We start from the raw sequence: 70,187 nt of genomic DNA, 5'->3' as shown, positions 1-70,187 counted from the left end.
TTTACACACTCTTAGAGCGGATGCAAATGCAAACCACTTTGCTATACTGGATCTTTCCACACACAAAACGAGGCTGTGTGGGATTTGTCTACAAATACAGCTGTACCAAAGTTAACTTGTTGTGAGTTCACTGTGGGTTCTGGAATCCATTAATTATAATCCTGTCAACATCTCTCCCATATATGTGTGTGTGTGAGGAAGGTTGTCGCTGTCACCGTGGCGCCTTGACAGTTGCGGCTGGTTCAGTAAGGGTAGTGTGGGCTGGATATGCTCCCCTTCACTGGCAGGCAAAGGCTGCATTATGCTAATGTAACAACCGGAGGAAGAAAAAAAAAAAAGACAGTCGAGGGAGAGAGAGAGAGAGGCTGAGGGCGATGAAACTAAGGGAAAATGTGAATGTTTAGACGAGACAAGAGCGAACATGAAGAGAGGAGAGGGTCCATGGTGTGAAAGCCAAGTGAGAGAAGTCACATTGTCGAGAGATGCGGGGGCAAACATGTTGTCATCCGCTGCATTTAGATGTCCCCTGATTCCTCCTCTTCACACGCCATTTAAATTGGGTTAGACAAGTGTTGCCGAGCGAGTTCAAATGTATTTACGAAAACACCAAAATCCTTTCAAAAGAGACCCTTAACATAAGAAGCAGATATTGTGTAGCTGATAGCTTAGGTTAGGCACACCGGTTTTATATTCTAAAATATTCACAATGGGAATTATGGAATGTAGGTTAGGGTTAGGATTTTTATTTGATTTTATTTAGTCATTTAAAAATTCCCAAAAATAAATAAAATTATTTATTTATTTAAAGTTGACCTTAAAATAATACGGGACAAAAAAAAAATCAACATTTTAGGTTTTATTTCTAAGCATTTACACTTGTCAGTGATTATGAAGCTGAGAGAGCTGTGCCTTCCTCAATGAATTCAAACAACTTTTGTTTTTTTCTCTCCTGAAGACCTTGGAATGGTCACTAGCTAGGCACAGGGAACAAATAAACAACCATTCACATTCATCGCCTCCTGCAAATACAAGATCGTGCTTCTAATAGTCCCCTCCTGATGTGAAAAATAAATTGCTTGCCTTTTTTCATACTACCATAGGCGTATATGTATACAATCGTTTTTTTTTCCACCCCATTCACATTGAACTGCGTGGCCTTTCATACTTCTGATGAAGAGTTATAGAAATGCATGGACTGTAATGGCCCCATCACACACACAAAGAGACAAGGATTCCTACCATACTGGTAGTCATAAGTAGGTTTTATACTTTTTTTTTTTTTTCCAAAAGCATGGGAGCCTTTTATGGCACTCTCAAATATGGGCTATGGCCCCGGTATATAGAAGAGGGAATGCTCTCTTGCAGCAAGATAAAATATGTCAATGCACACTCAATAAGGCAAATGCAAAAGCTAGCCGAAAGATAAATGTTTTAAAGCTGCGCAGTTTTAAGAGAACACTCAAATCACTCTGACTGAAGGTGAGCCACATTTATCATTTTTTTCCCTTTGTGTAGGTCGTTTGCACATGAAACTCAGCGGGAGCAATTTGACTATTGAAGGGGGGGGAAGAGAAAGAAATATTGTATTTTAGAAAGATCTGCAAGAAACACAAAATTATGAAGGAAGTGAATATTTTGTCATGTTATTCTAGTGCTATGCCCCTTAGAAAAGGTTACCTGGCCAATTAATTCAAATAATTATGAAAATTAAAAAGAAAAACAGGTGGCTGCAGACACCAGACACACACAAATGCACACACATCTGCTTTTAAGAATTGTTAAGTCTGCTCACGACAATGTCATTCTTTAAGGGTCTCCCCCTTCACTATTTTAAATTAGCCACTTCACCTTCTCAAATTGGCATCACAGCCCTTGACTTGTTTGACATTCATTTATGTGTTCAGAGGTTATTTATTTGTATGCTTAAAAAAATCCAAGCATTTACGTGATCAGAAATGTCTCCATGTTGACATTGTTTTTTTCCTCCATCTTCTTTTTCAGCCAAGATATTTAGAATCAACAATGCTGCTTATTCTGAATTTACAAAATGTCTTCCTTACATGTGTATTTAAAGACTTCATTTTCTGCTCCACAAAATAAGCCATAAAGATTTACAGGTATTTTGTTCAAGACCATGCCATAATTACTCACAATAGGCAATCTGACCTCTCTGGAGGAGATGGTGTAGTTCATCAGCCAAAGTCTTGGGAGCAATGCTGGCAATCGGAGCATGGCTAGGCTCTCGTGGCAATAAATCCTAACAAATCCTTTTGCCCTCGCCCAGTTATGTGATGCCTCTCTTTGCTTGGATGGAGTCAAATAGGCTCCTGGCAGGTCCAACTCACTGGAGTGCCTTTTGATATTACAAATTCAGGTTGTTATGAAGAGTGGACGAGTGATTCCAAATTAATTTAAAAAAAATGATTCATTTAAATCTAATATGCAGCACTAATTGTTTAAAACAAGGCTGATATCTAGAGGGCATTTATTATCCATTGATAGACATAAAAATATATTCTCGTCTACTGGGAATCAATTTGTTAATGTACATTAAAGCAGATTTAAAGCAGGTGATTAAATTGTGAAAAGACAACTGACTCGAGCTCAGTTTCAGGAAGCATTTTCCGTCACGACAGAAAGTTATTAAGTTCAATCTTCGGTTTATTTCTTCCGAGGTCTCTAAATGCCCATATGTCTCATATATCGCGCCCACATTTAAATATTACATTGTTACCCTCAGCGTTCACCCTCATAAGCTGTCAGTTTGGAAAACGCTTATTGGAGTTATATTGGTTTAAGATTCACCTGTCAGCATGAAACATTAGCAGCTGATTGAGCATAATGTTTGTGATATTGGAGATTATACAGCTGGGAATAAACAAGGGAAGGAGAAACAGGAAGACTCACTTCGACACACTGAAATTGATGCAAATTATACACCATTTTTTTTCTCATAACAGAAGTGGTATTCCTGAAAATGATAAGAATTATTGTCAGGGAAATCTTATGGTGGTTTAAAGTTCAAAAATGGAACAAAAATCTGATTGTTTTTGTTTTGTTCAGGCAAAAAATATGTATTTCCTTGTCTGTCTACATCAAGTATAATAAGCTTTTTTTAATTCAAATAAATATATACACTATTGTCATAAACCAGGGAATTCTAATTTATGAGCTCAGAAGTCAGCGTTTCATGGATGTGAATGTGTGAGAGCTGCACACCATGACACAGGATATAGCTGAGTGCAAAGAGAATTTCAAAACTGCAGGCTCTGTCTTCATTTAGAGAGCCAGCTCCCGTTGTCCAGAACAATCAAAATGACAGAACACAAGCTGATCTCGAGGATTCGACTCGCTATTTGGAATGGCAATTCTATAAAAGAATCTGTTGAGTCATGCTGTCATCAAGCTGCTTTGCCGTGATTAAATTTTGTCCTCATGGTGGCACGCCGGATGAGGAATGCTCATCTTGCTTGTGTGACTTTTATTTCCTAATTGAGTCTTCAGGTTACTTGACAGCAAATAATTCTGTTCGGGGCATGTTTGGAGTTACAAGGCTATTTGAAATGAAACTTTTAGGGCATTTGATGTTTTCAGGTTTCCCCAAAGATTTTTTTTTCCCACTTGACCATGATTTGTGCATACAAATCGGCAATAAATTAAATTTCCAAGTTTTGTCGCGCTTTTGTTACCTTGAGTTACATAAGCGGGTTGTCATAGTATTGTTTGTCCACCAATCAATGATTAATTTGTCGAGCGCCACGCTACACAGATGTACGCTGCAACATACCACTGCAGCCTGCATCAGTCATAAAATCAAACTAGCCAGTAGGGACAGAGTGAATTAAATCAAATATACAACCAGTCTTATACCTTGAGGAGCCTTTTATATGCTTGCTAGCAAATCATTCAAAGTGCCTCTAAATGTACATTGACCCAACATTGCTAATATTGTCAGAACCTTCAGACATGGCTTATGCAATAGCATGCATTGTTATCAAATGAAGCATCAAATGCTTCGATTTGAATAAGAATAAAGCACCACTCTTTCTTCTGGCTCAGTTCAGTCATCAGACCGAAGATTGTTGATTTTCTTTCCCCCATTCATGCTCTGCCAAGCTTTAATTGCCTGATTTGCTTTTCATAATTAAAATGTTGCTTCTCAACTCTTGCTATTCCTTTCATATCCAATTAAAGTAAGTATTTTTTCTATCTATTTGTACAATTTCAGACAAATGTTAATGACTCAGCTGACATGGCTTCTAATTAAAAAAAAAAAAAAAAAAAAACATTACGGTGTCCGATTTTCCTTAACTTGCTGATCCATACGAGACACTGCGAAGATTAAAATGTTTAGCGGTTGGCTTGAGGCGGCCACCGAGCCCTCATCACTTCTCGTGCGGTTTCATAAAAGTAATTCATTTATTGATTCGCCAGTCAAAAGTGATATGTGTAAGAGACCAGAGGGGTTTGACAAGGTTGATCTATGTAGGAGGTGAAAGACGCAAGTGGGCGAGGAAGGAGTTGGGGTAGAGGAGATAAGGCAGACAGGTTCAAATAATTAAGTCACAAATGCCAAGTCGATAATCTGCACTGTGGTGATACGACAGCTACTTTACTCCTAGAAAAAAAAGATGTTGACGGGCTTACATAAATATTGAATCGTTCTTAAAGAGAGCAACATTTGGGATTCCGCCGCATGTTCCTGGTTGTTTGTAAAACTAAAGTTAGATTGTTGACTTTTATTATATACCTGCAGAATTCAGAATATCTTCTAAGACGTCAACAAATAGGGAGCGTCGTTATTTTTCGGGGTTACAAAAGATGATTTGGTATTTTATTTGAAGTTGATATCATAGAAGCCGAGATAGAGTCTTGCTGGAGATTAGAAGGATGCTTCAAAAGACACAGCTTCAATCAATGACAGAGATTCCCATATCACGAGATCACTCGGATCGTGCCAGAGTGCTACAAGAGAGCCTGATGGCTTTAAGCTTGTGACTTCCTTATAATATCCTTGGAGTATCTTTGGACAAATCATCATCTAATTGCTCTGGCCAAGCACCGATGATGATGAGAGCGGCCAAAGGAGAAGATAAGGGTGTCAAATCCTTAATGATCAGAGAAGAGCATAGCTCAGAGAGAGAAAGACATCGGGACAGTGGAAGCTAATTAATTCTTTAACCCGTGACTACCTCCCCACAGAGTCAATCTAACACCTTCCATATTTTATTGATGGTTTGCTGTTCTTTAAGGAAGGAGGAAACCTTTGGACTTTTTTACAGGCAGTTGATTTAATTAGATGTAGTTTATGATTAAGGAGGGTAGTTAGGAATCTTGGAGGTGTAATCTTTCAAAGACTTGGTTATAAATTTATTTGCAGGTTCCCCAGGAAAAAAACAACAACAACATGTACACGCAATTACTAAAAATGAGGTCCTGCATGTAAACCTACTCCAACATGCAGTTTTGACCTCAGATTTGGGCTACGCTTGTTAATCTTTCTGCAGGACAACAACTCTCAACACACAGCCAAAATATCAAAAAGGGGTGACCTCGGGACAACTCAAAATACAGTCATACTAAAAATAAAAAATGTACCAGTATAGAAATTGGTTTTACATGATCTTGGATTTATTTAATTTCATAATGACTTTCTGATTCACCACCTTCATCACTTTTAATCAGAATATCAATATACACGTTTGTTTTAACTTTGCCTTCTCCAGCCTGCACGGCATTTGTTGTCGGTATGACTTTAAGCTCAAATGTCTCAACGGATGAACGTGTCCCCAGCTCTCAGTCCCCTCACACATGACACAGATCTTGCTGTTATTTAATCAGTGTGAATTGCAAGGATATTGCACACGGAGTGGCATATTTTTATTCCATCTGGGACATACACGTATGTTAACACGAGCTGCCAGATCTGTTCCCAGAGGCCTACATGCAGCTTGGCTTTGGAACGCGGCCATTATAATTTGTCAAAGTCTATGTCAATATATAAATCCGACATCGGCTACTTACAGAGATACTTGGCTGAGTAACAACAATAAGCGGGAAAAAAATTAGTGGTGTAGAAGAAAAATATTTTAGTTTAATGAAACTGCCTGTAAAAAAATGTAAGCTTCAATCATCAATTTCCAAAATGCATCAATATTCAACACCAAGCTTTTTTTTTTTTTGTTTAGTCAGAGATTTGACAAACAAGCAAAAGGCCACCATGAAGAGAAATAATCCGTGCCTTTCTTTATCAGCACCAACCTCTCCCTCCGTTTTTCAACCTCCTACTGCTCTTCATTCATGTGTTTCTTTTTATGTCAAGGGCTTGTGCAAGGATTTGGTTTTCCTATAAAATAAAAGGATTCCCACCTCTGTAGTTCAAGGATGATCATGGCACAAAGCCCTCAATCTCCTCCATTTGAGAGCTCCAACATGTTTGGATACAACATGGAGGATAATGCGTCGCGTGGAAGAAAGCCCTGGGGCAGGATTTTGTAACTATTTTTCTTTTATCAACCATGCGATAAATGACTGATTGTAACCCGATTCCGATCACAGATTGCAATTTTCATCTAATGCCGTTTAAAATCGTGCATTTGTTTGATGGTGTGCAAGACAAACATGTACTTCTGAGTTGAAAATAGATTTTTTTTTTTGTCTTAATATATGTCACAGACACACAACTTAAATCAACTAGTCTTTGTTGCACCTCACATCATTTGTATGGAGTCAGTGGGTCTGCTAGATTTCCCATCATTGTCACAAAGAACCTGGCAGCGAATTGTAATGTGCATGTAAAGTTTATTGTGATGACCGATTGTGGCTTGCACTCCACAGGTGTTACTTATCTGATATACACTATATATGTAAATATGTCGTATACATAGAGATGAAAAGCATACAAATACAAATAGGTGTCAAACAGGATCACAGCGGAGACAAACAAAATGTCCGTGTACACTATGCTTGCGTCGGGGAATATTAAACCAAAAATGATTAGTCCATTTATTTAAATAAAAAGTAGATCAATTATCCATCTGCCTAATTACAGTTGTCAATTAGTGTGCCGATGCGTGCCGACTCAGTCCGCCATATAAGGAGCGAAATAGGATCCATGATGTATTCCATTTCAAAGTTTAAGTTGATTTATCATCCAAAATAAATGACTTCGCCTTGAAAGCCACACGAATACTAAAAAGACACACTTATCTGCTTCTACTAAATTCATCATGTCAGTTCAGCAGACCGCTCCCTGTCTACAATGTGGCAGATGTTAAACTTGCTGAGATTCATGGATTATCCTATTAGCTAGAATTTATTTTAAGAGGGACTCGTGAAAAATGAATTGATTTATTTAGGCACTCTACAGTCATAGGTAGATTGATACAAATTGGAAAAACTAATCCCGAAGAAAAAGTCTGCATCTTAGGAAAACGCTTTTAACAGTTTGTTATTCTAAGTATCCACACTTGAAGCCTTCCAGGTTTCTCCCTCCCATGAAGAAGAAAATATTCTACTAAACTATGTATCAACCTTTTAATCTTGTACTCCATGAGGATCATTTCTTGATCGATGGGAGCCCAGAGGTCATAGAAGGCTCTATTCCAAAGAGATGCTTTAAATTCAGAACACCTCCTGAAACCATCTTGCTGCATCAGAAAATACCAAATTTAACTTACATTTAAAATGTGTGAAAGTGCTGTGAAAAGAGAGCCTTGCTGATCTCCCAGACAGAAAGTGATGCTAATTTCAAGGGAGATTGAGCCAAAAGTCAATAAAGGGTTCCTGTTTATTTACACCAGGTGTGTCAGAAAAGTTCCAGGATTTTGTGTTAATTTTCAAATCCATAAAGAACACTCTAGAAGAGTCTAAGACACATTCCCAGGGTCATAGGTCACCTTAATGAAGTATCAGAGTTGCTACAGCCCAGTGATGTTGCTTTCAGGCAGGAACTGTCAGATGCTCTCACGAGTGGGCTTTCATCATAAATATATTCAATGATGGTGACGATTAAAACCTATTTTGTTTGTTAATTTAGTTAGCACAGAATGTGCATATTGTAAAAACAAAATATTCTATTTGTTATATTACATAAGCATGCGAATACTAATTAGGATGGTGTATCTGGGTTAAGCCGGTTCATTTGACAGGAGATAGCGCTATGATGAGCGTCCATTGATTTTTAGATAAAAGTGATACCGTAGCAGTCACTCTACAGAAAGACTCCTGTCTGGATTTTATTGCATCTTTCCAACTGACAAATTTAAGAGGGGTGTGCATTGTCAGCTGTCTTGTTCGTACCGCCGATATTTTTAAAGTGTCCTTCCACAGCTAAGTGCCGGTGGTAAATTGATGGAATATTTGACCACTTGTGATGTTGGTATATTAGACCAGAGAAGTTCAATTGGGAAATATTCAAAGCACTGAGGAAAAATTGCATCCATCCATCCATTTGCCGTATTTGCTCATCCTCTAGGTCATCTGTAATCAAAAAGCGTACATAATGTGTAATTAAAGGAACTCTGGGGTTGAATCTGTCACACCTCAGAGTGCAGATAAAAATAATTGCCTTCTGTTTGTCTTTTTTGTTGCGACAACAATCAAATTCCTGTTAACACCCGCAGATGTAAAGGTGATCATTTCTGCGCAAACACTCCTAGCTCACAAAGCTGTTACTTGCGGCAAGCCTTTTTTCCCATTTCCATAATTCAACAAGTTCTGCTGGCACTGAAGTGAGTAAATCAACTCGGTGAAATGAGGCTAAATCCCATGCTGAATGTGGCAGACAGTGCAAAGGATGAACAGGGAGTGATAAACACAAGTCTGCTCTCTTTGCTATATGCCACTCTTGTTGAGCAGTGCAGAATATGTGAAAAGGCCAAGATGGCAGCCAAAAGCATTATCATTGATTTATATATGCCTCAGAGCGTTGCTTACCCACCCTGATGCATCACCTGCCAAACACACAAAACTTTATCTCACAATAGGTAACTCCTCTGTCATGAATACTGATAGATTGTCACATGGTGTCTGCTAGCCTTCCGAGCGACTAGTCTTATGATAGTCCACACTTGATTGGATCTTTTAATTTCATGCAACAAATTAATGAACCATTGCAGAAGCAAGATGACTCATTTTCTCCCCTTTTTGCCATATTGAAAAACCTCACCGATGAATTTTTCTTTTTTTCCCCTTCAAGTTGAGCTATCCGATACCCTTTGGAAGAAAAATTCATTTGAAATTTGTTATCTGTGATTGAACAAATATTATCCAAGTCCTCACTTACAAATGTTTAGACAGGAGAAGAGACATCCAGCTTTCAGTTGATTATATTGAACTGAACTTGGACAACCTCATGATGTACTCATCGGACTCCATCTCCTGAATAGAAAATGAAAATGTCATGCGGACCCTTGGAATTACATTGTATACACAGTACTTGAATTCTGTGTGAAGAAATGATTGAATCTAAAAATATACAGTATATTGTGTGTGTGTGTGTGTATATAATATAATATAATATAATATATATATATATATATATATATATATATATATATATATATATATATATATATGTGTGTGTGTGTGTGTGTGTGTGTCTCTGATTCTTCTGTGATAAGAACTGACGTTTTTTTTTTTGGAAGAGTAGATCTTGAGCATCACAATGAAAAGTTGAGGAATAAAACAAGACTTGGAGTGCAAGTATTCCTTTTGCAGATCCTCCGTCTCTTTTGGAGGGAGCACAGCCTAAACAGAGAGTGTCTGAGGTTATGCTCTTCATCAGTTTGACTTTCTTTCTTACACTTTCTAGCCAAGACTGATACATAAGGTCTGAAAGAATAGGGAGCAAAGGGAATCCAGCTGTCAAAAAGACCTCAAATATAACCCGAAGAAAGCTCCATTCTCCAATTGTCACCCCTCCTAACTCACTCTCTCATTGCCTCTTCTCTGTTTTGCAGCCTCTTCATCCTTGACTGTCTTTTTTTTTTTTTTGGCTTGCTTCTACCGTCCAAATTTCCTAGGGAGCAAAAATTGAACAACACATTCGGTGCCTCTGCCAAGAACCTAACAGTCCCCTTTAACTCAATTAATTAAGCCCCCATAGCTATGTGATCCTAATTCAAGGTCTGTGAATGTTTAACAGCCAATCATCATTGGCAACAAAACAATATATGGAATATTAGTTGCGCTGTAATCCTCTTTTGATAATCCATTCATACACAAGCTTGTGAATAAAGCAAACAAGTCAGTTTTAGCAAATGTGCAACCTCGACGGTGCATTGCCAATTTACTCGAGTACTGCCTGGAAACCATATTAGAGAATCAACGTCCATCCATCACCAGTCATCCAAGACCGTTTAACCCACATTATCCCAGTTGAGCCGTAAAACCTCACTTCCAACATTGATGGATGAGCTATCATGTGATGAGAATAATGTCCATTCAAAATTGAAATGACAGTCTTCCATAAATGCCCTGATGCAATATTTTTGTGTGCGTCTACATATTTACATTGCTCGTGAATCTAAATTAATTTTCTTAGGATGTGAAGTTGAATGATAATGTTGCCATCTGAAAGTTCAGAGTGCAGATGAATAAAGTAATTCCGAGCCAGGTGTTTCATTTAGAGTGGGAATTACCACTGACTCAATGAGCAATTTGACTTTTTTTGAGGTTTTTCTTTTTTTTCTAGCGGCACAAGTTCCAATCAAGAAGGGAATAGCTCCCAGCAGCAGTGGAAGAGCACTAAAATGACATTTTAACGAGAACCGGTCCTTACTTCGTGGAGACTGAATTAAAATTGGTGGAAATTGCTTTCCAACGTAAAAGCGGATGTTTGCAAATGTCTTATTTTGATTCGACACAAAAGATAAATAAGTGCTTTTACGAAGGACGAGAGAAATCAGATGATTACTTTTGGGAGACTAAAATCAGAAGTTTAGGACAATCTTTAGTTTAAAAAATGGCTTTAAACGATTATTCAGTGATTGAAAACGAGGCTATTAATTTGATCATCAATTTGTTGTCGATTAATCAACAATTTTTTCATTTTGACACCTGCTTTTTCCACCATCTCGTAGCATCTATAATCAATGTTCCCTTTCAATCTTCCATCAATCCCCCTGTTCAGTTCAATCTGTATCCACTCATACCTCAAATACTGTTGCTTATTGGAAAGGTGCAACTTGTGACAAGGGTTTTTCTGAACTCATTGTTGTGTGCTCAGTTTCAGAGAAAGCCACCATATTGGACTGCTGGGAGATGTTGCCAAGTGATTATTGCAACAGCTGCGCTGTGCAAATTCCCGAGGCAACGTTGCTGTTCTTCCTCTGATCACCATCAAGCAGATGTACCCATAGCCGAGACAATGACCAACGAGGTGTTGCGCAACGGGGTGCTTTCATTACGGCACTTAGAACACATGCATACACAATAACGGCAATCATGGCTGGACAGCGTGCAAACTGGTACGTTTGATTAATCACATCACAATCATCCCATCAAACTCTAGAAAGTATTTATTTTTTCATTGCATGATTTTTTTTCGAGCCAATGCTTACAATAGTGTTCTTGTATAGACATTGAAAGACAAACTAGATGGAGAATGAAACCACATTTCAGAGTAAATGATTATTTTTTTCTGCTCCATCCTAAACCATTTTAGTCATATAAAACGCGACTGGTGTTCTCTGACAAAGCTCCCTCGGGCATCAGCTGCACAAAGGCATTTGAAACGTTGGAGTGACTCTTCCCCGCTCGCCACGTCATGCCAGTGAACACAAAACCCAGACTCAAGTCCTGAGGGTGTCACATGTGTGAACGTTGATAGATTCCTAACGCGCTGGACTCTGCCGTCGGCTTGTACGCGAATACTTGACAGGTGTGGAGTTAAATTCCCAGATGCGGCGGTTGCCATGACAACATATACAGATTTTCAAGTTTCCCATTGGCTAGTGATGCTAAACGACTCGGTTAAATTATACCAATCCATCCTTCAATATCTGAAATAAGTTAATGAGGCAGTGAATGAGTGAATTAATCTTTTTTTTTTAATGCTTTGAAGATTTTATTCCAAATTTCTATTAGTAAATAATCAAAACATTTTAAATTAAATTATACCAATCCATCCTTCAATAGCAGAAATAAGTTAATGAGGCAGTGAATGAGTGAATTAATACTTTTTTTTAATGCTTTGGAGATTTTATTCCAATTTTTTATTCGTAAATAATCAAAATATTATTTCCATTCTCAGCATTGTTTTAATTTCTTGGAAAGCTTGCCGACTTTTTACATGGATCTAATCGAGCAGTTGTTCATAGAGTCAAAGCTAATGACACAAGTGATAAAGTTTTATTTGACAATTTTGAAGCTGTGCGTCTTTATCTTGATTATCTACAGTACATGGAGGGATAGAGTGTATTTCAGACTATAGAATTGTTAACCGAGGCACTTGGTGTTGCTTATTAAACGCAGAGGAGCCATAAGACTCTTGTAATTGCAGACTCTCTCAAAACATTAACTGGTCTGAAAAGTGCAGATAGACACATATGGCAGCTTTACGGACTGCGTTGATGTGGAGAGCACTTCTAGTGGCTAAATCTAGTGGGTGGTGTGAGTAAAAGGCCCGCATAATGCTGGAGAGTGATGCTAACTCACTCAGCAAATGTGAGCTTCGAGTTATGCACTCAGGCCAAAATTGCAAACATTTTATGACACACTTAATAAACAAATTGTGTCGTGTCACTGCAAACAGTTACATGGGAGCTATTTTGGCATCTTTCAAAAAGTTTGGATCCCAGTTGAAATCAGATCTTGCACTAAATAACAATAATTAGATTTTAATTAGATGGCCTCGGAGAAACAGGGAATTAGCCAAATTATTGATTGTATCCTTAGAATTGGACTTATGATTAATACCGGGAGTTAAATTTACAGCAAGGCTATAGAAAATAATATCCTGAGGAAGCAGACAGAGGCAAATTAAATCCTAATATTTAAACGGTTTCTCTTTAACCTTGACACATTAGCTAAGTGTTGTCCTACATTGTCTACTCTAAATATCCGATTTCTTTTTTTTTTTTCTCTTGTGTGGATCATTATTCACATTAAATTGATGTGCGCTTATGAAGAAGCATTATTCATGACAGCTTAATTGCATTTAAGATAACCCTGACGTAGCCTTTACCAAATTGATATGTTGATTAATGCAATTGGGAATATAAAACACATGTATGCTACAGAAATTGCATACTTTGCAGTGACAGGGAAAACCGTCTTTAATATTGTCCTATTGGTGCAGAGCGCCATCTAGTGACTGTGAGTCCAATTAATTTGAGAAATGACGCGAGATGACTTGATAGATTAATTTTGTGTTTGTCGGGGATCATCGTCACATTTTGCATGCATGCTGGGTGATAATGACTTCCAGTGGAGCTTATTGATTTTAGAGCAAATACGGGTCAAATAAACAAAGTTCTTCCAAGTTTCTCTGATCTTGCATAGCAATTAAACCAAACAGGCAAAGGACAAATTAGTCGACTAAACTCCTTAATCATTGCGATTTTATTGAGCGGTATCTTCAAGGTGGCCAAATAAACCCCGACACTGGCACATTGAGGAGGATGCATTATAAATTAAAAAGAGGAAATTGGAGGGGGAAAAAAAAAAAAGACTAAAATGAGATTACACATTTTAATGAATGCAATGAAACGGCTTGCAAGTGAAACATGTGACCTGACCTAGACGAGTCTTTAAAAGACGTTTGTACACACACATTTGTGACATTCATGCCTGCAGTGCATTTCAAACTCAGCAATGTGGCAACACTCACTTATCATCCATTTCTTGTATTTCTCACTTCCATGAAGCTGGCACCTAATCTCCCTAACAAGCTCTGTGCACAATTGGCTGAAAATGCACACAGTAAAATTAACCCGCTTCAAAAATTTCATTTCACATTAACAAGAATAATTTATAAATGTATGCTTTCTGAATTATTCCTCTTACAATAACTAAATTGGACCATAACTCCAGCGAATGTGGCTTTGTTGGGTCGCTTGAACCTCTCAAGAAGACCCTGAAAATGGGAGTCTATCATAAACATTCCATAGCTCGGGCGGGTCATGGGACATCCTGTTTTGAGTTGTCCGGAACATGTTTACAGAGACTGTGTTGCAAAATGGGAAGGATACTTTTCCGCCCGAATTATTTTTCTCATCGTCGTGAATACGGTGAGGATGTTATAGAGACTCGTGAGGTTAAAGCACCCTCCTCCTATTCAAGCCATGGGCAAAGCCTTAGGCTACGATGCAAAGTTTTGCTTACTTCTCACAAATCCCCTAAAATACACTTTTTACACCTAACAGTTCAGAACAAATGGCCAAGCATCAAAGATGCTCTTTCTTGAGCTGTTGTGCAAAGTAGAAACCAATATAAAAAAAAAAAAAAGTCCTGAACTATCGCTTTTGGAGAAAAGCGCTGTCAACAACAACTACAGACAGACCTCAGCCTCTCCAAGAACGGTAGACGGGGGCCAAAAGTTAGTGAGCCGAGTCAATATAAAAGATTTACACCCAGGGAAAAAGGAGTGCGGAGAAAGCTACTCAAGAAATGATGAGGGGAGAAGACATCCCACAGCTTTGTGACAGCTTTATGGGGAGCAAAGTGCTAAACCCCACAGGTTGAGCAGCTTTTTCAGGGTTATGATATAATGGAAGGAGTGTTAAGAATGATGTTTTGGTGGAGAGCTAAAATACAGGTTGAGCTTCTCTCAAAGTTTCGATCAGCAAGATTTTTCCATCTCCATGCTAAATGCAATTACATAGTTACTCCACGACTACGTTTGACCTTGCCCAACTTTCCTCACTTAAAATCAATCTGTTCTTTAAGCACTCCTCCACACCTGTAAATGACTAGGTTTGTCTTTTTTTTTTTCCACATCAACAGCTCCTCATCTAATTTGCTGATAGTGTGTCCAAACACCAGCTCTATCTCAAAGGGCCACTTACGTGTCCTTCCTTAAACTGGTGTCAGCCTAATCGCACTTATTTCAATAGAGGGTGTTGGGAGCAGCTTCAAACTTTATCGGTTCTATTCCCTGTAGGCAGGTTAGACTTGAGAGACATTCGATTCGATCAGAGTAAATGCAGTAGATCGAGTTTTGAATGTATTTGTGAAGCCTTGAATTGATTTAATTGTGACTATACAAAGAAGACAGCTAGAAGAGCAAAGTTATATTTGTCATGAATTCATAATAATTATCAAACTAATTTAGTGAATTATAGCTTTGGACCAAATATCTGTAATGATGGGAAAACGAAGCTTCAAATTTGCTTCATGAACCAGTTGTATCTTTTGCCTGTTTTATTTCATGAAGCAAATTTGAAGCTTCATTTCCATTCAACATTTTTTTACCTTAGCCTTTTATTTATTATTTACAAGTTAATCATCTAGCAAGCAATACCTGAATGCATCAGAATTGTGTTATTAAACCATATTGCAAAAGTGAACCTGATGTCTGACTCGAGAATGGACATATTGTAATTGTGTCATGGATAGCTTGTCCGTGTGCTTATACACTGAAACAAAACCCAGTGAGACTCAGGGACATCACATTCTACGGTCACTCTGTTGACACGCTTTTTATTATTGACATATTGTGTTTTTCCAGTGTTGTTTGAAATGTTGAAAAGGACCTCCATACAAAGAAAGCGCAAATAATAATCGGAGCTTCTTTTCAGCTCAATAACCGGAGCAGCAGTCGCCTTTATGGATATATATTTTTTTTTTTAGGGGTCGCATTTGTTTCCATACATTTCTTTGTAATGTTTTCATGGCAATGTAGAGCTGTCTTGATGATTTGGTGGTTAAGCTTGACTGCAGCAGTTCGTGGAGATTGTTACACAAGTGCGTAAAGTGATTTATTAATTAAAAAGAATGATGAGGCAAATTTGCAGTTAAAACCGGTTTCCTCCTCCCCATTGATTCAAGTTTTGTCTGACACAAGGGAGAAACTAAAAAAAGCATTTTATAAAAAAAAAAAAACAACTACAAATGGAACCCTGACTGATTGTGGTTTAACATGCCCTCCATTCCTTGCCTGGGGCCCTCCTCGGGGGATCCTCGCAACCATCTTAAGTGCCCTTCCATTTCTCTAAAAACTCAAGTGAATTTTCATGAGTAAAAAGTCTTCAAGGGCAAAGGGAGCGAGGGCATCATTTAACGTTTTGTCAAATTGATCTGTTATGGTCAATAGATGGAAAACACCCAGTCAAGGTTTCAGAATTAGAAGCAATAGGCCAGCATTTGATCTCAAGATTGTTTTTAAGCCACTGAAACCTACCAGTGACTGATAAATTGGGCCAAACACCAGGGACAGAATTCTTAAGAATCAACACAAGAGATGTCTTCATTCCAATTTTTGGGTTTCCTTCCACATGATTTCAACACAAGTGTGATTATTTTGATTTTAATGTGCAAATTTGTGCATGTCAGACTTCAATTTGCTCACTGGATTTCTGTTATACAAGTGTGGCAAGTTGGGCTGTTTAGCAGCCCCTTGACATTCATAGTGTGACGTGCGATAAAATGTGTAGCTTTTATTCTAATGCAACGATGAACTTGATAAAAAAAAAATCAGGGGTTAATCTGGTTGGTTATACTGTGCAGTATCTGATAAATACAATCTCTTTGATTAAGTTTAACTTCAACTCAATCAACTGCTTCCTCTCAGAAGCTTTCGTTATGCTTTGTTGATTAAATGAGCAATCCCGATTTGGGAGCTCTCCATGGAGTTTGCCTGCACTTTCTTTTAATGAAGCGTTTCTGTTCATCTTGAACATTCAAACCCTTTTTTATTCCAAGTCCATTCATCATCTAATCTGTATTCATCAAAGAATGATGACAATCATTGTGACGGAAGACAATGAAGTCAAGCGGAGTGGGAATACAAACCACCCACAAGATGCCAAACTATTTTTAAAGTTGTGTTTATTTTCGCAAACTGGGAATGTTTTGTTTGCTTGAACACGTTGATGACTCCATCCTGCCAAATACTGTACAGCAAACAATATTAGCTTTGGCATTAAATTGATTTTACATTTTCAAACAGCTGTTCCTGATTTTCTTTTACTTTCAGGAAAACATTGAACCTATTCCGCCCCTCTGTACCAATATTGCACTGAAATGTATTGAAGTAGTTCAAGCTTGACATTAAAAAGAGATTTTTGATCTTTTGTTCCTTCTTTATAGCACAACCATTATTCGAGTTTGTACTTTTTTGTCAAGAACATCAGTGTTTGAAGTCTTCTGCTATTGAAGTTTATATGTCATTGTCACGTACTACATTAAATAAAATAAATGAAACATATATTCTCCTTGTTTAACATCAGTTCCTTGCAAGATAATAGTGGTTCGCCCATTGGTATAATTCTGACAGGCTGTGCGAGTGGATATGACGTGTCCTTTGCAAGTGCTATGATTATGTCAGTAGCCCTGTTAGACGTGCCTTTGACGGTTATGATGGCAAAGCCGAGGCAAATTAATTTCCAATGAGTGCAACTACATGCAGGGGTTGAGTGCGCAGTGAATGATGAATCATTCCCGAGCCTCTTGTGTTGTGCGATAACACATTTGTCATGTCTGATAACAGCGCCCGATTCATGTCTGCCAAAAGTCTCGCTTGTTGAGTAGTTTTATCAAACTAAAATTGCCATATCGGTGACATCACACCGATGCCATTGACTCAGACAGCAATATATTGAACCCATTTTTAAAAAAAAAAACAAAAAAAACTCCTATATGCATATCAAGTGTGTCTTTAGTTAATCATTCTTTATTTTTGTGTCAGCAATTTTTTTCTTTTTTTGGCTAGGTTGCTCAAGCAGCAGTGGAACACATGTACTAATGGTCTGGTGGACGTCCAGAAATGAGCGCTATTAATAATAGAGCGCCCATTGGAGTGTGCGGCCCCTATTATCTCTCTGAGCAGTCTTGTGGGGATAATGTCAAGGGTACTAGATGAGGGTCTCAAATTAGTATTCATATGTGATATTGGCCTAAAGCAACCTAACAAATTTAGACGAGTGCAACGGGGGTTCACAGCAGTATTAGCATGCCATCTTTGATATGGTTGCTTATATTGACCATGAAGAGATGTTGCTTTATGGTCTGATCTTGAGAAAAAAGTGCTTGACTGACAACAATCAAACAGGAAGATGCTAATATTGAACTAATCACAAGAATTATTATTATCTTTGTAACTTTATTAATCTGCGCCCTTGCCATTTTTTACTTTACCACTACACGTAAATTGGGAATGAATGCGGGAAGATGTTTTTTTAATTCTATATAAAATTAATTCAGATAATTTGATGAGAAGACAAAGCTTATATAAGATTATGAAAACTCTCGGAGAGAAGCATATTCACGTTTGCCTGCTGTAAAATGTGAGCGGTCGTGACCTCGACAAATTCGGCCCTTATGTTGTTTTAATATTCCAGCTGCTACAGCGGCTTTATTTTCAATTAAAAATAAATCATAATCACATTTAACATTATGAGGGTCGGCCAAACATTTTCAAAAGTTAAAATGCTTGTATGGGAAAATTTATTTGAAAACAATACATACCAAATTTCTTTTGATTTCTGGATCATAACACCTGTGATATAATTCCTCATGAATGTTCTTAACCACTCGTACCTTTTCACTGTTCAATTATACATCACGTCGAGATTCTGCAAGTGTGACTGGCTGGCTTTCCGCTCATTTGATGTACGGATGAAGGAGAATTTGAAATGCACAAGTGAGGCTGGCTGGTTTGCAGGGCAAAAAAATAATGCTTGGTTTCGGAAGTTTCTAGTCGCTCCTAAAAAAAAAAAAAAAACTCAATTGAACTCATCTGTTCATTTCAATCATATGATCAGCAGTACAATGATGCAACTGTGCAGCTGAATAGTATTTTTTAATGTTTGGCAAGAGATCAGAGTGCAAGACTTTTTCCAGCTTTAAAACGAAGTTTCACTTCGCAGGGATCAAAAATAGTGGAAGAGATCGCCAGGAAGTAGAGCCCTGTGCCCTCCTCACAGAGGATTATGTCCTCTTACCGACATGCGGGCTTGTTAAAAATACAGCAGGCCAAGTGCTTCGGGATCTGCTCAGAGTTTTGTTTATTATAAGTATCTCATATACGAAGAAGTATTTTGCTTTGGAATCTCGGTAAGAGTTCTAAGAATGCCATTAAAATGAAAGAAATGTATCCTTGTACTATTGTCTGCACTTTTAGTTGATTTGATATTTTTCTGTAATCGTTTTTTCAGCTCCCGGCTTTCGGAAGGTTTATTTTTAAGGTAGTGTAGCTTGTAGAATTCTCACTCGTTGCAAATGACTCAATGACCCAGCAGGCTTATAGCCCCAAGTGTCATGTCGTTTTCAACATCCTTTCCACCTTTCCTGAGATGTTCCAGCCTGGGCATGAAAAGAGCAACTATCTTATTTTCACATTTCATGTGTTGTTGTGAGTGTGGAGTTGCACCTGGACATGAATATTAGTTTTCTGATTCCCTAGCGCTCACTTTTGATGTAAGAAATGATGTCTGAAAAATGGTGGCTATGTTGTCTGGTTTTATAAATTGAGCTGAAATGGCTTTTAAGGGGAAATTTTTTGACAAGAGTATAATGCATAGCATTAACGGCAAAGAACAGGTCAAATTAGTGGTTTTTAAATGTCGTCTTTTCTGTTGAGCTTTAATGTGCCAAATATATTCCATCAATTGTAGCAGGTTTATTTCTGCTTTCATTCAAGAGACAAACGAAAAAGTATTTCTATAAGAATAAGTACCGAGAAAATAAAATGTATAAATGCACGATTGAATTAACTGGTTTTTTTTTTTTAGTTTAATGTGCTTACATATTTAATAAATACAATTTAATTTGGAAAAATATCATTAATTTAAGATTTAAATATAGAATGTCATTTGCCTGTGGCCACTTCTTAAAATTAAACTTTATCATGACCTATGATCATTTCAATCCATTCGAAATGTTAGATTTTTTTTACATTGTGTTACTCCTTATCCCAACTGTACCTGAAGTTGTTGTTTTTTAAGTTACCCTTACATATTTCTCAGTGTTCTACACAGCTGCCAGTGTTGCACTGAGCAGAGAAATCCCATTATGGCATAGAAGCTCAACTTCCTATAGCTGATATATGTACAGTAAACCCCATTTATCACAGTGGATATGTTCCAAACCTACCCGCAGGTACAAAAACGTAATATGGTGAGACCATATAAAAATTTACCAAATCATTTTTCCCCCTTTCCTTCAAGGAAGGAAAAATAGTTCACTGTAAAAGTTCACATTAGAGAATTAAGCATTGTCCAACTAACCAATATTCGAATGAAAGTCTGCTAGCATCATACATATAACACCACAGAGGGGCTAAAAAAAATTTGGTCATTTTAATGAACTACATGGAGCAGCAGCGCATATAAGCAAATTATTCAACACGCTCTGGCACACATATTACAACCATTAAGTAACAAACCGCAAAGTAGTGCCTCAATTGCTTTAAGACGTGATTCCACAAGTCAATCAGGACTCAACCATCTCATCACTTTATTATGCCCATTCGATTTAATTCTCATTCGGGTTTTATAACATTTTACACCTTGACCAAGTTGAAACTGCAAGTGGGACTTCATCCACTGGAACTTAGTGCAGCATTGTTTACATAAGGACACAACCAATCCGACTGCGGAATTGCTGTGTGGGCGGAGGAGGGTCACTGTTTTCACAACACTGTCATGATGGTTTAACAGCAGCAAAGTGAGAGCTAACACATAAATGTGACAGCGTAAAAGTAATTGGCTTGAAAGGGCAGCACGTTAGAGTGTGATTGGAATGCATGTGACTAAACGAATGGACCGTGGCAGAGAAAGTGGAAAAACTGGGCTGTGACTTGGAGGGCATTCACAAGGAGATGGTCTTAGTAGCTGAACTTTTATTAAGCTTCATTTGTTCTAGTAATCGTGGCAGGGGCTGTAAGGGACAAAGGGTTCAATCAACTGCCATCAGCGTCAAGTATTGTCAGTGAGCCATTTAAAGCCTCGTTTGATTTGATTTGATGTGCAAGCTATCGGCTTGTAAAACTGTTCGCAGTGTTTTATTGCATAAAGTTTACAAATGACAGTTTCTTTGCAGAATAGGCTGGTTGTGAAAAATACTACGCAATGATAAATTAGCAGCACACTGCAGCAACCGGAGGGAGCTTCCATTTCTTCAAATAAAACTCAAGTCTTCTCCATGGTCAACAGAGGATAGCTTTACTTCTTAAAATCAAAATTGCGTCATCCATTTTGTTCATTGGAGAGCAGTAAGCAGTTTAGCACGTTTTTGTGGAATCATAAATATTACATATTACACATTGCTCCCTTGTCCAAAAATCGATAAATGATGTAATCTGGAAGAACCACCCCTCTCGTCAAAAGAAAAAAAATATATATATATAATTTTCAAGTGTTAGATCAAGAGATTGTAGGATACAATCCAGTACATAACAGTCCATCCGTCCTTGACAGCTTGTCCAGCAATGAAAAAAATAACATTATTGATATTTTTAAAGAACTGACGTTAAGTTGAAAATTACAATATAAAAAACAAAACACCTTTTGGAAGTTTGACTTAGCATTAAAAAGAAAGAAATTCAAAGTGGAACAAACAACCAGCATAGAGCCCACAGGGCAAAAAACACATAACAGCAAAAATGTTTCAGAAGTAGAAAGCCTTGTTTGATCCTATTCCCTACCTAAATATATTGGGAAAAATTGCCAGATCAATATAGAGGAATGAGCAGCAGATGAATGAGGACTGCAAGAGTTACAATACGCATTGTACAATGCAGCAGATTGTGTGCCCTGCTGCTGTTGGCCTGCAAAGACACGCACACACATCCATCCCCCTTATGTAAATACACGATTCCGCACTGGTATGACAAAAGCCGATAGATAGAACGACATGATGCTACACAGAGCACACAGCAAGGCTTCTCAATGCTTCAACACTGGGGAGGGGAGGGGCGGGGCTAAATGCAATGACAGGCGTGAAGACAGAATGACAACACTGACCCCTACAGGTGGCATGGGATGCAACAGTGCTTGTCTTCCCACTGCAACACTATTGAGTCACAATCGTTATTAACTATACAGTGACGTACGGTGACGTTCAGGGTCAGATTTATAAATATATAAACCAAAAAGGAAGGGTTGACTTCATATAATAGGGCTGCTGTTACAATTAGGAACTTTGGTTGGGGAAGGGGGATCTTATTCAAATTTGGGGAAGAAAAACACCCTAAGAAGACAGAAAAAATAAATTGATGCAGCCAGGCCCTACTGCTGGTTAGTTCTCATCAGCATTCTACGCGCACACACGGACACACTTTGTGGTCTTACCTTTAATTGTAGATCAAGTCCATGCGCTTATCCTTCGTCATAAAAAAGCTTCGTCACTTTGTTGTAGAGGTCCTCCTTATTGATGCACCTTTGATTTCATTTGGGACTGCACCCCATGAAGCTCTGACAGCAGATCCGTCATGTGTTTTACAAACTTTTCACATTTGTATTTCTCCAACACTCTCAAGACATACGAAGCTACTGCAGGGGCTCGTCTCTCATCACATCAAATCCCCAAAAAGTCTCTTTACTTGGAGCTACTTCGTGCAAAATACCAGAGATCTGTGATTTGTTTGTGACAGGCGTTGTCTCGTCCACCTTGACAGCAAACAAATGGGGCAGCATTAATTACCTGTTGGCTCACGTACGCCCCCTTCAGTGCGGCAGAGTAATATCTGCCTCAACCTGTGGCTGCAGTTTTATGTCCCACCAGCAAAACAAAGCGTTTTGCTTTTGTATTTCAACAGGAAATGAGCAATTCCAGCAATTTTGACTAAAAAAAAAATTCTAAATTAGTCATTCGTAAAGATCTGTGGACAAATATTAATTTCATGATATTCTTTTTTTTTTTTTAACTTGTCATAAGGCAGAGCCTCACCTGCCTCCCCTGACATATGTCACAATTTGTGACGTGTTGTGACAATATCACATAATACACCTGCCCATTAGATTGCTGAAATTTGTGTTTATACTGTATTTTATGGTTCCAAGTTGTTTGTTACTGTGCATGGGGTGTATTTTGGATGATGTTTTTAAGGAGGCTTTGTGATACAAAAGCAGCAGAAAGAGATATCAGAAATAGTGCGGTTTCTAGACTCTAAAGGGATTTAGCCATTTAAAATTTACGATTCTAAAACATTCAGATGATTCTGAGAAAACACATGGCTAGAAATAACACAGAATGCCTACTTGAATACAGTGAGAGACTCCCCTAAGTGGGACTGCCAATTCAAAATGTATGTATGAATGAGGTCTCTACTTTAGTAGTCTGCTTTGCAAACTCGGCAGGCACACTGGTATCTTGAAAGGGAACTTCTTGTAACTCACTTTGGTTCAGAGCCTTGAGATCTGCTGTATACCAAAACACAAAAGAATGTTGTGCAACTCATTCATTCTGTCCCTTTATGCCTTGTAGTCGTAAGAAGTAGAAGGACAAGGAGATGGGGGTCAGGAAGAGACAGGTGATGTGTGGGATGGCAAAAAAGAGTGAGTGGAAATGAGAGCATTGAAAGGGAATAGAAGATCATTTGACAGAGTGGAATGACAGCGAGACAGGTGGTTATCAGGGGACCACAAGTGCAGCCAACCTTGTAAGATGTAAATGTCGGGTATACTCATTTACATTCACAGAAGCAATTTCTCTTTTCCCCTTCAATCAAAGTTCCACCCACAGAAAAATTGCAAACCCACTATCAGGTTTTATTGTGTTGCAATTTCCTTGACAATGTAATAACTGAAACAAGACGGGTGCTATTTCAAATAAAATATAAATATTGTGCAGCTGTCATACTGAAAACAATGTACAGTAGTTTGGTTGTCAGATGATAATGTAATTAATGAAGGGACAAAAGTGGCACCTATCCAGAAGGTGCCACAATAGACTCTCAGTTCTCCTTTTGAATGATGACTGTGAATAACATCCTCAAGAAAACGAAAAAAAAAATCATTACAGCAAGGCATTAATTGAAACTGTTATTGATGCATTGGAGGATGATGTTTATCATGAAACTGCATATTTTGTGTTATATCTTTTGGTCATTGGATATTTCGTTTGGCAGCATATATTAAAAATACAAAAACTGGCTATTTAATTTTAGGTAAAAGTCTAACAACAGTTTGATTTTCAATTTTTATTTCTACAACAAAAATAGACATTTGTTTGGGATTCCCTGAGGTTGTCATGATGCCATTTCACTAACTGACCACGAGATGGCGACAACGTCCCATCTGTCTTTGCACCAACCGATGACTTCGCCATGCAGGGAAGAATTGATTTCATAACAATCGCAAGAATGCTGTACTTTTTTCCAATTTGTAATATCTGCTTCCAAACGTAATTGACCAAAACAATGACCAAAAATGACACGGACCTAAAACCAGCTGCCACTGTAATAATAAAAAGCGCTGATAGTTTATTGAAAACATACTTCTATTGAATATTTGGAAAACGAAGAGGAAATAATGTATTGTGTATAATACAACAATAAATCTTAATCTTCTCATTATTATTATTATTATTATTACTGTAGCAGTAGTAGTATGTCGTTGTAGTTTCTGTCGTAGTATATTTGGGGAGATGATTACGAGAGGAAGCGTCGGGAAGGGGCGTTTCCTGATTGGCTGTGAGGCACCTCACTCGTGTATCAAGTGACACCAATGCATCGACAGTCCTCGAAAATCTTTCAAAACAAAAGCATATTGGTCTCTCAAGGTCCAATTGCTCTCGATGTGTTTGTTCCTTTTATTAAATATGTATTTATGACATACAAAAATGTTTTATAGTTTTCTATTTTCTTTAGAATTCTTTAAAAATATTAAGTAGAATTCTTTATTTGTGACGTCGAAGTCATTTCTATAACCGGAAACGAACTCCTCACTTAATCTAGCTTGACTTTGGTCCAGAGAAAGAGGAAAGGATGTGACTCCAGCCTCTCGTGTTTGTCATCAGCCCTCCATCCTTGTTCCGCATCTCTGTTTTTACCTGTTCTCATTCAAATGGAGCTCGATGGAAAGTAGTCGGCGTGTACCGGTTCCGTTTTTTACATCTGGAGAATGATCCACTCTCAGGTTATTTTATCCCAGGTAGGTCGATCGTCCCCATTGTTGCAGTGCAACGTTAGATGATGCAGCCCTGAAACAGCAGCGGCCCACAACAGCGCCCGTTAGCTCGCATCTTTCATTGCATCCTCTACAACGACATGCCGAATGACATTCAAAACATTGCACGAGGAGCTCTAATGTGTTCAGAAGAATTTCATTCATATCGATTTTAATGAAATTAATATCAGTTTTCAGCCCAGCGAGGGCTAACATCAATTATATATATATATATATATATATATATATATATATATATATATATATATATATATATATATATATATATATATATGTTTGTATGTGTTGTGACATTCCATTTGAATTTTTTTTTACATGAACATGAGAAAAGAGGACTTCTACAATTAACTTGATGTCATTTCTGTTGAGTCAAGCAATTCAATTGATTGTATCTGTTGTAAAATGCACAATACATGTATATTGTAGGGTTAGGGTGGATTTGAAAGATTTGTTTATAGGCAAACTGTAGTTTTTTGTAATACTGTACTAGTACTGTAAAATATGGATTTCCCCCTCCTTTGTTTGGGGATTCCCCATTTTCAAAATCCTCTTAAATATTAGAGAAACACGTGACCCGAAAACACTCTTTAATGCTCTTGTATAAAAAAAAATTCATAATTGGTGTCATAGAAAGTGATCATCTGTCCCGCAGAAATAACACCTCAGTCTTTCAGTAATTCTATTATTTTCTTTTTTTGCAAAGGAAGACTGTCATATAACATCACGTTACTTCCGGATGATCAAACTTGAATAATTATGCTGAATTTGCTCATTAATTCCTCCTCATAGGCTTCTCGAAAAAGTGAAAAGACAGAGAAAAAGCCCATTTACGGCAGAAAGAAAGATGCTGCGGAAGATTGCACTTTATATGCAACAACAGTTATTTCAGAAATGTATCCAGCTATCTCTTGAGGTTTCATTTCTGACTGGAGGCTACGAGCTTTTATGTCTTGACAAAAGTCAGCTTTCAACCGAGAAAGGGACTTTTTTTATTTCCCCACTGTGTGCTGAGAAGCACAACAAATGGGACACAATACCACTGAAGGATGGCTAACCTTCCTCCATTAGTCGAGCCTTTCATACATGCTTAACTTATAGTAGTCGAGGTTAAAGAGTCACCGGAGTGCTGTATTTAAATAATATGTGACAATATGACAAATTCTTAATTGAATTTGTGGATCAAATTACTAATGGTGTTACCATCGTTTCAAAATGGGTCGTAAAACGTGAAATCCATATGGATTGCAATGATTGGCTGACGACCTTTACTGTAAACAATGAGTAATTATTGAGCTCCTGTAGGAGATCATTTCATTTCCTGCATGCTTTCCTGTCTCCTATACCGAACTCTGCATGTGTGCTCAACGAATAATTATGTCATCTCCAAGGCAATTATACGAGTTTATCTTGGGAATTTTCCCAACAAGAAAGAACAACTGAATATTTCCCCAGAGACTGCAACATTTGCACGAGTGTAACTAGCTGTGCCACCCCGTATAATGTGAAACTGAAAGACGAATGAGGACTCTGGGGATTTGAACCCGAACGGATTAGGAAGTCTTTTATTTATCGTGACCCGTACGTGCTACAATTTGCTAAGTGATTGAGCATCGTTCAGCTCTATGCTTATAAGAACATACTTGCCTCCAGAAAATATCAACATAAAGCAGCAGCACCACATTTTGAATCGTGTGAATCGGCTCGACTTGGCTCAATGCAATTAGTATCCTCAGCTCAAAACATTACAGTCATTATCCAAGGTTGTAGGCAGTTGGCGCCATAAATCAGAGTAATGGCAAGTGGCTCTTGACGTTAAAGTCCATCTCCTTCCAAACAAAGTGGGCGGCACCGTCTGCGGCTTTGCTTTTGATGGACGCTTGTGACTTTGAGAAAGATAAATTGCAAATACATGTCAGCCTCTTTTCATCAAGTCAAATATGATGTGACGGTTTTCCCTTGTCTCACCAAAACATTTTGGGATGTACACCTGCTTCATTCGCTGCCTCTGCTTCTCTGTGTTTTGTGGTTTGTAACAGAACACCCCCTCTCCTCCTCACGCTTCCCTCAGGTTTTGGTCTGCTTTGGGTTGACTGGTCATTATGCTGATGCAGCTCTGTAGTATCAAGGTCAGTGTGCATCCCCCCCCCCCCCACGTATACCACCTCTACCTTCATTTGCCTGCTTACCATCATATAGTACTCCACCAAAAAAATATATATTCGCCTGCCTTTTTCTCCATTGCACAACTGCAAAAGCAAGGATTTTTGCTTTGTGTGCTGATAACCTTGCCTCTCTTTCACCAACTGCATGCTCAAAGCGCTTCCGCATTTCGACTGACCCGTCAAGGCTGGCTGAGCCATGCCCTTAGGCTCCTTTCTAACTGGAGCATTCCATGATATGAGATCCTAGGATGGAAAATTGTCTTCCTTTATTACAACTACAATGTAGCCACAGAGTCCACGTTGAAGAAAGACAACGATTGCATGGGTCGTTTCACAGAATTGCCGTATTTTCCAGAATATAAGACGCTACTTTTCGCCCAAACGGCTTATCTGTGGATTTTTCATGATTTTTATGATATCGTATGATCTGTGCATATTCTCTTATATATGGAAATGAAACACTTATAGTCCAGTACGATTTTTAGATATGAACAAACTGGATTTTTTTATTTTTCAATTTTAGCTGGTGCGGCTTATATTCGGGTGCGGTTTATAGTCCAGAAATTACGTTAATTAATGGATGATAAAGTATAGCATTTCAATTTCAGCATAATTCTACAAAACAGGAATCACTATTATAAAGTGATATTCTCGTCTTGCTGTGCGTTTGCAGAACCTGTACCAGAATCGCCTTTTTGGCCTGGCGGCTATGGCCTCACCGACCCGCAGCAACCGCCAGCGCTGTAAGGATCGTCACAGCTACGGGCCTGACTCCTACGCTGTCAACGCTCTGAACCAAGAAGCCTTCGTGTTAGGGTTGCCACGGTCAACCAGCGACACGGATCTGGTCTCCCCGGACACTCGCTCCACCCTCACCGTAAGCGCTTCTCACTACACCGTAGGCCAGTCGGAAGACTTAGTGATCGCATGGGACATCAAGGAGGAGGTGGATGCTGGCGACTGGATCGGAATGTATCTCGTGGGTAAGTGAGTGTGAGAATGTTCTGGTTGTCAGCGTTCATTATTTAGTGACATTTGTGTTTTGCCTTAAAGCCAGCAAAGGTTTGTTTCGTAACAAGAACATCTAAAGGCGATAATGGAATAAAATGTCAAGAGGTTGATTCAAATCTTTCATTTCTCTTTTTTACTAGATGAGCCTTTATCTGAGAACTTTCTGGATTATAAGAACCGAGGCATCAACGGATCGCATAAAGGACAAATTGTTTGGAAAGTTGACTGCAGCTCTCACTTCAGTGACAGTAAGTTTCTTTATCAACAATTTTCTTCCCTCAAGAAAAACGAAAACAAAAGGTTTTCTGATATATTTTTTTTATTTTTAGATATAGATAGATTTTAGATAGCATTTATGCTAAAGTCTATTTAGTCAAGGATATTTGAGATGTTCCACTTTGCTGAAATGTATTTGCACTGCTTTATATCTTCAAAACATTGAAAGTGTTTCATTACAAATGTCATTTGAATTACAGCTGAGACACTGGTCTGCTTCAAGTACTACCATGGCGTCACTGGAGCACTGAGGGCAACCACACCCAGCCTAACCATCAAAAAGGCACCAGTGCCTGTGAGTATGACTTTAAATCAGAGCTTGATTAAATTCTGCATTTCCAGATTTACGCTACGCTTGCATTTTTTTTTTAATCATCTGTGCACACAACTGATAACGAAAGAAGCTGATGGGGAAAAAAATACTCATCCACCACTGCTGGGTTTAACTTGTGACAGTTGTGCCTCCAGCTTTTTTCCCCCAAAAAACCTTCTTGGGCACAGCTGGAAGTATTTGCCAGTGAAAGATCACGTCCTTGTCGCTTCAACAGCTAATCGCATTGCTTGCTCTGTGTGTGTGGCGCTGAGACCCGAGGGAATGTGTTTAACCTTTGGAAGCTTCCCGAGTCTGTCTTTACTGATGCGCCTCACTTGCACATGAAAAGAATTAGCTGTTAAAATGGAGTTGACAGAAACATCACTTAAGAAATTATTATTCTACGAGTGTTTTGCTGTCTTTATTTTTATTTTTTTGCTGTGAGCTACAAATATGTTGCATCGATTTTATACACTGACCTCTTTTTAGCATCTGGTTGAATCTGACTTGGAGCCTCACTAAATCCATCTGCATCAAGCATACTTCGTATCTTAGCTAGCAACGATCAGACCTACTCACTTCAGTTTTGAAGTCTTTCTGTCAGTGCGGGTCTCGTGTGGGCCGTAGCGCATCGTGATGACTTTTGATTCGGAATGATTGCGTTAGATTCATGGACAATTTCTGACATGATCACATGCTGAGCCAAAAGTTGCGAAATGTGTCATAGAGGTCAGAGGAACATTTTTAAATGATGTGACAAAAGTAAGTCTAGTGTTAATCAGTCAGAGACTGTAGTGCGAGAAGGGATTGTATTTCCATGTGTGCCTTTTCAATCTGCTGCCTGGGGCACTTTGGAAATGCTGATGAAATGAGAACTTGATCTATACTGACTTCTTCAGCACAAAGGAATAAAAATAACCACAGATAGGAAGGAGCAAAGGAGGGTGGAGTCAAGATAACAGAGGACAGTCCAGTGGACTGGAGAGAGGTGGATGGCATTCAATTTGGTCAAAGTGAAGTATGTGATGGACTGCATGTGTCTTCAACTCGGACTGTTACCTCCCAGTCGTCGTGAAAGGAGCGGCGCGAAAAGGATGAGGCTCTGCTGGATAGCTTGGGTAAAGCTTAATATTTACGCTTACTTGACAAAACGCGCCTAGCTCAGCTTCTCTGTCCTAAAAGCATCTAGATGCATTCAAGAAATGGGGGGGGGAAATACCAGAACCAAGACATTGATATTCAAGCTGGAGTGAAATAAATAGAGGACATCTGCGCTGGCGCTTTTCTTTCGGGCTCTAGTAGCCAAAAAAGATTAGCATCTCATTAGACTGGATTGCTCCAAACATCTGTCTTTTTGTAATCCTTTTGTTTTCACTGCTGTCTCTGTGTATTGTTTTTTTTTTTTTTTTTTGCTTTCAGACAGTTGCATAAGCCTTCAAAATGCATACAGCATTTCAGCTTTGGGAATAAAAAATTGAACAAGTCTGACTCACCGCCACATTGCGATAACATAAATTCTTAACGTTGTTCCTTCTAACTTCGACAGTTCTGTTACTTCAATGTGATGAGAATTATTTTGTTAATGATATGACAACGTGATGTATATTTTTTTGCTTCTATAGGTTTTAAAGCCAGTGGTAAGTCCTGAGGTCAACCAAGGACGAGGAAACAGGAGACTCATTAACTTTTCACTGTCAGGTAGGAAAGGAACGTCTGCCTCTTAACACTGGCATCCACTTGATCCTGAGAATTTCTCTGCTAACATTTTTTTGTATTCTTGCTCTCTCTTACGCTCCACTGACCTCACACTGCAGACCTCCAAGCTGTTGGTTTGAAGAAGGGAATGTTCTTTCATCCCGACCCGTACCTCAAACTGTCCATTCAGCCTGGAAAGCATAGCATCTTCCCTTCGTTGCCGCACCACGGTCAGGAAAAACGCTCCGGCGTTGTCTGCAACACAATCAACCCTCAATGGAGTGCAGAGGTATAAATATTCTTCATCAAAATGCCTGACTTCATTTTTTATTTCAGGCCTCAGTCCTTGAGAAGCATCACGCTTGTACGTATGTGTGAATGTTTAAGTTGGAGCATTTCAGTCGTTTTTTTTTTTTGTTCAAGCGTTTCAATCATGAGTGAATGAAAAGTCAGAGTTGTGTAAAAGAGCAGGGGGGAGAAGAAAAAAATAAAATCATCTCCTCACTTATTCCTAGCATCCGCACCACTCTTGCTACACACAGATGAGCACTTTGAGTGCACATCCTCTTCCTCCCAGCCTCTCCCCATCCTCATTTATTGAGTTAGTCCCTCAGCCTTCTCACACATGCAGCCGTCTGCTCCTTCCCTGGTTCATACTTTTAAATTATTCACTTCTTTCTATTTTCCTCCTATATCACTGTGGCTCTCCCAGCGCAATGTGTCTTGACTTCCTCGCAGGATTATTTCCCTTTTTCAGCAAGGCAATGCCATTTGATGTCATCTAATTCCTCTTTTTTTTACCATTGAGCTCTTTCAATATGATTTTCGACTCATCCATCCAGCAGCTACACAAGCCACGCAAGAACTGAAGCAAACCACGAGACGAGCTAAACTAATATTACCCTCGACAAGATGAGCGCAAACATATCAAGTAGCCCTCAAATCCAATAACGCTGAGCGATGGAAATGTCACAATGCGCTTTTTCTTTGTTTTTCCCGTTCCTGCAGAGATTTAACTTTTTGTCGCTACCCACTGATGTTCTGGAGATTGAAGTCAAGGACAAGTTTGCTAAAAGTCGGCCAATCATCAAGCGCTTCCTGGGGAAGCTGTCCGTCCCTGTTCAGAGGCTGCTGGAAAAACATGCCATCGGGTAAAAAAACTCTTAGAAAAAAATATTAATATTTATTTATTTTTATTCGTATTTTTATTAACCTGCTCTTTTTGGTCAACAGAGACCGGGTTGTCAGTTACTCTCTGGGTCGCAGGCTACCAACTGATCATGTGTGTGGACACTTACAATTCCGATTTGAGCTCGCCACCTCAATTCATCCAGGTACTTTATGTCCTGTCAGCCAACAAGTATTTTTTACATTTCTGCTTCATCGTCGATGTGTTTCTCATGGACTGTTGGTGCTATTGAGGGATGAGGAAAATACACGCTGCGGTGTGGACTGACAGTAAGCGAGACCACAGCGTGAAAGTTCAAGATCGCAACAACACTCACCGAGTGTTTTCTCAGCCCTCGTGATTGCCAACATCTATCTGTTGTCTTTTGTTTGCTCCTTTCCTGCAACACTAAACAAAGCGAGTCGAGAGACAAAAACATCACACTGACTACTTTACATTGCAGTCATTTCTTCGACGTTGTCTCGCAAAAAAAAAAAAATGGATAAAATATTTACAGAAATGTACTCGCTTATGTGAGTCAGAGGCCCCGAAGCATAATATTCCCTTTCGAACTTCTCTCCTCCCAGATGATGAGGACGTTTCGCTGGTCATAGAATCAGCCTGCCCTGAAGTCGGCGCCGACGCCAACGATGCCGCCGATGCACCCGATGATGACACATTAAGCGTAGGACACGATACGGCCGAGCTCCCTATGGACGCCCCTCCCGACCCCGAGACCCCAACGCCCTTAGCCTCGACAGCCCAACCCAGTGAGGACCTCGACGTGTCGGGAGAGGTGGAAGAAGGCGCTATGGAGGACGAGAGCACAGCGAGAGAGGAACCGGCTGCGACCGAGCCGCAGGTGCAGAGCGAAGACGGCCAATCGGCCGACGACACTGTGAGAACGCTGGCGGAGGGCGAATCGGAAGATGCACCTCAGGAGGAAGAGGAAGCACAGAGAGAAGATAATGTAACACTAGCTGAGGAGGGGGTAGCAGTAGAAGATGACAAGAAAGCTCAATCAGATGTACCAACTGAAAATACTGGCGCAGTAAGTCCAAATAACGACGCAGTGACTACAGACGGCAACGACACATCGCAAGATTTACTCACGGAAACAACTGAAGTATCACCGGGAGGAGAAAGCAGCAACGGTCCCTGTCCCTGCATCTTCTCCAACTACAATTCCCAAGGTCCTCTCCGGCGTAAAACTCGCCCTTGCTCTCTGCCGGTGTCGGAGCTGGAGAACGTGATCGCCTCGGCGTGCGGCGAGCCGGAGACGCCTCGATCGCACTACATCCGCATCCACCATCTCCTCCACAGTCTCCCCTCGGCACAGCATCGAGCTCCGAGCCAGGACGAGGAAGATACGGAAGAAGGGGAGAACACCAGCACAATTCAGGACAACACATCACCAACACTTAAAAACACCAAAGACACACAGGAAGATGAAGATGAGATAACCCAGTCACCCTCTCAGGTAGGACTTGTCTGAAGAATAGACACAACTTGAAATACTGTAGTATTGAAAGATAATATTACTGCTGTACTGAGGTGCTGTGAGAGGAGCTGAGTCTCCAGTACAATAGTTTTCATTTAATAATTGTTTTTTTTTATACGTCTACCTTAAAAAGCTCATGATGACACATTTTGAATTCTGTAAAATGTCTTCAGGTGGAAGAGTGCCCCGGTCCGTGTTGCTGTCGCTCCATCCCACGCAGCCTTTCCATTGAACGTCTGTCGGAACTAAACCAGCTCCTGGAAGGTGACGGAGGAGGTGGAGTGCACGCAGCAGTCAGAAGGATCTCTCTCTCATACTTAGAAAGCGAGGAGGGGGATTCCGGTAGCACAGTTGGGAAACCAAATACAGGGAGCAGCCATCGGACCCGGGGGGAAAATGAATGCGAGTTGTGTGACACCTCCTGCTACAGCACATCCTGCTACAGCACGTCTTGCTATAGCACGTCATGCTACAGCAACTCGGGCCACGAGGGCAGGGGCCGCATCTGCAGCCACACCCGTCTCTCCTCTGTGGACAGCAACCGGCTCTCCGGCAGCACAGTCTTCTCCTCGCAGGACGAAGAGGAGGAGGAGAGCACCTTTGAGTCGGGACCGGACGTAAACAACTGTCCCGAGGGCCAGGAAGTGGGCGGGGCCGTTGGAGAGAGGAGTGGAAGATGGAAAGAGGCCAGTGGAGAGGAACGTGGAGAATCAGCTGGGGCTGAGTCACGGGACAACAACAGCACTAGTAAGTGATGGAAAATGTTTTGGAATGTTTGGTGGAATACGAGCGTCCTCAAGAGGGGGGGGGGGCAAGGCCACCTCAGGGCGTCTGCAAAATTCAAAAAACGAAAAATATCCAAAAGTCAATTATCTGTCCAAGCATATTTTAAGGGGGGTGCAGTAACTATGTCTACATTTGCTCCATGTCTATCTTCGAATCATTTTAACCCCTATCATTCCATCTCCCTTCCAAATAATTTTTCGAACAACCATCGTGCACTTGTTTCATCTTGCAAGAAAAAAAATTCTCTCAAAATATGAAATGGGTCAACAGAATTTCTGAACAAGTTTTGCCAATTTGGAGCATCACTGATACCACAGACACCCGCGGCGGATTGACATGCGTCGCGTTATCCTCTAACAGATCCCACTGTGTAATCATCTTCGGAAATTTGCTCTCATTATCTCGTTGCCATGACAACCCAAGAGTGCCTACTTTAGTGCAATGTTACCCAACCCTCAAAGCACACAAAGAAAAATGTCGCAATGGTGGAGATGGAGGTTAAATGTGGGCCTTTGTTAAGCATCATTTTTTGATGTTATGTTTACGTTGGCCATTTGGTGATTGGCAAAGAGATGTAGCTTGCTCCAACCAATGTAGCTTGTGCCCCCGCCCTCACGTATTCCCAACTGTCTCCCGTAGGCTCAAGCTTCTCACCTCCCGTTGGCCACCCTCCAGTCCTTCTTCCCAGCCTTGACTTAAACCATTTTCCTGCCGCCACTGACCAAACCTTACCTCCAAGTAAGCAGCAACACATCTTACTATGGAGTCACATGCCAACATGCCTTATTGTCTTCAAAGTGATGTCATTCCTTTTTGTGTTTGTCGCCATTGCTCCCTCGTCCACTTCCTACCATGCTCCCCCATGCTTGCTCGGGGCCAATCCAAAGACGAGCTAAGGGAAATTAGCGTCGATGTTACATTTGATACTTTCAAAGAACTACGACAGAGAATCAGTTGTAAATATCATCTCAAGCTAATGATTTTGTTTGCCGTGGCCCAGACTGGGAAGCGCGCATAGACAGCCACGGCAGAGTTTTCTACGTCGACCACGTCAACCGCACCACCACCTGGCAGAGACCAAGTCACGGCGGCAAGTGTAGTCATGGGATTCCCCGATCTGGATCCAGTCAACAGATGGAGCAGCTCAACAGGAGGTCAGATCCAAGGAGTGTGAGCCTGAATTCAAAAGATGCAGATCATCTTTAGTTAAACAATGGCTCGAAACGATTACTCGATTAATAGGTCATTCATCGGTTCATTTGGACATCTTCACAATCGAGAAGGCTTTTCAACCATGATGACGATTTTGCTAGGTATCAGAGCATCCAGAGAACCATGGCCACTGAAGAGGAAGGTGGCAGTCAGAGGTTAGAGAGAACTCCCAGTGTTGAGACCGACTCAGATGCTCCTCCGACCGCGACAGGTGAGCTTCTCATCCCTTGCTCACATTTTCTAATCGCCGGTTGGACAACGCTACGATTTATCTTTGTGTCCACAAGGTCCAGCATCACCTGTCAATCACCAGAAGATCAGCCAACTTCTCCAGTCACCCGCTGTTAAGTTCATCACACATCCGGAATTCTTCACGATGTTGCATAGTAACTACGTGAGTGCCCACACGACATTCTCCAAGTCGAAATTCCATTTCCACGTCAATCATTATTTCTCCGTCTTTCCCAGTCAGCCTATCGGATGTTCACCAGCAGCAGCTGCGTGAAACACATGATCCTGAAGGTGCGGCGTGATGCCAAAAACTTTGAGCGCTACCAACATAACCGGGACCTGGTGGTCTTCCTCAACAAATTTGCAGACACTCAACTGGAGTTGCCACGGGGTTGGGAGATCAAGACTGACCCCCAGGGCAAGGTAAGAACACCTTCAATTCAGAGATTTTTGGATTACAACATTTGAGTTTATTCCCATCTGCCTCGCAGTCTTTCTTTGTGGATCACAACAGTCGAGCCACAACCTTCATCGACCCTCGAATCCCTCTTCAGAACGGCCGACTACCGGGCCACCTCGCCCACAGGCAACATTTGCAGAGGTTACGCAGCTACAGCGCCGGAGAGGTAATATTTCATCCTCTCGCAATTGACAATGTTAATATTAAAACAGAATGTTATTTAACAGACCTCTAGAAAAGTTAACTTTTTTCGTAGGCTTCTGATGTGTCTAGGAATCGTGGAGCTTCATTTATGTCCAGGCCTGCAAACAGCCTAGTCGCCGCCATACGAAGCCAACATCACGTTGACCCGCAACAGTCCACCGCCGCATGTAAGCATCGTTAATTCTTTTTGGGAACTAAAGTACATAAATGGAACGCTTTTTGACCTGTTCACCATCTTTTCCGTTCTCCCGTTCTCTTTAGCGTACAATGACAAGATTGTGGCTTTCCTTCGACAGCCGAACATTTTTGACATGTTGCAGGAGCGGCAACCCAACCTGAACAGAAACTATGCGCTCAGGTACGTTTGAATATTTGTGGTTTGGTCTTCACAACTTTCATTATTTTAGTCTTTGGTGTCGAAAATTCTGGTGTCTTTTTTTTTTTTAATAGGGAAAAGATCCATTACCTTCGGTCCGAAGGTACCCAGGGTGTCGAAAAGCTATCATGTGATGCAGACCTGGTCATCCTGTTAAGGTAAACAATTCCACTGCACTATAAACCAACATTTTTACTGTGATATCTTGAAAACAGAAGGAAAGATGCGTTTTTTCATTTTGTTTCCTGCAGTTTGTTTGAAGAGGAGATTATGTCGTATATTCCGCCTCACCCAGTCCATCCTGGCTTTAGTTTCTCCCCGCGCTGTTCACCCGGCAACTCGCCGCAGAACTCTCCCGGTAGGTCGATTCATGGATCATGTTTTGTGTGCAATTGTAACAATTGTAGCAATTGCTTTTAGAATCGATTACTATATCGATTAATTGAATAATCTGTCCAATTGCACTGTGCTGTTTTAGTGCCTTCAATCTCAATCTAGCCTTCGGAAAGAAAAAAAATAATAATTCACTCTAGTTGATTTTGTCATCTTTTGATGCGTTTGTGCAGGTTTACAGAGAGCCAGGGCTCCGGCGCCTTACCGGAGAGACTTTGAAGCCAAGCTCAGAAACTTCTACAGAAAATTAGAAGCAAAGGGCTACGGGCAGGGACCGGGCAAGATTAAGTAAGACTGAGTTCAACACAAATTGCAGTCATCCTCATTTAGGGTGGTGATTGTCATGATCTTCTCATTCTTGCAGACTACTGATAAGGCGAGAACATTTGCTGGAAGGCACCTTCAACCAGGTGATGGCATATTCCCGCAAAGAGCTACAGAGGAACAAACTTTACGTTACCTTCCTGGGAGAGGAGGGGTGAGGATCCCATCACAATGTTCTTCTAGCCGGGAAATCGGAGCACTAATCGGTTTCCTCCCTCCATCGTCTAGGTTGGATTACAGCGGACCCTCCAGAGAGTTTTTCTTCCTTTTGTCTCAGGAGTTGTTTAATCCATATTATGGTCTTTTTGAATACTCAGCCAATGACACATACACTGTTCAAATCAGCCCCATGTCGGCGTTTGTGGAGAACCATCTGGAATGGTAAGTTGTCATTTTACAATCCAATTTTCATTCCAATAGGTCACATGACTTACTGTTACAAATGTACCTTGTGAGTGTCCAGGTTCCGTTTCAGTGGGCGCATTCTAGGTCTGGCTTTGATTCATCAATACCTTCTTGATGCTTTCTTCACCAGACCTTTCTACAAGGCGCTACTCAGGCTGTGAGCATTATAAAGCATTTCAATTTCCTTCCGTACTGGAACGTACGTCATTGCCGTGAACCTTTGTCCTTCCAGTCCAACAGATCTTTCTGATTTGGAGTATCTTGATGAGGAGTTCCATCAATCTCTACAGTGGATGAAAGACAATGACATCACAGATATCCTGGACCTCACATTCACTGTTAACGAGGAGGTCTTTGGCCAAGTGAGTGCGCACAAAAATAGGTACAAACCGTAGTCTTCGATACATCAGGTTCATTGTAATTTTTTTTTTTCGTTACTAGGTAACGGAACGGGAGTTGAAGTCCGGAGGCTCCAACCTGCAAGTGACTGAGAAGAACAAAAAGGATTACATTGAGCGAATGACCAAGTGGAGGGTGGAAAGAGGAGTGGTGCAACAGACAGAAGCGCTAGTCAGAGGCTTCTACGAGGTTGGTTGAGCTTTACGTTATCAAAAAGAATAGACAGACAACTGCTTTTTTTTTCTTTTCTATCACAGGTGGTCGACTCCAGGCTAGTGTCTGTGTTCGACGCCCGAGAACTGGAGCTGGTTATTGCCGGGACTGTTGAGATTGATCTCGGGGATTGGCGGAGCAATACAGAGTATAGAGGAGGTAAGAGTGCATTTAGTTTCAGATCATTTCTTAATAACCCAACTATTGCTTCATAAGTCAATATTCCATAACTACTAGGCTACCATGATGGCCACATAGTGATGAGGTGGTTTTGGGCGGCCGTGGAGCGTTTCAACAATGAGCAGCGTCTCCGTCTACTCCAATTTGTAACCGGGACGTCCAGCGTGCCGTATGAAGGCTTTGCTGCCTTGCGCGGATCCAACGGCCTCCGACGCTTCTGCATCGAGAAGTGGGGCAAAGTGACCTCTCTACCCAGGTAAATAAAAATAAAAAATCGGTCATATCTGTCGTAAGCCATGTTTTTAATTTCTTTGATGATTTTGTTGACGTTCTTCCAGGGCCCATACGTGCTTTAACCGTCTCGACCTGCCTCCATATCCTTCGTACACTATGCTGTACGATAAACTGCTGACGGCCGTGGAGGAAACCAGCACATTCGGTCTGGAGTGAGACGTACGAAGGGCAAAGGTCGTTCTTGGAACGTTGAGCGGAAAGCGTCGCGCGACGGACGCATTGTGGATTCTGTGATTGTGCAGACTGAGCAAAGATGTGGCTCACGTGGATATTGTCAAATGAATGTTATGGTACAGTGTATTAGTCTGACATTTGAGGGTCTTTGTGACAGGAAGGGGCCGTTGGAGCTTCACACCAGAAGTACATTAGTGTTAAGAGGATGTACAATGGTATCAATCATAAAACATGCAGCCAGCATGCACGTAGCCAGATGCTAATAGCAACAAATATAGCTTATATATAAAACCGCTGATGACAACTTAACAGTTAACATCTTGCCACTTTTTTTTTCTCTTCCTTTATGAATCCTTAGTTGGGTTACTTCAAAATATGTAAATCGGCACAAATGATCTTTTAAGACGCAACAATCATGCTGAAATTTTAATAATTGAATGAAAAAGTGAAATGCTATTCAGAATTGCAATGAATAATATATATTGTGTCTGTTTATATACAGGCTGTTTCATAAATGAGGTGTGAATTTAAAGTAACAAATGAACGGTTTACATGCTCAGGTAGTTTATTGGACGTTACAAATACAAATGAAATGGACGCCAAAGAAACAATCACATGGAGTATTTAACATAGCAAAGCCTGCTTGGTAAAATTATTTAAAAGCCGAGAATTGGAGTGAGCAATGCAAGTTTTCAATCAAATATTTAATATATTAATGTAACAGTAAAAGCAGCAGGGAAGATTCTTTATTCAGAGAATTGAGCATTAGAGTTAGAATTACTTGAATTGACCCAAAAAAAAGGAAATACGTGTATTTGGGGAAGGAAAAAAAAAAAGTTACTTTTTGTGGGTCCGAACCACTGGAAAAATAAGCCAGAAATATACAAAGCATTTAAGAAAGCCATTTCCTCCCCACATATTATGCAATGTCAACTGACTAATAATTCTAAAAAGCATTTTACAGTAGGCGGTCTGTTCCCAAAGAAAATAATGAAAATAGTTCGACATTGATTTCTTTCTATTGTCATCAACTTGCCTACGCCAGGACTGTGACGCGCCCCGAAAAGGAAATAAGACATCGCCGTTGCACTTCTGTAGTACTATCACACAAACAATATGCACCAAAGATGAGCAAGACGGTTCTCACGAGATTTCCTGAGGTCAGCAATTCACCCTGGATAACTTCACCTCCCCAAATTGTTCTGTCTGAACTCAATAGAAATATTCCCAAATTACCATCAGTGTTCCATTTTGAACATTTAAGCTTTTTTTTTTTTTCCTCCAAGCTTCTACTTCATCTTTCTGTTCCTGACAATGAATAGTCCACAAACACAAAGATTGCAATGGCGCTTCAAATTCCTTCTTGCTCAAGGTGACCATGACGCAAAGTGCTTACCTTGAACTAATCTTTAAGTCTTCCACAACGATTGCGGTGCAGCAACAATACATTCCGTAGGTGGCGTCTCTGGACTGATGAGGACTTTTTGGTCTCTGTGTATGTGCAAGAGTGACAATTCTTCTAGTTCATTGCCCTATGAAGAAATTTGGCCATTTTAGTGCAAGAAAAACAACATCCATTAAATTCATAAAGTAGTGTCGCTCCATAACTTGTTCAACAATAGCTTGTTAGATCTCCATTTTGATTCTAATCAAATATTAGCAACCAGATGATTAATGCGGAGGCCTAAATAACAAAACGCGAGAGGGCAAAGACGATTATGTTGCAGATACCATGTTTTTGCTACCAATTTTTTTGTACTGTTATTTCTACGGTATTGTATTCTAATTCAAGGGGTTCACTTGAAGCTTTCCTCGAATGTTGTTTGTTCATTGACGACGAGAGCCTGCCTTCATTTTGAAGCCTTTGCATTTTGATATTTATGGCTTTTCTATTATTGATGTAGCTCACTTATTTATTATATTTTTGTTTTTTAATCATGTTGTCCGGCGAAACTGTCAATCTTTTTTTTCACATCACAAATGTGCAAGAATATATTATTTATTAGTGTCCGGCATGTTACAAGCAATCGAGATATTTTGCCCACAAACAATGATATTAAATGGGGGTAAAAAAATATATCCCGGTAATAAAGATGGTTATGGAATTTTGTTACTGTCAGTTATTACAGAAATATTTATGAAAATAAGCTTTTGAGAATGGATCATATTTGTCAAAGTTACAAATGGTGGTCTTTTTTTGTGGGGGGGCTGAAGACAGAGGCATGCATTTTGTGTGTACATTTTTTTGTGTTGGTTATTCACTTATGTAGATAATGTTGAAAAGTACAGTTTTATTATTTATTGAAATAAATGCTCAGGCAGTCCCTCCAATACAAGTACCACTATTCCACTGGATGAATCGATGTTAGTTTGCTGACATTGACTATGTTGTATGAAGTGAAGGCAGTGTTTGCCACTGTTGTCTAAAATAAAAATATTGGAAAATGTATTTATTTTATGGCTGGAATTCAGTTGTCATGAAACTATACTTCATTCAAATTTAAAACTAGGTCCTGAGTTTAGAAATAGGCCTACCTCTGGTCTTGTACTTGCTGCATATTGGAGGTGGGTTATTCTACAACTTTAAAAACGCACATGACAAAGTTAAACTAAAATAAATTGAGTCACTTAATTTCACTTACCTCATGGAATGCAGTTCTGGCTGGAGTTGTCTTTGGTAAATGAAGTCACAGCTCCACTTAGTGGACAAACAGTGTTAGGACATCATTCTGCACCAGCATTTAAGTCATTTTAAATAGTGTGTGTTAAATACACAAAAAATCTCATGAACTCACAATAGTACCTACAACCTTGTCTGCTTTCAAGTTTTTTATTGTTAGCTATTCTTATACAATTTTGTACATAATATACTAATTTATACAAGAATTCACATATTGACAAGTCATATTTCAATAATGAAGCCCCGCCGACTAGGCAGGCAGCATGCTTGTGTGCAGATGCAAAGAAATTAGCCCCCAAAAATAAATCTTGTCACATTCCATCTGAAATTTGCTATGTGACAATAGATGAGAGAAAAATAAATCAAACTCTGTTTTTCTCTTAAAAAAAACCTCCAATGGAAAATCTCAAAAGTCCAAGCCTTGGAAAAAAAAAATGAAGCATTCAGCACTGTTAAGAGGTCACATCACACATTTCTCTCAGCAAGCAAGCACACCAAAAAAAAACCTCATCAAAAGTGCATCATGAGCATCAGCTGATAAGAAAAATCTGATATGTGACTTGATATGTTGTAAAAGTGTCTCATAGCGCCTCTCTCAACTCAGTCTGAAAAAAACAAAACATGAATGTGCTGCTACTAGTTTGTTCACATTTTCAGTCTGAGATTTAAAGGCTTTTAAAGTCAGACGTCATCAACATTGATCAATCTGAGAGCCAATCAAATATAGACCAAAAACCATCACAGGTTGATGTGTGAGATATATTTTTTTGCCTCGTTGATAGGTGGGGACAAAAAAATCCCTGAAACCTGATTTTAAGTGAATGCTGAGCGGCAGAAAGCTGACCGGCCACAAAGCGGGTGGACATTTTAATAATAAAAAAAAAAAAAAACAATTCTGCTATCCAATCACCTGGTTTCGACTCAACATCACAGATGTTGCCAGTCGATGGCCACCAGCGTCTGATTGGCCTCTTGAGCGTGACCTATGACCTCGGCAATGCCGTGCTGACGCCACAGACGCTCAATCTTCCTGTAACGCTCGATGCAGAGATGGAGTGGGTTTCCCCGCCTGGAATAGATCGGCACAAAAATCGTAAGGAAATTAAATTGGTCAGTGTTATAAAAGTGTGGGAGTTTTCACAACAGTTTTTTTTAGCTCAGTGCTTTCCAAAAGAACTATCAAAGCTCACTTGAGGCCCTGATCTGTCTCGCCGTAGTCGTCCAGGTACGGCGGAGGATAGAAGCATCCCTTTGTTTTACCTGCCACAAACAAGACCTGACTCTCTCGAACCCTGAAAAGACAAAGAGCTGCCGTTATATTGTTCACTTGCTCAATTTAGGCCAAAAGGTCAAGACTCATTACCTGAGGAAGAGCCCGAGGCCTGCCCCACAGGTGAAGGTGTGAGCAGTGCAGGCGCCGACATCCTCACCGTCCACTTCGGTTTGACAGCAATAACTCTGCGAGCACAGCATGGCGCCGCACACCAGACACAGAGTGGGAGCGCGTGACTTGTCTCCCCCTGACCGAGGGCACCTGTACCATTTGGACAACGCACAAGAGGACGTTACTTAGATATTCGCATCAATGAATATGGACACCCTGTGTACTGACGTAAAGCTCGACGCCTGGTTAATCAGGACGCTGTAATCTTCGGGCAGGTCGATCAGTCGATTTGACTCTCGCGGGAAGCTGATAACGCCGCCCCCTTGTAACGTCTGTCTGACCGATGCCTGGCAACACCAACTGCGTGCACACAAACACACAGATTAAAATCAATATTGTGTGTGCAACTTCGTTTGAAGGTTTAGGGGGGTAAAAAAAAAAAAAAAAAGGTGGGGGCTGAAGTTGTTTTATTCAAAAAAATATCTACCTGTGTATAAGTGGCTCGAGCAGCGTTTGTTGGCTCTGGTAGAGCTGCAGCAGGTTGGAGGGCAGACTGAGGTAGCTACACAGCGCCTCCCATTGGCCAGGTCCTGTTCCTACAATACACACACAGTACATGTGATGTTGCTGCTTGTTTGTGTTAAAAGTTCCGCTCTGATTCGCCGGCAATCGGTCAGCACGCTACCAATGAACCATTTTTAAAGAACCGCCACACACGTTATGAAGTCTTATTGTGTTATTACCCAGAAGGTCAGTCGGTGGCGCCGTAGAGTTTAGGTGGTGAAAGAAGAGAGCGGCGCATCGCAGGAACGGTGAGACGCCAGCTTTCACACAACGCCACAGCTGCCAGGGAGCTACGTCGGGTAAAACACTAGAGACACAGAGTGACATTGAGAGCTGGCAAATTTCCGCTGTGACTTGACCTCACCTGCCCAAGTGTTTCTTGAGTGTGTTATATAGCTGACACGTGAGCTCCTCCTCCTCTGACCCCGTGCCGTCCTGCTCCATACACAACTCCTCTGCAAACAGACCACCAGGTAAATATGGATATGTAAAAATAAAACAGGATTCAAAAACGTGTTGTTTTTGCGAGTACCCATGTTGGAAGTGAGCAGAACCTGAACCAGGTGAGCAACAGTGATTAGGTGAAGGAGGTGGACATGAGCAGAGTCGATGGCATGTCGTCCTGACTGGTCCAGATTGTGAACGGACGTGTAGGACAAAACGCTGTAAACCTGTAAAGGATATTGATTTGGATCAGGAAGTAACCAAACAATCAATTGTACTTTCAGAGGGGCTTGCTATTAAGGGAGAGATGACTAAGCTGAAAAAGTATCTGCAATTTTTTTTTTTTTTCTTTTTAAATGTCAGATTCTTTTGAGACTACAGAAGAACATATTTCAAGATGCTCTGGAATAGTAAAATGGAATAACTAACTCACCAAAAGGTGGAACATGTCAATATCCAGGATGCATGGAGTGTTTTCAACCTGAGGGTCTGGAATGAGAGCTACAAAAGAGACAAATAGACATTCAAAACGATGGCTCTTTTGTCGTCACCTTTGATTTCTGCCGGTGACGTTAAAAATGTCTACCTGCAAACAGTCTGATGAAGTGTTTGTGGACTGCATGCAATGAAGCCGATGTCCAGCAAGCCCAACTGAACCTGGTGATGGAGCTTAAGCAGTCATCCTGTAACAGTACGCGACGATGTCAATGACTCTCAAAACATGGTCTAAAAGGAATATATTAATTCACACTTGGCATAGCTCAGAATAATTCTGTCAGGAGAGCTCAATATAAAAGACAAGATACCATTACCTGTCTGCAGGGTAAACTTCCAAATAAAGGCTTCTCTTCATCCATCAGGAGACGCTCTGGAAGCAGAAGCATAGTTGGGATGACGTTGGTGAGCGCAGAATGTGGAACTGATTGAGTGAGTGTGTGCGTGTGTGTGTACCAATCGCTTGGATGGTGTAGGCGCAAGTGGACCAACTCAACACAGGGACTCTGTGATCCTGCTCGTTCGGGTTGGCTTTTAGTCCCACCTTGTAGGTTGACATACTAAACGTAGTTATCATCTCGATGATGCTGCTGGAGAAGGGGTTTCTGACGGAGAGAAGGAATGACATTAGCAGCTGCCGATTCAATAACTGAAAGAAATGACTGTTGATGCTAACTCACAGTGGAGTGAAATCAATTCTGAATCCTTCGGGTACTGGAGGTGTCACTTCTTCTCCTGCATCTGAAAACCCACACAGACATAAATGCACGTCCAATCGACTGCACATGACGTAGGACTGACCTCTTGAAGGGTTTTGATGGGCATGGTGAAGAGCAGCAATCTCCTCTTTGGTGGTCTTTAGCCAAACGGTCAGATTGGGGTGATCGACACTTAAAAGACAAATGGAAGAATATGATCGATCTTCTAAATCCTCACGACCATTAATCAGACTGTGAAAATACACATTACGTAATTATCATGCAACGTGTGTACACACACACACACACACACCTTCGGTCAGGTGTTTGTGTATGTGGCAGCAGAGGGATGACGGTGTTGCTAAGGCACTCGCACAGAGGACAAAGGAACTCTCCGTTCTCCACGTCATAGCTGGTGTGCCCTCGCAAACGCTGCTGCCGTCTTTGCTCTTTCAACTGCACCGCTTCAAAGTACCTGAACGCAAAAAAGGACTGTCAAGAAGAATCTTTCCCACAATTGAACCTGGAGTTGATATGCAATATTTGCAAAAGGACCGAGTCCATCTCCTCCAGGCTCTCACCTCTGCCAGCAGGTGGCGTGCATGATGTGTCCACAGCTGGTAGTGTGAATACCCATTGAAAGGTCAGGAGGAATGAACAAAGGGTCATGTTGTTCTAGAAAAGAAAAAACAATTAATAAATACTAATTGAGTATGCTTATGTCGAAATAAAAAACCGGCAGTTAATTGCACCTGCATTGGGCAAAGCGCAGTAGCGTTTCTTGGATAAAACAGTGGACCGTTGGACAAAGGCGGCCAGCACCATTGCTCGGCCGTGACATTTGACCTCCTGCTCCTCCTGACACAAGATGCAGGTGACAAGCTGACGCCGCTCGGCTCCTCTTGCCACCCTTGTGGGGCCAACGCAGACCTGAGAGATGCAGAATGGCTCCAAAGTGGAGGGACTGCAAAAAGTGAGAGGTGATGGAATTTATATTTAGCCAACAGCACCATCCAGTGATGACAAAATTAAGTGTCAAATTTGCTTCATGATGTATTTTTTGACTCTTCTCAATGGCACTGTTGGTTTATTAAATGGGTTTGAGAAATGCCAAGTCAGCCTGATGTTGCCGTCTAGAAGACTCAAAAAATACAATAGCTGCTTTATGAAGCACATTTGAAGCTTCATTAGAGTACCTGTGGTCTGCACCGGCAGACGTGGACGCCTCAAGCTCTTCTAGACTTTGCTGGAAAAGTTCTTTGTTCTCATTGATGAAGTGTTTCTGCATCTCCGACATCTGAGCCATGATTTTTTCCCTCCGTAGCCGAGCCATCTCAGCTTTCCTCTTCCGCTCTGCCTTGTCTTTGTCCCGTATCGTCTGCAGGAAGACAGCAAACACGCCCATCAATTATCGAGCGTATTTTAAACTGTAAAAGCAGTTTGAGGTTGACCTCTTCCGGTCCATGTCCTTGGCTGATGGTAACAGTGGAGGCTGAGGAGGAACGCTCTCTAATGGTTTTGATGTTCGCCACCATCTGTACACAAATTTGAAACAAGTGTGTCAAAGAAAACGATAGCAAGGCAGGTCCGGGTGTAACGTATTGATAATCAAGCTCAATTATTGTACCTTTAGAATCCAGGTGATCATGTCTTTATGGACCTCCAGATGAGGAGCATTCTGTAGACTCTCCAATAAAGCAAGAACACTTCCTGAATTACTAGGAGCATCGCCTGGACCTGCAAATTAACACATTATATTTCATACACGCAAATAAGAAATCAATATGTTGCTATGGTTATCGGCACTGACGTGTGATTTTGGCGGTATATACGAAGGTGACGTCATCCTCGCCGTTGCTATTTTCCAGCTGTTGCTGCTCTTCCAGCAGAGCCATGCCTACCAAATGGAGCACCTATAAAGGGGCCACACAAAACATCTTTAGTTCCTTAGGTTGAGATGTTTATTGACGATCCCTGTCTGAAACCCATACGATACGTTCCCTGTTTTCTGCTTAAATGTATCTTCTCAATTAGACAACCCCAACGATCCTGCTACCACAGTCGATGGGTGTCTCACCCTCTGCAGCATGGACTCTGTCCAGCCTCCTCCTCTTGCCTCCATCGCCCACTGCACCACAGCCCCCTCCACAGCCACCAGCACGTCACACTGCAGAAGGTTCACCAGGCTAGCGAAGAGGGGGCAAAGCGATGGAGGGACTGGTGGGGCAAGGGCTGTGTGGAACACAAATACACATTAGTACTTTTGTTTGAGGGGTTTGCCTATTCGATTTGGTTGATATGGTGCATCTGTGAGACACCAAAACAAGTTTATTCCCTGCTAGTTTTCACCTGGGTCCTCTCCACTCTGTCTCCTCTGCTTCCTCTGAGCCTCTTCTGCCTGCACACATAATATGTCATATTATACACACCCACAAAAACTAAAATCGACAATAACGGTAGGTATTTGTTTACCTTGGACTGGTCGGCTCTGCTGTAGTGGTAGAAGTAAAGGTTGAAGTGCTTGTTCCACTCGGGCCGCAGTTCATAAAGACCGCGCCCTGTCACACCTGGCTTCCTGTAAATCGAGATGATTTTGAAACACTGTCGCGTATTTTCATCCTCTTTGGTTGCATTGAAAATGAAATCAAATGAACACACTAACTTGAACGAAGCGACACTGTCAATGACACGCTCTAGACCAGTCTCCTTGTTTCCCTGAGGAACAAGCAGCAAACTTCATAAAGATCCAATATGGATGGTGGTGCCATGACAACTTTAGCTTGCGAGTGTCTTACATTCTCTGGAAGAGCCTTCACCAGCTCACTATGAGCCATAGGTTTGATTGACAACTGGTGGATGATCTCTCTTCGAACCTCGTCAAACGGCTCCACCTGGCCCACGCCTGCCACGTAACGTTCACCTGACCAACACAAATCACATGAGACCGAATTTTCAATTGCTCTTCTGAGTTACAAACATGAATAAAATAAGGGGGGGGGGGGGGGGGGAATTAAAGAAAAACGTACCAATCACAGTGATGATTAAGTGTAGCATCTCTTCGATCAAGGTATTGTTCTGCTGGACCAAATCCTGGGTAAAAAAAAAAGGGGGGGGGGGTGAATAAGCAAGGCGAAAACAAGCAAAATAGAGCGTCCGAATCCAAAACTAACCTTATTGGTCGGTTTGTATCTCTTTCGGCAGTCTGCGAACCTAAAAATGTGGAAAAGTTCAAAACGGCTAAGAACGATCATCAGGAAGTGGTTTGGATCCATCATTGAGGCACCGACCTGTGAAAAGAGACAGCGACTAAGAAACTACAAAAAAATTCTGCATCTGTCAGTGGAATCATTAGATTTGGTTCGTACCTGAAGCATTATAATATCTTTGTCGAACATCTCCACTCTGCACTTAACATTGTGGTAATAATAAATCTGAAACAAAAAAATAGACATTACATTCTACATGTTGCATTTTCTCGCCACCAGATTCACATCGACGCATAGACAGTCGAACCAATACTGAAGACAAAATTTCAGCTGACCTGGTTTATTAGAGAGAAGCCGTTCCTTCTCCACATCCCAGCGAGTACTTGAGCACAGAGCACCAGGCATCGGAGTGGGAGTTCAATCAGAAGTGGAGGGCTGAGTTCCCCCTGCGGGTAAGAAGACAACCAACAGTGAGATCAAGTTTAAAAAAAGGACGTTTCGGCCTCTCTATCTAAAAAAATGCTCACATATGCAATGGTAACGCACACAAAAATTGTTACCAACCAATGGGAGTTGTTCAGGTAGGCGAGCTGCAACATCTGTTCTGCTGAGCAGAACATGGAGACCTAGGGAAGAATAGTGCATCAGAACCACAATCTTATATTGAAGGACAAAATATTCTGTTAAAAAAAACATCACGTGTGCATGTATTTACCTGCAAGTAGTCTGCAGACAGGCAGGTGAATGGAGACTTTGTCTTGAGACACCTGGTACATAAATGTCTCAACGCAGTGACCAGCCAGACTCAAGCTTATTGGCTGTTCACCATCTGGAAGGCCACTGTGGCACTGGCTGACTGCACTCAAACACTTCCTGTAGGCTTCGATCAGCACACGCTCCTGATAAGGAAAGAAAGATCAAGACTGAATATTTTCACATTGCGGTGACAAGACAAAAAATATTCAAATGTCTCACATCAGTGGAGCACCACTCTTGGATCATGGATATGATGTGCGTTAATTTCATCTGTAGGGTGAATGCCGCCTCCCACTCAGGTTCCATCTCGATGTGTTGCCCAACTTGCCGAACCACCGGGTCCATGCCCTGAAAGACGGAGAGAATCTATAAGGTTCTGTATTCTGTGCATGTGTCTGCATACTTGTGCCTACCTGCATACACTTAAGGAGCTCCAGAAAAGCGTCCAAACCTTCGAGAAACTTCTCTCTGAGCTCATCGCTCCATTCGGAGGGTCGACTGATTAAGACGTACCTGGACACACGCAAAATGGTTGCAGTTTGGTGCGTCGCTGGCCTAATGGTGTCTAAATAATCTACAAGTATTTGTTATATGCATCTTTTGACAGATAATCATCCATTTTATCACATACAGTCAATGGCATATATTATTGAGTTGGCTACTTGAGGTCTCCAATGAGGCTTTGGACTCGTCCAAACTTGAAGGCCTGCTGGGCGGTGTAGCGGTCAAATTGAAAGCGTCCCTGCAGATCTCTGTGACGGAGATGATCGACAAACGTCCTGATGATGGTCGTCATCAGGTTCTCCTTCACCATCAACATCCGAGCCTGAAATAAATCACGGGGATACATTACGCAACTTTTCACCCTTTGACCTTTTCTTGACATATGAGAACATACTTGGCCTGATGAGGCAATAGGGGGTGTGCCGGCAAAAAAGGAGAACTCACCATTGTTGGCACGGTGAAGAGCTGTACAGACAGTGAGGTCACTGACACAACCCTCTCGTGGTCATCTTCCATGAAATCTGTCTGGAGGCGTCTGTAGTTCTTGGCAAACTGGATAGCAAAGACCTTCTTGTACTTTAAATCCATTAGGAGGCTGTTCATCAACAGCTGGTGGTAGATGTTCCTTGCTCCTTCACAGTGGGTGGAAAAACAACAGTTACCAAAATTGTACGTGGGAGAGAATCAATGACTGGAGCAAATGAGAAATTGTTCAATATCGCTGTGGAAAATAAAATAACACCTTTCCACATCTTGGAGTCGTTGAGCATTAGGCGGTCAACGAGTGACGAGTTTTCTCCTTCTGGACCTTCCTCAAGTCCCACCTGACACAATATCCTCCTCAAGCCATCTGAAAGAAGGACACAAAGCAATAAATATATTTACTTCAACAAGTGTAAAGTCGCAGTTCAAATGAAAACGTACCTGAGTATTGAATAATTTGTCCCAACCAGCTCAGAGCTTTCAGAGCAAAACACTGATGGGCAACGACCGACGAGTGCATCACCTCAACTCTGAGAGGCTTCGACTGGCGGCTGGTGTTCCTCTGTGGACAAATAATCAAGCGTAAGAGGTCTATTTGCAGGGGAGAAATAAGAAGCTAAATGGATAAAAAACCCACCACGATAACAGTCTTGGCTTGCTCACAAAACTGAAAGTCCCCATATCGAACGGACTTCCTGCCCTGTAAAAGAACATAAAGTCCAATTTACCACCAATTGGCCTCGCTGATCTTTTTATCTACATGAATAACCAGTACACACAATTATTTAAGTTACTCTGTAATGCTAACCTATCATTAAAAGTTAATTTCAGTTGCGAGGGTGTGTTACTGGAAAACAGGAAGTTCGAGGCAAGCGAAAGGAAAGCAATACTAACATCTCTGTCCACAGTGGTGGCAAAGCTGACGGCTTCTTTCTGGCTGCAGTTGACAGCCTTCTGCAGGGTGTAGATCACTTGTTCGTAGGTGTGGACTTCGTCATTGAATAGCATGCAGTAGTAGTTGTCTCCTCTTTCACTGGACAAAAAAAAAAAAAAACAGGGTAAAAATGACACTGCACTTTGTAGGATTGTATTTCAAAACAGTTTACAGGGGGCGCTTGTGACATGACATACGGTGGTTCGAGGCCTGCGGGAAGCTGATCTTCTTGTGTCCAAGTAAGCATGTCCACAGCATATTTGAGGATGATGGAAAAAATGTTGTAACTGCGGACGACCATGTCAGCCGGAAGCTGAGCTGAAGGGTCCTGTGGGTATTGGTCTCGTGTCAATTTAAATCATTTTATGTAAAGCTTCCGTAGTGGGGGGGGGGGGGGGGTTACGGTAGCTTAGACACACCTCCTCTGAGTCTTTGTTGGTGGTCGGTGTGTGTTTCTGGCAGTAAGGACCCTTCTTCCAGGCTTCAGTGTCCCCGCAGTCACAGAAGCCCCCGCCGCCGGACGTGGTCATCTGAATACACACATACAGTCGGGTGTGTCACCTCCAGATAACAAGCTGCTGTCGGTTTCAGGGTTGGTTATCGCAAGAAAGGTCCCTGACCTATATTGACATTAATTAGTGCTCCGATGACAGGAAGACAGACTCATCATAATTATCAAGCGCCTGAACAGTTTAGGCAAACGGGAAAGTGCAGCCATTACCTTCAGACACATATACCGTATTTTCCGCACTAAAAGGCGCGCCGGATTATAAGGCGCACCTTCAATGAACGGCCCATTTTAAAACTTGGTCCATATATAAGGCGCACCGGATTATAAGGCGCGTAAAATAGAAGCTATACTGCAACAAACTGAGGTTGACTAGGCTTGCGGTATGCATGCACTAGCCAATAACCAACGAGCCCTCTGTAAACAATCGCGTTTCTCAAACGATCTCCTATAAAATGATCGGAACTGACTAAAGTTCGATCTAACGCATTGGTACTACTTACCTATGTTTCCCTTCCATATCGATCCGTAGATTTACTCGAAACATTAACAGAGCAGCCTATTTTGACATGAAATAGCCTGGTACGTATAGCAGCTATCGTTATAGCATGAGCCATCCGCAAAGTCCCACGAGCCTCAGCTCGCAATCTCCCATGAGCCTCAGCAAAGTGTAAACAATCGCGTTTCTCAAACGATCTCCTATAAAATGATCGGAGCTGACTAAAGTTCGATCTAACGCATTGGTACTGCTTACCTATGTTTCCCTTCCATATCGATCCGTAAATTTACTCGAAACATTAACGGAGCAGCCTATTTTGAAATGACATAGCCTCGCGGGTACAACAGCTATTCGGTGACGCCCCCTGACTACAGTTGCCGTAATGTTGGGAAGCGATGCGACCTTGTAATTTACTAGTCGTACTAAAACGTACTGAAACATTTTGGCAGAGCACTGTGTACAACCAGTATGGATCAACAAATTCATCAATTGATCCATATATAAGGCGCACTGGACTATAAGGCGCACTGTCGGCTTTTGAGAAAATTTTAGGTTTTTAGGTGCGCCTTATAGTCCGGAAAATACGGTACCTGTCACACCTAGAGACTATGACATCATCCACAACAGATGAACAGCAGGCGTGACAGAGTGTCGGCGGGATGCTCGGCGTCGTGTGTCACATTCAGCTGACACACCTGTTCAATTTGCAAAAGCCTTCAAGCAGCTTTCTGTCGATAGGTTCACATATTTGCATCCTGTACTTATTCTGTCGAGTCTTGTATACTCACTCTGTATCGGTGATCTTTATGAACGCTGCCCAGGAAACACTGCATGCACAAAACACAGGTGGGGTCGGCTGCACAGTCCCTGAAGTAAACACACACAAAATTGTTAAAATCATTGTTTCCCACCGCTACATGTTAGCGTGCGACCCTCGATGGTGCTTTACAACGCATTCCCCTGATTGGTTAACAGAATTGTCACCTCTGTGCAAAAGTGCAGCACGTCAAGAATGCTTGCACATTCGGAACTTGTAGGTGGCGTGTGCGTGTTGCCTCAAAGCGTAACTGTCTGGATTTTACCTGCAGGAATAGGTGGGCTCTCCAACCTTGAAGACGTGCCCGCACAGTGGTGACGGCTGATTGTTTTCCTGCAGTTGAGGAAGGCCTACAGCTGGATCCTCGCCCAGAAGCAGCCACTCCAAGGGAGCCAAGAGAAGCAGCTGACATGCCAGTTCTTCCCTCTGCTCCTCTCTCTGCTCCTCACGACTACTGCAGCCACTGGGGCCCAAGCAAAGGATTCTGGGTACATTTTCTGCCAAGTGGCGATAGATTTCCACCTGTAGATTTCCTTCTGCCAACCACCGCTGAAAAAACAACAAAAAGATTTTAGAAAGTGCTAATTTAGTGTCCAAACAGTACGTACAACATAACATTTGGAAATTATATTGTATTGCAAAGCATATGTGCTGTCTTAATACCAACGTCGCACTACTCACTTGCAAGGAGTATGAAACGAAAACAACAAGAACTTTTAGTTTATTTTTTGACTAACCACTAAATAGATAAGAAGTTGGGAAGCAGCAATGTAGGTGATCTTCCTTTCTACTATATTGTTGGCATACATCCACTCTTTATTAGCAGGGATTTGACCTGGAAAGGCCTTTCCATCAAGAGACACAAAGTGTAAATTAAGACGATTAAAAAAACAGTCACTGTGGTTAAAGTAGTTAAAATACGTACAATGGTGCTGTTTGAAACGGTTTAGACGCAAGTGATCTATGGACAGTTTGTGTTTCTGTTATACGTTTAGGTTGACACACTGACGTGTTGTTTTGACAGGCTTCACCTGACATCCAGATGTTGTATACAGCGAGAAGCTACAATTAGCATTAGCAATCGGTAACCTAGTGATCGGCAAATTAATCCCGCAAACAACACATTAGGCGGGTCAATCGGTTGAGAGTGACGCAACAGCGGAAAGGCTGACAGTCAGGACAGCTGCCAGCTGCTATAGACGCTTACCGACGCGGTGTCTTTAGCTGAGAAATTCAAGAATTCCGAGCATAGATCGGACATTAGGGCTCTTCTGTCGGGCTCTGCCTCAGCCATCTTTCCTCCCACGGTTCTGTGGCGAAGACGAAGAACCCGGAAGCGGAAATATTTCGTAGGCGAGGGGCGGAGCCATGTCGTCGAATAAACCTCTCAAAGTAGAAAATAAATTTAGAAATTAATTCTGATCAGAAAATAACTTTGGTAGAAATTAATATATTTTAAATATTATTTTAGAAATTAAAGATATTTTAATTATGTTAGTTATCCTGACTGGGTGGTACCCCTTTTTCTGCATGGCAATAAATAAACAGGATCTGCTGGGTTGTGTGTGGTTGACTTTTTATTTTCAAACTTGACATGAGTGCATTTATTTTGACACAATACAAACACAGTTGTGACAGCTGGAAAATAGACTTTAGTGGTTGTCGAACATCTTGCTATAAAAGAAAATCAGCACTCTCACACATTCAAGTTTCAATTTTTCGGGGGGTCAGCCAGTCCCACTCTAACTTTTTACCAGTGGAATTCTGTCACATCATTAGCCAAACTGGTGTATTTCAATTTCTTTCTGCACTGTGAGGGTCTTAAAGATCCAGCTTTTCCACTTCTTCAAGGAGCTCCTCAATGGTGGGGCTCATCTTCACCTCCTGCTCAGCTTGCAACCGATCCTCCAGAGCTTTGAGAGTATCTCGTGTCTCCGGGTTCTCCGCTTTGAATTTGCGAAGATGGGAGGACATCTCTTTATTCTGTGCCATGAGGGAGGAATTTTCTTTTTTCAGGTTTTTAATGATGTCATCCTTTTCCGATATGGCCTGCTCCATATGCCAATGCATGTACTGCATCTCGCTTTGAAAATAGCAAACGGTATCCACGTTGTGCTCGTGCATACTTTCCAACTCAGTGCAAAAATGAGCGGCCATTTCATCCATGTACAATTGCATGCCCACCAACTGAGTTTGAAATTGGGTAGCGGTTTCTTGCTCTCGGATCGCCCACCACTGTTGCCATTGTTCATTTACGACGGCAATGAGGTTTTCCGAGTTGGACTCGTTAGGCTTCTTCAGGGCTCTCAGGAGCCGCTGCCTTTCATGATCATGTCGGTGGTGCTGCAGCACCAGCTGCTCTCTTAGGGCTGCATTTTCTGCAGCCAGCTCGCCGTTTGAGTACTGGCAAAGGATGAGGCCATTCTCCGAGGGGTGGCGGTAACTTCCCCCTGGGTTCATTCCAGGGTGCAATTGATGATATGGCTGGTGGGGGGAATATATAAAACTGTTAATACTTTGGATAACATTGAGAGACCAACATGAGAGCAGGAGAAATTATTTCAGAACTTTGTGTTGCTGTGGCTGTATTTAGAATTAGCAAATGACATTCTAACTTGTTAAATGAGTGTCAACACACCATATGAACAGTCCAAAATAGCAAGTTAGTGTTGGCTAGCACTCCAAGTTTTGTGCTTTGGCAACAGCAAAACAAAGCAACAAAGGGCTTTACATAACACATGAGATGAAACACTTAATACAAACCAAGAAAATGATTTTCTCCATTCCTTAAGTACATCCAAGATAAAAGCTAAAACAAGAAAGCTACCAAAAAAAAAGTAATGAAAAGCCTAATAGAATATCTGAAATTTATTTGGGTTGAATCAAAACATAATAACTGCCCGACTATACATTTCGAATAATTGTTCATTTTCATTTTACTTCATTTAACAACTGAAAATTGAATTTTGTTCAAATAGGATAAATGACAGAAATTAAAATAATGACTACCAAACACCTGACCGCACTAAGATATAAACTCACCCTGTTTGAGAAGCTCCCTCTCGAGAAATGTGAAAATTGCTTTTTATAATTGTTTCCTAAGCTCCTTTTCTTTGTGTTTCCTGAGGAACTTTTCTCCATGTTAATGATTGCTGTAAATTCTCAGGATGAAAATGGCTCTTAATGGTCTCTTATTGGAGTTCTTCCAATGTCTGAGTGTCTCAGCTTTGCACTTCAGTGCATGGAAATTGACACTGAAGCAATTGGGAAATAAAGCCACAAAAGATTAAAGATGTAAAATCACAAAGCGGAAGGAGGAGAACAGAAGCTTTGAAAATGTGGGGGAGTGGCCAAGATGCTTAAATGTACTGTATGATTTGCAAAAACAAAGCCAGACAGTAATATGTAATCCCACAAACATGCATGTTGTCAAATTAAAGTGTAAAAAACGACAAATATCCACAAGAGGGCGCTATTTCACTAGAATCAACTGCTCTCCTTATTAATGAATTAAGTCAATGATTCATCTTTGCTATGATTTGATGTAATATCATGAAATAATGACATAGATTCCATCAATCGTGAATTCGATGGATTGTGAGGTCTGATGAAGGAGGAGGGTGGAGAGAGTGAAATATGAGTAGGGAACCTCAGGAGAGGCAGGACTGAAGAGGAACAGGAGAAGCCCAAGAAGGACAAGGAAGTGGATGAGGGACGTGTAGGAGGGCAAGTGTCTTCCTCACATCAGTCACTGAGCAGCAATTCATCTGCTCAGATCGACCTTTTTTTTTCCCCCTTCGAAATCATAGGACACTCACACGAGGAGTGGGAGGAGGCGATAGGAGAAGCTTGCTGGGACCCAGTCTGATAGATTCAACAGAAGTTGGATGCTGGAGGAGTAAAAGAAACACAACAAAATCCCTGATGCACTTTTGGGAAGATGTTTGGAGGTAAGCTTGAAAAACGGAATGATGATCATCATGAAAAATGTGATCGTATGCGTTTGGAACATTGTTTGAGATCTCATTGATTGTCATTCAGTTCCGTTTATTAGGACTGAGCTCATTTTTATTGGAACTTGAAGTTTATGCAGTAACAGTACCAGTATTATGGTTGTATTTCCATTTTTCAATGTTATACCGATCTGTTACTTTTAGAAAGGCAATAATAGATTAACAGGTGCATGATTGTGAGGAAGAGATTTTTTTTTTTTCCCCTAAAGCAATGGAGGCAAAATAGAGTGCACGACTTGGCTGCAACCACTGTTGATTCTGTGTCATCTAGTTTGCATAATTATATGAGACATTTGCTATTGCTAACTCCTCTGGGAAGCATTTTTTTTTTTTTTTTGAATATTCAGAGATGATCACACCTCATTGGTAAAATATACTGCCCCACCTGTTACTTTACTCGTTTATCCCTAAGGTCATTTTGACCAAAGTGGGTTAAGAATAATTATAGTTTAAATAACAGCTAACTAAAAAAAACCACGCACTGTATTGTACTTGCTTTTGGTGACTAATGCAAGTTTTTCTTTTTATTTAAGCAAAAAAATACGAATGCTGATCAAGCAATGATGGAGAACAGTCCCAACGCAACTAAATCATTCCTGTTTTTATAGTTTTATAAGAACATAGGACAACATCGGACCAGAGTTTGGACTGACAGAAGATGAAGTTTGGAAGTAGCTTTTGCACCCTGAACGTTGGCGGTCGCAGGTTTCCTTTCACGGTGGAACTGATGAAGCACCTCCCACTGAGCAGACTCAGCCGCCTGTATCGCTGCGTGTCAGAGAGCGAGTTGTTAGAGCTGTGCGATGACTACGACCGTGACAGAAACGAGTTTTTTTTCGACCGCCACTCCGAGGCCTTCAGCTTCATCATGCTGTATTTGCAGCATGGCAAGTTACGTTTTGTCCCACACATGTGTGAACTATCCTTCTATAATGAGATGCTCTACTGGGGCCTGGAGAGTGCTGACCTGCAACTTTGCTGCCAGCGGCGGCTGGATGAACGTCTCTCTGACTGCTTTGTGCACTTTTTCCCTGAAGAGGAACCGCAAGGCCCAGAGGAACCGTCCGATCATTGGTTGGAGAGGATGAGGCGGACATTTGAGGAACCCACATCCTCAGTGGCGGCGCAAATCCTGGCCTCTGTGTCTGTGCTGTTTGTTCTTATTTCTATGGTGATGATGTGTGCCAGCACCTTACCAGAGTGGAAGAATGCGGAGACACTGGATGAACACAGGTAGTGAAATGGGCACTGACAATTTGCAATTTGAATATTTGATATTTTTATTCTTTGTCTCTGATTTATCATTCCCAGGATCATCGAGGCGGTGTGCATTGGTTGGTTCACCGCCGAGTGCATCGTCCGTTTCATCGTGTCTCGAGACAAATGCGAGTTTGTACGTCGTCCTCTGAACATCATTGACCTGCTGGCCATCACTCCGTATTATATTTCCGTTACCGCCACGGTCCTGACGGGAGAGAATTCTCAGCTTCAGCGAGCCGGCGTGACACTACGGGTGTTGCGCATCATGAGAATCTTCTGGGTGATCAAGCTGGCTCGTCACTTCCTGGGCCTACAAACTCTCGGCCTGACGCTGAGACGATGCTATCGTGAAATGGTTATGCTTCTGGTGTTCATTTTTGTCGCCATGGCCATCTTCAGTGCGCTGGCTCAGCTTTTAGAAGGAGGTAACCAGGACTATACTAGCATCCCTGCTGCCAGCTGGTGGGTCATTATCTCCATGACGACAGTAGGCTACGGGGACATGTACCCGGTGACTATGGCCGGTCGCGTACTGGGCGGGTTCTGCGTGGTGAGTGGAATAGTTCTTCTCGCCCTGCCGATCACTTTTATTTACCATAGTTTTGTGCAGTGCTACCATGAACTGAAGATCCGTTCGGCACGCTGCATCCGCAGTTCATCGACTGATTTTATTGATTGAAAGACACGATAGAGCAAGGAATATCCAGAGGATATTAGAAGTCATAGACTATGGACATTTTCGTCAACTGCCATGTCTGTGAATATTTTCAGTCCCTCACAGGTTAATAAATGTGGTAGGATTACAATAAGGGCCTGCTAACATTTGTTTTTAACTGCAACTTTGGAGGCTAAAAATGTTACATAACGATTATCAAAGTTCAGGTTTTGAAAAATGGGCGTCATCAAATGAATGTAATTGTTGCTCTTTACTATTTCAGGCATCAAATTGTAAAGCTATGCATGCAGATGAACAGTACTCAAAATATGCTCTTGCAAGTGCAAGCAGTCGTACTGTTTCTAGTTTTTGTTTTTGTAGATGATATCTTATTAGAATATAGTTCCAGCTATACAGTAATTTTTAGGAGGTCATCTTTTCCGCATTTTAAAAACCTTGTGTAAAAATGTTTTTACAGCAATTAGCAAAGAAAGGAGGATGGAGAACAAAAGCATTGCTAATTTGTTATACGTGGAGTTTAAAGACCTCTTTATGGAATTTAATGATGCTACTATTGGTAGTCTAAGTAGTCAGTAGTTTAGCCTCACTTATTCAATGTCCTTGGTATGCCTCTTAAGTTTGTACTAAAAGGCTAAAAATGCGACTAGTAGAGAAACATTTGACGAGTAAGACTTTGGCAATTCACATTCACATTGCAGCACATTGCTGTTGTATAACAAATCATAAATCTGCCACAGTCTTTGAACTGCCTTGCATCACTCTGCACAATTTTTAAAAAAAAGCGACACTCACTCACAACAGAGCAGAAGAACATCTTGCTCACTCGCTCAGGTACCAAAATATGCTCACCTCGTTTGCTCCTTACTGAATGTGATTCCGACTCGACAACAACTTCACTCACTGTTTCTTGTGCATTTTATTCCCGCCCCATAAATACATTTAAAGGGAATAATGAAATTGCTGCATTTTAGATTTAGTCAGCGGCGATTCAACACGGAAGTCTCTGGAGCATCAGGAGTTAAGCAGATGAGTCTGCAACTGAATATGGTGGACAGTTTGGGCAGTATAGACAGTTGCCATGGAGACAGGAGACCCAGAGAGAGGAAGTTGAAGTGGTGGAGATGTCAGGCTCCTCGAGCTGCTAGAGTGTGAATGTCGTATCTCACTAATCCTTCTTCTTCTTCAAAAAAAAAAAAAAAGCCGCGGGGCTTAAATCAAATTCCAGCTACGCAGTTTAAGTTTCAATAAAAGTTCTCATAATTTGATAAATTTCTTGATATATTGGATTCCAGACAGTTTTCAGCAAGAATACATTTTGTGTTAACTGTTCAGTGAATCACTTTTCAGCCTTTTACGTGTTGTCTTGTTAATCTAATCTGCCCAAGGCCTTCAGAATCATTAGTGCTGGTTGATGTAATTTCTATAAATTAAATAAGCAACATGACTTTCTTGATCCAATCAGATTTCATATTTGTCCTCACAGTGTGCCCAGTCCTCTGATTCGTTTATTATTATTATTATTATTATTACAGTAATTATTTAAGTCCAAAGAAACAAGCAGTGCCTCTTTTTGGGAAACTAAACTTCATCAGTAGACACACCAACTGTAATCCGACTCGCCAGATGGTCTGCTTCCCAAATATCCATCAGGGAAAATAACTGAGACTGTTTTCTGAAAGGGGGCTTTCTTTGAAACTGGGATGGTGATCACAGGAAAATATTTTGTCCGAGACATCTATAGGAGGTTGACTGAAGCTGAACAGATTGCTGGTGGAACTATTATATCCAATATTTTATATTCATTCTAGGAGGAAAATTATCAACATTATTATTATTATTATTACTATTGGGACAAGTGTGACATGGACATCTTGGAGCAGCTTGTTCTTCAAAATGACTTTTAAATTCTTTGTATGCAAATGGGACTGTTGTACCAACCCACCCATCAAGTATGAAATTAAACAACAGCTGTTTGTTTATTGTCTGTCTGTCTTTATTCGAAGTTTGAATTTGTCCAGCTAAAATATTGCTTGTGAGTTAATTTCATGATGAAGATGATGAATGAAAGCAACTGAGAATGTGATATTTTATGTAAATCATGAGAGGGTGTGAAGTTATCATATCAACACTGTCACAAGGTGCAAAATATTCTTTAGGCATGACAACAGACAGCAAAGGTGCGAAGGATCAGATTGACAAAGCTTCTTTTCACATATGAGTCACAAATGTTTGTTACGAGTTATCTGGGGATATTTTAGTCCTAGTTTTATTTCAATATCTTTGCAGACTGGTGCATGTTTGGCCTGAAGGGAATATAACAACATGACCTACATTTGCTTTTCTGTTCTTTGCATTTCATTTAGATTTGATATTTTAGGTGAAAAAACTTGAAAACTCACTCACATTCATTCTTCACAGCTTCATTATGTCACTCCCCCTCCCCCTCCTGTGTCTGTTAATCTGCAGGCTGGCAACGTGTTGCAACAAGGAGGAAGAAACACAGCACAGTGCATCACTAAAAATGCACCAAAAAGCATGTTAGCCATTACAAATCGTTTGCTTTTTGTCTGCTTCTCTATGCAATTATTAAATTAATGAACCTTCTCGTCTTGAATGCAATGGCAAATAGGCTCAAACATATAACAGGAAATAACAGAAATGCATTTCTGCTCGAGTCCAAATCTATACGAATCCCACAATGTCACAATCTTGCAGTTTTTTTTAAGGATTTGAAGGCGCGTGTAACAGGAAGCGAAGGTAACAGTACGTCACTAGCCAACCCGGAAATGCAAGAACCTCCCAGAAGCCTTTGCGCTGTAAAAACCTTATTTTAAATACTTGTAGTTGTTTGTTGGCAATATTTTATTATACGTTTGGCATATTCATGTAATATGAAAGTTCGGCTTTCGATTGTGATGCTTGGCATGAGTTTAGAGGTTGACACCGTTAGTTTAAATTGTATCGGTAACAATGACCTGGCTGTGTAACACTCGACAAACTTCAGTACACTCTTGTTTCTCTTCAGATCGCATAAATCTTTCGCCTTTTACTAAAGATTTCCGTGGGGAGGAACAACAAGAGTCTTAACTAATTTTTTGATGCCCTGCGAAAGCGGGGCTTCCTCTTTTGTGAAATACAAATTAACCTTAAAAATTGAAGTCACTGCGCAGCTGCAAGCTTCCATTATGCAATAAGATTCAAGTGCAAGTCACGGGTTTAATGTTTGTTTTAAGTGATCTGCATGTGATTAGTACACTAAAGGTATTGCAAGCACAGAGCAGATTAACATTGCCACTTGGAATTCTAACCATCCAATTAAAAATTACAGAATTAATTAAGTTGGTTTGAATGCCTTTTTGCCATACTAATGCAACTTCAAAACATTCAATATGGCGTTTGCCTCTCACCCCTTAACAGCAGGCCTGCTTTATGATCTTTTGTCCATCATCTTGTCTTTTTTGCTTTGAAGGCTTATGTCTTCTCTCACTTGTTGTTTTCCTCACTTCTATGCTTTGCAGTTCGCTGTGGCGAAGTCATTCTGCAGCCACTTAAAGGTGAATTTCAGCTGACCCCTGTGAACTATGTACTATAAATTTAATGCCGTGACACAACGGCTCACTGGAGCAACTGCCAACGCGTACACCCCGCAAGTAAGAGTCATACGAACGTATATTTAACATGACTTTTAAGTTTGGTGCTTTTAACTTGAATGTTTTATTTAGGGTCTGTGTCCAGCTGTCCCTCCTGTTAGTTCTCCAATGATCTTTGCGTCTCCTATCAAGTTGGAGTCTGAAACAGAAAGCCAAGTGAAATATTTGAGAGCCAACAAAGTCCCTGACTTGCAGAGACTCTTCCAGGTAATTATGATGACCTCGATTGCTTTCTGTTCTCTACGCCAGCACGTTTATTGTTAACCTGCCAAATCAAATCATTTTAAAAGGTGCTATTTCCTTGGCTGCAACTCTGTGAAATAAAGTGGTACCACTCACAGTGTTTGTTCTTCAACATCGGCCTTGAGCTCTTGAATCGAGCATGTTGCTATGGTTTCGTCTTGATGCACCTTTTTACAGACCGAGTACTTCGATTTAAGAACTCACCAATGCAGAATAGTCGTGGGATTAATGCCGCCCCACGATAAACGGGTGTATTTTTCTCCCCAATGACTCTAGTGACCTCACCTTTTTAAATATATTTTTATTTCAGCGGTCAAATGGGGTCCCGGTCTACCTCAAGGGGGGTCTGATAGACAAGCTGCTCTACAGGACCACCATGGGATTCACCATTGGAGGGGCGCTTTACTGTCTCTTAACGCTCTACTTTGTTGCTCAGCCTGGGAACAAGTGATTCCGCATTAATTGATGCTTTCAAGGACACTTTGGGATTAACATTCAAGATGTGTGGCGGCACAATAAAATCATTATATTCAAAGATGAAGTTTTATTTTGTTCAAGAGTCGTTGTCATCATTATTTATTGCATATAGAAAAAGAGCATTTGGATTGACCTTAAGGCTTATATATAAATTAAATCTACCCCTGCTTTTACTGAGCCGAATTGATCCTCTCTTTATGAAATTGGAACCTCCTTATTCATGTTTCTCAACAAGCTCATACTGATGGATTATTTAGGATTTGCTGTTCTCTCACTTTTTATTTGAGAATAGTGGATTTATAGCATTCCCTATAGGTCCACCAATCCAGTACATTTTGGGCCTTTAGGGCCACCATACTTTCATTCAAAATCGCATGGTCATGGATATTCTGAATAAAATTATTATTTTTGTTCAATTGTATCCATTTATTTCCTTCTCCCAGTTGCCATGGTAGTGAAAACAACGTTGGAGCCCACCGTACCTTGTTTTAACTGATGACAAAAATGTTGTGCTTTTTGTGGAAATATTAAACGTGATTTATGAAACTTCAAGTCGATAAACAGCTCTATTTATTAGTCAGTCCATTTAATTTCTCGGTCCATCAATGTCAATTGTCACGTACAAGGAGAGAAGCTTTAGACTTATGACACAAAATCTCATAATTGGTTTAATATAAACAAAATCATCTCCATTTAGCCATTGGTCTAAATGATCAGCTATCATTCAAGGGAGAGAAACATTTATGTACATTCACCTTGAGTTCGACACAGGACACATGACAATGAAGCAGTCACCATGACAACAGAGCATCCACTGCTAATGTTAGGGAGATGCGGCAGGATGCTGGAAAATTGAATTTAAAGTACTTTTTTTTTCACACTGAAGAGATTGAAATGTGTTTTTTGAACTACATTAAAATAAAAATGTGTCAAAAAACAATAATTTCCCCTCCTAAGTAAAATTGAGTCAACACGGTGGGGGACTGTCCTAAGTCCTGTACAGAATAAGTGCGATGGAAATGTAGTAGAGATGTAGCAGACTTAAACAGGATTTAAATATAATTTTAGTAAATGTACCTTCGTGTAAAATGCAATACAGTTTGTCCAATAGTCATTTATTTCCACAAGATGGCAATAAAGTACCGTCAAAGAAATAATTTTAACTGGACTGGCACTTGCTGTAAAAGGTAAAAAAAAAAAAAAAACATCCACTCTTACAATTAAACCATCTCTTGTCATCATCAAAAATAATTTGTGACAAATAAACAATCCTACCAGTACTTTTATGGCTGAGAAGTTCAGCTTGGTTCACTCCATCACAATATTTAAGTAATTTTATTATTCACCTTGGGCTTATTTTTTATGGTGTAGTCACTCCCTAATGTCTTCTCGAAATAAATGGTGTTGAAAGTATAATTCCGTTTTTCAGCCATCGTAACACCTTGTGCAGCGGAAAATAGCAATTATCTAGACATGCAATAATGTCATGTCACGCTAAAGTGTTGTAAAGAAAAGAATGTATGTAAACCTACCAGCTACTGCTTGTCAATAAAATATATTCTCACTTCCCTACGAGAGAGTGCTCACGTAGGCCCACTGGTGTAATGAAGCATGTATAGTATACGGTGAGGGGTATGAAATTGAAAATGGTGTTATTAATAATTGCTTCCTAGGTTTTAATTTGCTACGGCAAACTGGGGAACAGGAAAAACCAAAAGATGTAAAAAGAAAAAGGGGGAAAAATACATGCATATTACAGTCGCACATATTGCACATGTCAGAAACCGCCATTCCCTTTAATATATTATGATTTTTACGAGTGTCGACCAAAACATCGGTCTTGGTAATTACAATTTACAGCCACCCATGAGCACCATTATTTTCTTTTCCAGAAGGGAAGAAATAACATTATTTTTCTAGTTGATTGGGCAGAGCTAGCTAATTCTGAACATATTTAACAACCAGGGATGGTATTATTTAAATATTTGATCATGTTCTCAGATAAGTATCGGGTCTGAACTGCGCCAGATGATGTATTAATCTTGCGTATTTTGTAAAGTTTCTATAATTGAAACATTCTTGACTGCCACGGTCCAAGGTTATACATTCATGTTGAGACTGAACATGGTGTGCGTATAGATCTTTTTGTGCAAGATGCATTCAGAGTCTGACTCATCAGACGGCCTTATGAAATGAAAGTCTATGACAAGTGTAGCTGTGAAGAGGAAAATGTATTCATCGTGGAGTCTTGGGCTTTATATGATAACACAATCAAATATTCATTGAGAAATTAACAAATGCCTTGTTTTAATGCATAGGTCACATCCATTTGACTGAAATAAAAATACCCACAAAGTCGTTCTTTAATCCTAAAATTTGACAGACAGGCTATTAACATATTTTTCAATCTGTAATTCATCATTTATTATAGACAAATATTACGAGAGCGTTCTTGGTCGGGATAAAAATCGACCCGGAACTTAATTGCCTTAATGAGTGCATCAAAAATAAGTCGTATGGAAGAATTAAAGCATTCAAACTTCCAGCTGCTATCGGGTATTCAAATGGATCTTCTTATTGAGATGGAATCTCAAAAAAAAAAACCTGGCTCCAACTCAAAAAAATCTGATAAATCATTTAGATCTTATGAAGCCAAACAAATTGGCACACTTTCCAACGCTTGAAACATAAGTGCTTGATCGGGCGTGATGAAGGCAATAAAAATGAGCAAATCAAGAAACTCCCTCTGAGGATCATTAATAATTTTCATAAAGAGGCTCAAGCCAAATCAAATTTATGAGTCTCAAAAAAAACTATTGCCCATAGGATCGCCCTCAAATTTTTTTAATTGATTTATTCTTTTGCTGCACTGCTTTTGCATATCTGAACGATTGTTTTTTTTTTTTTTTCATTTGACCTGGATGTCAGGTGAATGCCTGGGGCACAATCGACCCCCCCCCCCCCCCCACCTCTTTGCATGCCGCTGTGAACATCAAAACAACTTCGGTCCCAACCAGAAATGGAGCGAGCCCACCCTACTGTAATAAACATCCCAAAAAAGGCAACCTCATTAGTCTTAGCTTTTGCTTCCTTTTGGCACTTCCCTCCCACACGCCAAAACATGCTTAGTGGGATCATTACAGGCATTAAATTGCTAGTAGGCATGAATGTTATTTTTAATGTTTATCTGACGTGGTGATCAGAGGTTTTAATTTATTCCACTGCAAGAGTCTATTTGAAGGAGATTTTGAAAAGATGCTTTTAGCTCAGCATTTGGGTTGACAAAATGGAAAAATATATGTCAGTCAAGTACTAAGTATTTAACTTTTAAGTACGGCCTTTTGGTGAGTGTGAGGGTTGAACAAAAGAAGACGAGATTGAAAGAAGTCTTTGTTAATTGTTTGCAGATAACAGCACTGCGCTGTCGTTTTTTTTTTTGGTCTCAAATAATTCACTCATAAGTACCACTTGTATTTACAGTATAATGGCAGCATATGTAAATCTAACAAGTCTACTTCTCTAATAACACTGTGCAGGAAAAGTACTTCTAAAAATGAATAAGCATAGAGATGATGTGTCAAGACACACAGCTGCTATCTTGCACAGATGGAAATGATAACCCGCAACCATTTGTTCCGATGATTCCGGTACTTTAACAGAAAAATGTACTTTCATTACGCTCATTTAAAGTTTAATGAGGCAAATCCAAGTGTATACACTGACATGTAGCCTAAAGAAAGACTACGTCGGAATCAAAGCAGAACTCATCTGCATTTCCTAACCGTGCTTCTTCACTATATACTTTTTAAAATTGCAGCAATATCGGAAAGCCATGCATAATTTAAAAGGATAGATTTTCCAATGAAGGCCGACTGATGTTTTCTTCACCGTCGTCTCATCGTATGAAGCTGCACTTTCAGCTTTAGAGGAGAATTACATCCGGAGGCGATTGGTCTGCTTCATTCTTCAATCCCCTTGACCTCTATTCCTATTCAAATGAATCTCTGAATTCAGCGTATGACTCCGTTGTGCTTTTTTTTCCCCTTAGGCCAAGGAACTACTTTCACTTTCAAACATGTTATTTGCTATGAGATAATTCCATATCAGTGCAGGAAAGGATCTGATGCTTGGATCCAGTACCATGAGGGGGGTGGGGGGGTTCGGGGGTTCACTGCTTTACGAAATTATTACACAACACAGTGTGAGACGAAATAACAATTGCAGATGATCACTGCATGGATTATTGCTTATCGATTCGATTCTCTTGTCAATCTTGTCAGGGGAGCGGAAAAAACGATACTAATAAAACAAACCTAAATTCCAATGAAGTTGTGTCAAATGTAAAACAGAATACAAGGATTTGCAATTGTATAGACTGCAATGATAAGATATACATTGAAACAAAGTTATGTTGAGTTTCAAGCATTCTTCAAATATTATATCACATTGTGCCTGCATGGCCCCGGAAGCACACGAAGCACTTTTGTATTATTGCCTCAGTCAGTCACCCATTTAACAATCTTCCATTTGATAGGCATGCAGTGCACTCTACAACCTGAGCCTAGACATTTTATTGAGCTAGCTGAAAATATCGTACAAAAGGAGATGTCGGTGTCAGTTTGACATTGAAAATTAATTCAACAAGGCTAGAAAATTGGCCATTTTTCCTGTCACTCCACATTTACCCTCTGACAAATGCCTGCTTTATGGAACCTCACCGTTAGTTACACAAAGTACTCATTCTCATTTGCTCAGCTCTGTCTGGGCGAGTTTTCTTTTTTCACGTTCAGTTCAACAGACGTTTGCTAGGAATGATCAATGAATGAATGGTTAAGTAGTTTTCCAAGGGCTCAAAACGAAAAGAAAAAAAACCCACGTGGCTGGAAAAATGAGGGCCAAACAACATGTGACAAGGTGAGTTGAACAGCCCCGCATTGTCTGCGACTTTATCAAAAGAGGGTTTTAATCAAGTTTTATCTCTGTGTTTATATAAAGGATGTGCTCTCTTCATGTCAAGGTTACAGAATTAAATAATTACATTGAAAAAGTGATAATATGCCGAGCACCAGTCACACCACCAGATACCGGGGGGGAGAACCTTGAATCGAGTACGTTCTGCAAATGTATTTGCAACCTTACACTACGTGTGTGCGTGTGTTTGCGTGTGCGTGTTGAATTTTGAGTGTGGTGGATTATCAAGAATTTATCATGAATTTCCGTATTATACTGCCCTCCGGTGGCCAAGGTGCAGGAGTAGCACAATGTCCAGTGAATCAAAGCAAGAAATGTGGTCAAAGCTGTTTAATTATTTAAAATATATCACAAAATATGTTTTTGGGTGGAGAAGGAGGCAAGACTGGAATAGATTTATGAAACCTGAGCAAAGAATTAGATGGGGCCTAATTGACCACACGCAAGAAAATACCAAAACACGTCCGATAATATTTGCCTTGCTCCCACTGTCTTAAAAAATGTGGTCCATAATGCAATCCCAATTTTATTCTTTGGACCTCTGTGGGTTAGGTTATCTGTTGTTTGGCTTCAGTTTCAGTTTATCTTCCAGCTCTTCAGTCCAAGGTTCATGCAATCGAGCCCACCATCCTCCACACCATTAAACCTGACACTTTCACTCCTCCTTTTAAACAAGCAAGGGAATACAGAATAAAGGAGTCAGAGAATTATATAGGTTTCATATCATGGGTAAATTCAAACGTGATTCATTTGCATAAAAGAGTGCTCGCAGCTATTCGTTGTGTATAACTGCGCTTGGTTCATAGAAGGTTCAATATGCACTCCACAGTGTCTCTCAACAGTTCAGCCGACTTGAAGAAAAAAAGTAATCAGTAAAGTATGCTGAGTTGCTACAAGGCTATTAGATTTATAAAGCTGACTGTATATATTTTATTCTTTTCACCATTAAAAGCGGAACTAAGTACTTGTGGGCACTTTTGTGCTATAGTGAGATTCAGAAAGCAAACACACCTTTTTTTTAAAAACATTAAAGTCAACAAACACAAACACCACCATAGCAGGCATATAAATTATATAACTGGCATTGATAAATACAGAATTTACACAAGGTAAACGTTCCAATTTTCAAAGGTTCTTACAATTTAGTTCAAGCGAATGTTTGTTGATGGCATTTTCTTTTTTTTCCGATCAATATTTCAAAGGGAAATTGCTTTTTTAATACGGCAAAACATAGCAGGGGTTATTTCAGGACAATTTTCATCTAGCTCAGTTTGGTCTTTTTACCTAGACAGATCCATAAATCTAATCTAAGCAAGAAGTCATCCTTTATAAACCAATTCTACGAAAAAAATCAAACTCCTAGTGTCAGGGGTCAGACCTGACAGGAGACGTGAAACAAAGAGAAGTCACAAAAGTAATGGAACGTCTTTTTTTCCACGATGGGAAATGGACAAAACATAAACCCGCGGGTTTAATCATGCTGCATTTGTAAGGAACATACATTTGTGGATGAGCAGCATAACTGAGCATGTGACAAGCCAGTGAACGTGCCAAATCTCCCACTGGCTTTGCCAAACAGTTGTTTCTGTCCTCAAGCATTTTCCCACTGCTTTGGCCTCTTCTTATCTCTGGGAAGCTGTGAAGACTACCATCACAGCCCTTGTCGCCTTTTGGAGTGAAAATGTGGCAGGAAAGTGTTTTTTTTTCTCCGGAGAAGTGACTTTTCCGTTGCAAGATATCTTTCCAGCTCTACATGATAATCATTAACAAGATTAACAATAGGAAGCCCCTAATGTAACACAGAAACTTCAATTTTAGCACTTAAATATGTGCTTATGCAGGACGTTGGAAGAGTT

The 70,187-nt window shown here is 40.6% G+C and overlaps 5 protein-coding genes and 1 non-coding gene across 8 annotated transcripts; 4 read left to right on the top strand and 2 right to left on the bottom strand.

The window, feature by feature from the left end:
• The first annotated feature begins 25,093 nt into the window (after positions 1-25,093).
• LOC119139142 (E3 ubiquitin-protein ligase HECW1) lies at positions 25,094-39,938 on the top strand. 2 transcript variants are annotated; one of them, XM_037279559.1, is made up of 29 exons: positions 25,094-25,256; positions 28,128-28,437; positions 28,606-28,713; positions 28,942-29,036; positions 30,677-30,752; positions 30,869-31,038; positions 31,758-31,900; positions 31,983-32,083; positions 32,505-33,397; positions 33,592-34,165; positions 34,844-34,942; positions 35,205-35,358; positions 35,518-35,627; positions 35,704-35,810; positions 35,885-36,070; positions 36,139-36,273; positions 36,364-36,478; positions 36,573-36,669; positions 36,762-36,845; positions 36,939-37,045; positions 37,254-37,368; positions 37,445-37,558; positions 37,633-37,785; positions 37,868-37,966; positions 38,042-38,171; positions 38,251-38,397; positions 38,466-38,580; positions 38,659-38,857; positions 38,940-39,938. In XM_037279559.1, exons 1-29 carry the CDS (start codon positions 25,227-25,229, stop codon positions 39,049-39,051), a joined length of 4,878 nt encoding a protein of 1,625 aa, XP_037135454.1. In that variant the 5' UTR covers positions 25,094-25,226; the 3' UTR covers positions 39,052-39,938. The 2 variants fall into 2 exon arrangements, with proteins under 2 accessions (XP_037135454.1, XP_037135455.1); XM_037279560.1 differs by lacking the exon at positions 34,844-34,942.
• A 1,930-nt stretch (positions 39,939-41,868) lies between these two features.
• ubr2 (ubiquitin protein ligase E3 component n-recognin 2) lies at positions 41,869-54,366 on the bottom strand. Of its 2 annotated transcripts, none has more exons than XM_037279557.1 (45): positions 54,249-54,366; positions 53,307-53,590; positions 53,013-53,091; positions 51,637-51,747; positions 51,415-51,545; positions 51,178-51,316; positions 50,921-50,983; positions 50,725-50,845; positions 50,543-50,650; positions 50,245-50,432; positions 49,959-50,122; positions 49,710-49,809; positions 49,516-49,644; positions 49,256-49,439; positions 49,087-49,166; positions 48,876-48,986; positions 48,700-48,765; positions 48,505-48,621; positions 48,361-48,424; positions 48,130-48,254; positions 47,997-48,049; positions 47,807-47,909; positions 47,684-47,732; positions 47,412-47,566; positions 47,145-47,247; positions 46,962-47,071; positions 46,786-46,869; positions 46,531-46,712; positions 46,087-46,298; positions 45,916-46,009; positions 45,648-45,809; positions 45,438-45,526; positions 45,317-45,377; positions 45,093-45,241; positions 44,954-45,009; positions 44,728-44,824; positions 44,575-44,642; positions 44,230-44,368; positions 44,062-44,152; positions 43,877-44,004; positions 43,621-43,729; positions 43,362-43,493; positions 43,113-43,283; positions 42,940-43,041; positions 41,869-42,818 (listed from the first exon to the last, which is right to left on the bottom strand). In XM_037279557.1, exons 1-45 carry the CDS (start codon positions 54,333-54,335, stop codon positions 42,677-42,679), a joined length of 5,292 nt encoding a protein of 1,763 aa, XP_037135452.1. In that variant the 5' UTR covers positions 54,336-54,366; the 3' UTR covers positions 41,869-42,676. The 2 variants fall into 2 exon arrangements, with proteins under 2 accessions (XP_037135452.1, XP_037135453.1); XM_037279558.1 differs by having other exon boundaries at positions 49,105-49,166.
• A 261-nt stretch (positions 54,367-54,627) lies between these two features.
• On the bottom strand, positions 54,628-56,273 carry LOC119139287. Its single transcript, XM_037279843.1, has 2 exons — positions 56,084-56,273; positions 54,628-55,525 (listed from the first exon to the last, which is right to left on the bottom strand). Exons 1-2 carry the CDS (start codon positions 56,180-56,182, stop codon positions 54,863-54,865), a joined length of 762 nt encoding a protein of 253 aa, XP_037135738.1. The 5' UTR covers positions 56,183-56,273; the 3' UTR covers positions 54,628-54,862.
• Positions 56,274-56,752: 479 nt separating this feature from the next.
• Positions 56,753-59,265, top strand: LOC119139406 (potassium voltage-gated channel subfamily G member 3-like). Its single transcript, XM_037280021.1, has 3 exons — positions 56,753-56,991; positions 57,588-58,287; positions 58,366-59,265. The coding sequence occupies exons 2-3, from the start codon at positions 57,713-57,715 to the stop codon at positions 58,991-58,993; spliced, it is 1,203 nt and encodes a 400-aa protein (XP_037135916.1). The 5' UTR covers positions 56,753-56,991; positions 57,588-57,712; the 3' UTR covers positions 58,994-59,265.
• A 2,730-nt stretch (positions 59,266-61,995) lies between these two features.
• On the top strand, positions 61,996-62,109 carry LOC119139645. Its single transcript, XR_005101395.1, has one exon. It is a non-coding gene; the product is annotated as a U5 spliceosomal RNA (small nuclear RNA).
• Positions 62,110-62,373: 264 nt separating this feature from the next.
• Positions 62,374-63,471, top strand: LOC119139224 (cytochrome c oxidase subunit 7A-related protein, mitochondrial-like). Its single transcript, XM_037279733.1, has 3 exons — positions 62,374-62,640; positions 62,713-62,847; positions 63,194-63,471. The coding sequence occupies exons 1-3, from the start codon at positions 62,572-62,574 to the stop codon at positions 63,332-63,334; spliced, it is 345 nt and encodes a 114-aa protein (XP_037135628.1). The 5' UTR covers positions 62,374-62,571; the 3' UTR covers positions 63,335-63,471.
• Positions 63,472-70,187: the final 6,716 nt, after the last annotated feature.

Source organism: Syngnathus acus, chromosome 20 (assembly GCF_901709675.1).
Source record: "Syngnathus acus chromosome 20, fSynAcu1.2, whole genome shotgun sequence".
NCBI classification, from domain to species: domain Eukaryota; kingdom Metazoa; phylum Chordata; class Actinopteri; order Syngnathiformes; family Syngnathidae; genus Syngnathus; species Syngnathus acus.
Note: the sequence above shows the minus strand (reverse complement) of the source record. Positions and strands in the feature narration are given on the sequence as shown.

What these genes read in the sequence shown, in the direction of transcription:
- LOC119139142 (XM_037279559.1), top strand. Translation starts at nt 25,227, where the DNA reads ATGATCCACTCTCAGGTTATTTTATCCCAG. An exon ending in CAGCTCTCACTTCAGTGACA is followed by an intron (nt 28,714 to 28,941) that starts GTAAGTTTCTTT and finishes TTTGAATTACAG; the next exon opens with CTGAGACACTGGTCTGCTTC. An exon ending in AAAGTGACCTCTCTACCCAG is followed by an intron (nt 38,858 to 38,939) that starts GTAAATAAAAAT and finishes ACGTTCTTCCAG; the next exon opens with GGCCCATACGTGCTTTAACC.
- ubr2 (XM_037279557.1), bottom strand. Translation starts at nt 54,335, where the DNA reads ATGGCTGAGGCAGAGCCCGACAGAAGAGCCCTAATGTCCGATCTATGC. An exon ending in ATATACCGCCAAAATCACAC is followed by an intron (nt 47,072 to 47,144) that starts GTCAGTGCCGAT and finishes GTTAATTTGCAG; the next exon opens with GTCCAGGCGATGCTCCTAGT. An exon ending in AAGGACATGGACCGGAAGAG is followed by an intron (nt 46,713 to 46,785) that starts GTCAACCTCAAA and finishes GTCTTCCTGCAG; the next exon opens with ACGATACGGGACAAAGACAA.
- LOC119139287 (XM_037279843.1), bottom strand. Translation starts at nt 56,182, where the DNA reads ATGGAGAAAAGTTCCTCAGGAAACACAAAGAAAAGGAGCTTAGGAAAC. An exon ending in GAGGGAGCTTCTCAAACAGG is followed by an intron (nt 55,526 to 56,083) that starts GTGAGTTTATAT and finishes TCCCCCCACCAG; the next exon opens with CCATATCATCAATTGCACCC.
- LOC119139406 (XM_037280021.1), top strand. Translation starts at nt 57,713, where the DNA reads ATGAAGTTTGGAAGTAGCTTTTGCACCCTGAACGTTGGCGGTCGCAGG. An exon ending in GAGACACTGGATGAACACAG is followed by an intron (nt 58,288 to 58,365) that starts GTAGTGAAATGG and finishes TATCATTCCCAG; the next exon opens with GATCATCGAGGCGGTGTGCA.
- LOC119139224 (XM_037279733.1), top strand. Translation starts at nt 62,572, where the DNA reads ATGTACTATAAATTTAATGCCGTGACACAACGGCTCACTGGAGCAACT. An exon ending in CCAACGCGTACACCCCGCAA is followed by an intron (nt 62,641 to 62,712) that starts GTAAGAGTCATA and finishes TGTTTTATTTAG; the next exon opens with GGTCTGTGTCCAGCTGTCCC. An exon ending in ACTTGCAGAGACTCTTCCAG is followed by an intron (nt 62,848 to 63,193) that starts GTAATTATGATG and finishes TTTTTATTTCAG; the next exon opens with CGGTCAAATGGGGTCCCGGT.